The 54,116-nt window shown below is 49.9% G+C and overlaps 2 protein-coding genes across 6 annotated transcripts; both read right to left on the bottom strand.

Moving 5' to 3' along the window:
• Positions 1 to 20,036: 20,036 nt before the first annotated feature.
• DHH (desert hedgehog signaling molecule) lies at positions 20,037 to 25,049 on the bottom strand. Its single transcript, XM_032143470.2, has 3 exons — positions 24,482 to 25,049; positions 21,383 to 21,644; positions 20,037 to 20,755 (listed from the first exon to the last, which is right to left on the bottom strand). Exons 1-3 carry the CDS (start codon positions 24,782 to 24,784, stop codon positions 20,130 to 20,132), a joined length of 1,191 nt encoding a protein of 396 aa, XP_031999361.1. The 5' UTR covers positions 24,785 to 25,049; the 3' UTR covers positions 20,037 to 20,129.
• A 2,373-nt stretch (positions 25,050 to 27,422) lies between these two features.
• On the bottom strand, positions 27,423 to 41,411 carry LMBR1L (limb development membrane protein 1 like). Of its 5 annotated transcripts, none has more exons than XM_058433340.1 (17): positions 41,007 to 41,411; positions 37,523 to 37,624; positions 36,484 to 36,517; positions 35,307 to 35,417; positions 35,008 to 35,111; positions 34,247 to 34,373; positions 33,651 to 33,719; positions 33,447 to 33,511; positions 33,039 to 33,111; positions 32,864 to 32,947; positions 32,691 to 32,767; positions 32,039 to 32,116; positions 31,818 to 31,891; positions 31,121 to 31,211; positions 30,952 to 31,018; positions 28,232 to 28,393; positions 27,423 to 28,024 (listed from the first exon to the last, which is right to left on the bottom strand). In XM_058433340.1, the coding sequence occupies exons 3-17, from the start codon at positions 36,512 to 36,514 to the stop codon at positions 27,957 to 27,959; spliced, it is 1,281 nt and encodes a 426-aa protein (XP_058289323.1). In that variant the 5' UTR covers positions 36,515 to 36,517; positions 37,523 to 37,624; positions 41,007 to 41,411; the 3' UTR covers positions 27,423 to 27,956. The 5 variants fall into 5 exon arrangements, with proteins under 5 accessions (XP_058289323.1, XP_031999358.1, XP_031999357.1 ...); XM_032143467.2 differs by having other exon boundaries at positions 31,818 to 31,831; positions 35,307 to 35,446; positions 37,523 to 37,607; positions 41,007 to 41,409; XM_032143466.2 differs by having other exon boundaries at positions 35,307 to 35,446; positions 37,523 to 37,607; positions 41,007 to 41,408.
• Between the last annotated feature and the right edge of the window lie 12,705 nt (positions 41,412 to 54,116).

Here is a 54,116-nt window from a genome sequence, read left to right as displayed (position 1 = left end):
AGATGGGGTTTCGCTATGTTGCCCAGGCTGGTCTCGAATGCCTAGCCTCAAGTGATCCACCCGACCCGGCCTCCCAAAGTGCTGGGATTACAGACGTGAGCCACCGAGCCTGGCTGAGATGACCGCTTTAGATTAGTGATATTTTCTCTCATAGGAAACCCCATTTAAACTAAGATCTGAAGGAACCAACTAGGAGATTTCAGAAGAAGAATCCACCAATGCTAAGGCGTTAAGATGGAAATAAATTCGGTAAATTCCAGGAAGAGGGGAAGAAAAAAAGAAAGCCAGTTAGCCTAAAGCAGATGAAGTCTAAGAGAATGGCAGAGGCCAGGCCACATAAAGGAGTCTGGGCTAATTCTAAGTACTTGAAGGTATTTAAGCTGGGGCATGACATGATCTAAATTGTCTTTCTAAAAAATCTCCCTGGCTATGGTGAATTGGTTGGGGTTTGAGGGTAACAGGAGCGAAAGGAAGCAGGGAGATTGGCGAGGAAACTGTTACCTGTAGTCCAGGTGAGAGATGAGAGCGGCTTGACTAGAGTGATCAAGTTGAATGAAGTTGAGAATTCAGGATATTCTGAAGCTAAGGTTAAAATGACTTGTGGAAGGATTGGTAGAGGAGGGAAGAAAGGAAGGAAATCCCCTAGATTTATAGAGTTCTACCATACTATGTGCCAGGTGCATTTTATTATCTCATTTAATATTCACAAAAGCCCTAGGCCGGGCGTGGTGGCTCATGCCTGTAATCCCAGCACTTTGGGAGGCTGAGATGGGCGGATCGCTTGAGGTAAGGAGTTCGAGACCAGCCTGTCCAACATAGTGAAACCCCGTCTCTACTAAAAATACAAAAATTAGCCGTGCGTGGTGGTGCACGCCTGTAATTCCAGCTACTCGGGAGGCTGAGGCAGGAGAATGGTTTGAACACAGGAGGCAGAGGTTGCAGTGAGCCAGGATCGCACCATTGCACTCTGCACTCCAGCCTGGGCAACAGAGTGAGACTCCATCTAAATATATATATATATTCATCTTCTACTTTGTGCCAGACACTCTTACTATGTGTTGCACACCAGGATACAGAAATAAATAACAGATGCCTTTTATGCTGCTTGTACCATCCAGATGAACTCTCCATTCTTTTCCACCCAGATTTGTGTCCAGGAGGCAGACCTTGTCTCCTGACTTTCAGTGGAGCTCAGCCAAAGGAAAGCACACACAGAAGATTCAATGGAGGGAGGAGAGTGGCTCTGTCCCCCATTGAAGGTCACAGTACCTCTCAAGGCAGCCGCCTCCTCCAACACACACGCACACAGCTCTCTCCTGGTTTTCAGTGACTCCCCTCAGCCTTCAGGCCTATAGCAGTATCAGCCTCTTTTCTGTTATTCAACTTGGGGCATTGCTCTATCCCTTGTGGTCTCCCTATACCCTGCCCACATCTTTGTAAATAGTCGCTTTATTAAACCATCTGGCCGGGCGCGGTGGCTCACGCTTGTAATCCCAGCACTTTGGGAGGCCGAGGCGGGCGGATCATGAGGTCAGGAGATCGAGACCACGGTGAAACCCCGTCTCTACTAAAAATACAAAAAAATTAGCCGGGCGTGGTGGCGGGCGCCTGTAGTCCCAGCTACTCGGAGAGGCTGAGGCAGGAGAATGGCATGAACCCGGGAGGCAGAGCTTGCAGTGAGCGGACATCACGCCACTGCACTCCAGCCTGGGTGACAGAGCGAGACTCCCTCTCAAAAATAAATAAATAAATAAATAAATAAATAAATAAATAAATAAATAAACCAACCATCTGAATTCTCCTGTTTTGAATCAGAGAGAAAGCAAAAGAGCCAAGGCAAAGGGCTTTCTCCTCTTGTGACTTTTTCTTTTTACCTGGCAAGGGAAGCTCTCACAGCAGATATTCACCTACATCTCATTGGACAAGATTGTTTTATATAGTCATCTCTAGTTGTCAGGGAACCTGGAAATTTTAGCATTTTCTTTTCCAACGTCTATAGTAAAGGAAGGCAAAAGACAAGGTGATTATAAATAAATGTTTTGGCCTGACATGGTGGCTCAGGCCTGTAATCCCAGGACTTTGGGAGGCCAGGCAGGTGAATTGCTTGAGCTCAGGAGTTCGAGACGAGCCTAGGTAGGCAACATGGCAAAACCCTGTTGCTATAATAAATACAGAAAAAAAAAAAGAAGAAGAAAAATTAGCCGGGCATGGTGACACGTGCCTGTAGCCTCAAGCTACTTGGAAGGCTGAAGTGAAAGGATCACCTGAGCCCAAGGAGGTTGAGGCTGCAGTGAGCCATGTTTGTGCCAAGGCACTCCATCCTGGACAACAAAGACCCTGTATCGAAAAAAAAAAAAAAAAAAGAGGCTAGGCACAGTGGCTCACACCTGTAATCCTAGCACTTTGGGAAGCCAAGGCGGATGGATTGCCTAAACTGAGCTCAGGGGTTCGAGACCAGCCTGAGCAACACAGTGAAATCCAGTCTCTACTAAAATATAAAAAATTAGCCAGGGCCAGGCACAGTGGCTCACGCCTGTAATCCCAGCACTTTGGGAGGCTGAAGCAGACAGATTACCTGAGGTCAGGAGTTTGAGACCAGCCTGGCCAACATGGTGAAACCCCGTCTCTACTAAAAATAGAAAAATTAGCCAGGCATGGTGGTGCACGCCTGTAGTCCCAGCTACTCGGGAGGCGGAGGCAGGAGAATCGCCTGAACCTGGGAGGCAGAGGTTGCAGTGAGCCGAGATCACGCCACTGCACTCCAGCCTGGACAACAGAGCAAGACTCCATCTCCAAAAAAACAAAAAAATAAATGTTTCATGAGCCAATCTATAAAACCTGCACATTTTAGGACCAAGATATTGGTTGATTAAATAGTTGTTCATTAAATATCGATCACTTTAAAAAGTAGTGCATAGGCCGGGCACAGTGGCTCACACATGTAATCCCAGCACTTTGGGAGGCTGAGGCAGGTGAATCATCAGGTCAGGAGTTTGAGACCAGCCTGACCAACATGGTGAAACCCTGTCTCTACTAAAAATACAAAATTTAGCCAGGCGTGGTGGGAGGCGCCTGTAATCCCAGCTACTCGGGAGGCTGAGGCAGGAGAATCACCTGAACCTGGGAGACGGAGGTTGTAGTGAGCCAAGATTGCGCCACTGCATTCCAGCGTGGGTGACAGAGCGAGACTCTGTCTCAAAAAAAAAAAAAAAAAGTAATGCATAAATGGTTTATTTAGTAAAGATCACAAAAATAGGATCAAATAAAGGAAAATAGAACTTGGAGATAAGTCAAAAAATAATATATTTTAAAATATATGATATATAAATATTATTTAATAGATAATAAACATATTTATTATATATTATTTACATTATAATAATATAAATAAAGGAAGCAATTCATCCTAATGTTAGATAAATGGGCTTGGAATAAGATTTCTTTTGTTTTTATTATTTTTATTTTTATTTATTTGTTTATTTTTGAAACAGGGTCTCACTCCTATTGCCCGGGCTGGAGTGCAGTGGCATAATTTGGGCTCACTGCAGCCTCTACTCCTCAGCTCAGGTGATTCTCCTACCTCAGCTTCCTGAGTAGCTGAGACTACAGCCATGCACCACCATGCCCGGCTAATTTTTGTATTTTCAGTAGAGATGGGGTTTCACCACGTTGTTTAGGCTGGTCTCAAACTCCTGGACTCAAGCAATCCACCCACCTCAGCCTCCCAAAGGGCTGGGTTTACAAATGTGAGCCACCGCACCCAGCCTGTTTTTGTGTTTTAGAGACAGGGTACCACTCCGCCACCCAAGCTGGAGTGCAGTGGTGCCATCATAGCTCACTGTGGCCCATAACTCCTGGGCTCAAGTGATCCTCTTGCCTCAGCCTCCTGAGTAGCTGAGACTATACAGGCATGCACTGCCATGCCCAGCGATTTTTTTTTTTTTTTTTGTAGAGATGGGGTCGCTCCCAGGCTAGTCTTGAACTCCTGGCCTCAAGCAATCCTTCCTCCTCAGCCTCCCAAAACATTGAGATTACAGACATGAGGCACTGAGCCTGGCCTGAAATAACATTTCTAGGGACAGCATCATACATTGCTATGTCTCAAACAACTGAGACAAAATAAAGATAAGATGTTCCCAGAAAACTGTTTTAAGTATCTCTGGGAAAAGTGAAAAATGTCTCTACTCTGCGTCCAAATTATATGGCATGTCTTTTCTAATGGACTCCATTGCACAGGTATTCAAGGCTTCTTTGTTTTCCACAGTTATGGGTTTACCTCCCTGCTGATGCATCAATTACCTATTGTTGCATAACAAACCACATCAAAATTTGGTGTCTTAAAACAACAATGTATTTTTCTCAGGATTCTGTGGGTTGAATTCATGGTTCTTATGTTGCCTCCTCTGGACTCACTCTCGTGGCTAGTCAGTGGAAGCTCCACTGGGAATGGAAGGTCTAAAATGACCTCACTCGTGTCTGGAGCCTTGGTGCTGGCTCTTGGCTAGGCCTCTGTCTCTCCACGTCTCTCATTTACTGGGGCAGCCTGAGCTTCTTCTTGGGTGGCAGAAGCATCCAAGAGGGCAAAGTTAGGACAGTGCATGGCCTCTTGAGGCCTTAGGCTTTGAAACTCATTCAACACAAGTTCTGCCACATTTTAGTAGCCTAAGCAAGTCACAAAGCCATCCCAGATTCAAGGCTTGGGGAAATAGACTCCATTTCTCCATGAGAGAAACTGGAAAATATTGTAGCTCTATTTTTCAATCTACTACAGAGCAGATTGATTATGGCAAGAAGTCCAAGCTGGAGTTCTCCATTTACCAAGCCCCCCAGGTTTCCACAGCTGTAGTTGAGCCCTACGACTCTATCCTCACCACAAACATCACCCTGGAGCACTCAGATTGCACCTTCGTGGTAGACAATGAGGCCATCTATGACATCTGTTGTAGAAACCTCGATATTGGGTGCCTGACCCACAGTAACCTGAACTATCTGATATTGAATCTGTTGTAGTCACTTGAATATTAAGAACACATTTGGCGCCGGGCGCAGTGGCTCACGCCTGTAATCCCAGCACTTTGGGAGGCCGAGGCGGGCGGATCACGAGGTCAGGAGATCGAGACTATCCTGGCTAACACGGTGAAACCCCGTCTCTGCTAAAAATACAAAAAAAATTAGGCAGGCGAGGTGGCGGGTGCCTGTAGTCCCAGCTACTCGGGAGGCTGAGGCAGGAGAATGGCGTGAACCCTGGGGGGGCGGAGCCTGCAGTGAGCCGAGATCGCGCCACTGCACTCCAGCCTGGGCGACAGCGAGACTCCGTCTCAAAAAACAAAAAAAGCAAAAACAACAACAAAAAAAGAATACATTTGGCTTCAATAACAGAAAAACCAAGTTGCAATAGCTTAAACAAATAAGGATTTATTTTTCTCAAGTAACAAAGTTGGAGGTAAGCAGCATCAGTCCAGTTGCTCCATAATACCAGGTCTGGTACCTGCAGTTCTCTTAACTCTTCCCTTATACTTGTCGCCTCATGGCCACAAGAGGAGTTCACCTTCAGGCATCATATCTAAGTTCCAAAAGAGGATCTAGTAATCATAAAGGCACTTATATTGAAAATGAGTATTTTAGCCAGGTGCAGTGGCTCACGCCTGTAATCCCAGCACTTTGGGAGGCCAAGGCGGGAGGATCATCTGAGGTCAGGAGTTCGAGACCAACCTGACCAACATGGTGAAACCTGTCTCTACTAAAAATACAAAATTAGCCAGGCATGGTGGCGCACGTCTGTAACCCCAGCTACTCGGGAGGCTGAGGCAGGAGATTCGCTTGAACCTAGGAGGCGGAGGTTGCAGTGAGCTGAGATCACGCCATTGGACTCCAGCCTGGGCAACAAGAGCGAAACTCCATCTCAAAAAGAAAAGAAAAGAAAGAAAATGAATATTTTCATATCAATATACAAGTTTGGGGCCAGGAGCAGTGGCTCACACCTGTAATCCCAGCACTTTGAGAAGCCAAAGCGAGATCACTTGAGATGAGGAGTTCGAGACCAGCCTAGGCAAAACCCCGTCTCTACAGAAAATACAAAAATTAGCCAGGCGCAGTGGGTCACGCCTGTAATTCCAGCACTTTGGGAGGCCAAGGCGGGCGGATCATGAGGTCAGGAGATCGAGACCATCCTGGCTAACACGGTGAAATCCCGTCCCTACTAAAAATACAAAAAAAAAAAAAAAAAATAGTCGGCGTGGTGGCAGGGCGCCTGTAGTTCCAGCTACTCGGGAGGCTGAGGCAGGAGAATGGCATGAACCCAGGAGGCAGAGCTTGCAGTGAGCCAAGATAGCGCCACTGCACTCCAGCCTGGGCGACAGAGGGAGACTCCGTCTCAAAAAAAGGAAAGGAAAGGAAGGGAAGGGAAGGGAAGGGAAGGGAGGGGAGGGGAGGGGAGGGGAGAGGAAAAGAAAAGAAAAAAATTAGCCAGGCATAGTGGTACGTGCCTATAGTCCCAGCTACTTGTGGGGGCTGAGGTGAGAGGATCGCTTGAGCCCGGGAAGTCAAGGCTGCAGTGAGCCATGTTTGTGCCACTGCACTCCAGCCTAGGCAACAAAGTGGGACCCTCTCTCAAAAACAAAAATAAGGCCTGCGCAGTGCCTCACCCTTGTAATCCTAGCACTTTGGGAGGCCGAGGCAGGCAGATCATTTGAGGTCAGTAGTTCAAGACCAGCCTTACCAACATGGTGAAACCCTGTCTCTACTATAAGTATAAAACTTAGCCAGGCATGGTGGTGCACACCTGTAATCCAAGCTACTCAGGAGACTGAGGCAGGAGAATTGCTCAAACCCAGTAGACGGAGGTTGCAGGGAACTGGGATTGCACCACTGCACTGCAATCTGGGCAACAAAGCAAGACTCCAACTCAAAAACCAATAATAAAAGTTTGAATAAAACTATTCTTTAAATGTAGGAATGGAAAATCAGTTAAATAATATCAATTTATTATTTTATAGGCTATGTACTTTTAAATGTGTACGGTATATATATTAATAAATAAAATATTATAAATTAGACATTTATGTAATTCCTAAAAGTTTGCTCAAGTTGGCTAAACAATACTTTTTGTTTTGGATCTTCTAATTAGGAAAATGGATGATTATCTAATTTTGGCATCAACTGTTAAAAATCATATCTAAATGGCTGGGCGCGGTGGCTCACGCCTGTAATCCCAGAACTTTGGGAGGCGGAGGCCGGTAGATCATGAGGTCAGGAGTTCAAGACCAGACTGTCTGGCCGGGCGCGGTGGCTCACACCTGTAATCCCAGCACTTTGGGAGGCCGAGACGGGCGGATCACGAAGTCAGGAGATCGAGACCATCCTGGCTAACATGGTGAAACCCCGTCTCTACTAAAAATGCAAAAAAAAAATAGCCAAGCGTGGTGGCGGGTGCCTGTAGTCCCAGCTACTTGGGAGGCTAAGGCAGGAGAATGGCCTGAACCCGGGAGGTGGAGCTTGCAGTGAGCTGAGATTGTGCCACTGCACTCCAGCCTGGGTGACAGAAAAAAAAAAAAAAACCACCTGTCCAAATGGTGAAACCCCTTTTACTAAAAAACAAAAATTACCGGCATGGTGGTGGGCACCTGTAACCAAAAAAAAATGTAAATACAGATTTAAGATAAAATGCAAACTTGAATTTCAGTCATAGCACCAATTTTTTTTTAATTTAAAATGCAAACTGCTGTGCTTCTTAGATTTAAATTAACTAATAAGTTACTTTCAGGTGCTCCCTGTCATGGTCATGTTCTTTCTAATCTGAAGACCCTTCTCTGAAGACTCAGACATTAGAGTTCTGGTTCTTATTAACTCACAGTTTCCATTTACCCCTCCAGATCTTCCTTTACCCTTCTTCATCCTGCATTTTGCTCCTGGAAGGCTGACCTTTATAGACAGCAGTAATGCCCTCTGGCTTCCAGCTAGCTTTAGCTAATAGGAAGCGTTGGCCACAGACTAGAAGATAGAGGAGAGAAGGTTGGAATGTTTATTCCCCTACTCTCTCTCTGCTGGGCCACTTTTTTTTTTTTTTTTTTTGAAGTGGAGTTTCATTCTCGTTGCCCAGGCTGGAGTGCGACCTCGGCTCACTGCAACCTCTGCCTCCCAGGTTCAAGCGATTCTCCTGCCTCAGCCTCCTGAGTAACTGGGATTATAGGCACCTGCCACCATTACCAGCTAATAGAGTGATCTTTTTAAAATGCAAATTTTGCCTGCGCAGTGGCTCACGCCTGTAATCCTAGCACCTTGGGAGGCCAAGGCGGCTGGATCATGAGGTCAGGAGATCGAGACCATCCTGGCCAACATGGTGAAACCCCCGTCTCTACTAAAAATACAAAAAACTAGTTGGGTGTGGTGGCGCATCCCTGTAATCTCAGCTACTCGGGAGGTTGAGGCACAAGAATCGATTGAACCCAGGAGGAGGAGCTTGCAGTGAGCCGAGATTGCTCCACTGCACTCCAGCCTGGTGACAGAGCGAGACTCCATCTATAAATAAAATAAAATCCTTTTTTTTTTTTTTTGAGACGGAGTCTCGCTGTCGCCCAGGCTAGAGTGCAGTGGCATGATCTCGGCTCACTGCAGGCTCCGCCCCCCGGGGTTCATGCCATTCTCCTGCCTCAGCCTCCCACGTAGCTGGGACTACAGGCGCCGGCCACCACGCCCGGCTAATTGTTTGTATTTTTAGTAGAGATGGGGTTTCACCATATTAGCCAGGATGGTCTCGATCTCCTGACCTCATGATCCACCCGCCTCGGCCTCCCAAAGTGCTGGGATTACAGGCATGAGCCACCGCGCCCGGCCAAATAAAATAAAATCCAAATTTGATCAGACTACTCCTCCAAGCTAAAACCTAATTAAATTAATTTATTCCACTAAAATGACTGCCTGTGTCTCTAGAAAGATATCAAAATCCTTAACATAGTACGATGCCTATTAATATTTGCAGGGGCTTAATAAATATTTGTGGAAGGGAGAGAGTCAGGTTTGGATCTGGGAGGAACTGCCTTGTGCCTTCCTGTGTTGATTTGCCTTGTTTAAATCTCAGAGCACCTCTTCATTTCCAACTTCATGGAAGTACCTAATGGTGGCCTCTATTTACTCAAGACCGCACAGCTGGTGAATAGGAACCAAGCAGAATATATAGCCCTATTGTTTTTAACTGTAGAATCACAGTTAAGTGACAAGCAATCAGTTTCAAAGTGACAACCACTGGCATGATGTTTGATCCTCCCCAGGCACCCCACCAATAGTTTCTAGGCCTTGGTACAGTCTTTCAAAGATAAAGGCAATTCTCCTCCCGTCTCAACAAAGAAGTCCCTTCATCTTTGGACAATTCTGAGTTATTGAAAATCAGACAATTTAAAGACTACTCCATCCTACTCAATTTATTGAAATATATAGAGAGGGAAAGGGGGCCGAGAGAGAGCGAGAAACCTATATCCTCCTTTCTCTAGTGGTCCTAAGATGCTTTGGGCCAGCTGCTTCCAAGAGAAGGAGAAGGTGGGTGACTTTGTATTCAGCCTATTTAAGGAAGAGATCTGCAATATCTATTCTCAAAGATTCTGCAAGATACTACAGACTAGCCAGGGACTAGAACAAGGATGGGATGTGTGTGGAGGAAATGGGATTAATCCCAGATCAAATGTTGGGTGGAATCGCAGCTGCTGCAGCTGCTGGTGGCTTAACCAGCTGTTCTATGGGCAGCTGCAATGTTCACCCCAGGCCTGGTTCTTAGGGTGACAGCTCTATCTCAGCTTGAGGCCTTCAGCTCCAAGCAAAGCCAAGGCACTGCTAAATGGATGGCTGGAAAGCAAAAGAGAATAGCAGAGAAGAAGTACTCAGTTCAAAGGACTTCTGTTTGGACATCATATGGTTTGAAATCAGACAACTGTGTTCTTAGGTTTTGCAGTCCCAAGGACAGATGTTAAGACACAGTTTAGGTTTCTGAGAGAAGCAAAGCCAGGGCTGGTTGTATCACCTTCAATTCTGTTCTGTTCCTATCCTATCCTATCCTGCTCCAATTTCTCTACACTGCTCCCACCATCTGCTCCCATAACACACTCCATGTAGGAGTGGGAGCATTTTCTTCTTGTGATTGAAACTAGAGAAAGGACATTCAAATGCTCAACCGAGGACCAATCTACATAGGGATAAGGGCTATCTAAAAAGTCCTATCCGACCAAGTGTGGTAGCTCACGCCTGTAATCCTAACACTTTGGGAGGCTGAGGCAGGTGGATCACCTGGGATCAGGAGTTTGAGACCAGCCTGACCAACATGGAGAAACTCCATCTCTACTAAAAATACAAAATTAGCCGGGTGTGATGGCACATGCCTGTAATCCCAGCTACTTGGGAGGCTGAGGCAGGAGAATTGCTTGCACCCAGGAGGCAGAGGTTGCAGTGAGCCGAGATCATGCCATTGCACTTCACCCTGGGCAACAAGGGCAAAAAAACTCCATCGAAAATAATAATAATAATAAATAAATAAGTAGATAAATAAGGCCTATCCAATTGCTAGTTTCCCCGAATAGCTGGGATTATAGGCACTCACCACCACGCCTAGCTATTTTTTGTATTTTTTCAGTAGAGACAGGGTTTCACCATGTTGGCCAGGCTGTTCTCAAACTCCCGACCTCGGTGACACGTCTGCCTCAGCTTCCCAAAGTGTTGGGATTACAGGAGTGAGCCACCGCACCCAGCCATGTTTTTTGTCTTTTGTTGTTGTTATTGTTGTTTTGTTTGTTTTGAGACAGAGTTTCACTTTTGTTGCTCAGGCTGGAATGCAATGGCACGATCTCAGCTCACCGCAAACTTCGCCTCTGGGTTCAAGCAATTCTCCTGCCTCAGCCTCCCGAATACCTGGGATTACAGGCATGCGACACTGCACCCGGCGAATTTTGTACTTTTAGTAGAGAGGGGGTTTCTCCATGTTGGTCAGGCTGGTCTTGAACTTCCTACCTCAGGTGATCCGCCCACCTCGGCCTCCCAAAGTACTGGGATTACAGGCATGAGCCACCGTGCCCGGCCTCAGTTTGCCTTTTAAAATGCAAGTTTGATTATTCCTCTCAGCAGGATTATTCCCTTGCTTCAAATATTACAATTGCTTTTCATCTTTAGGACAATATTCAAAATCCTTAAAGCAGGCCGGATGCACTAGATCATACCTGTAATCCCAGTGCTTTGGGGGGCCAAAGTGGGAGGATTGCTTGAGTCCAATAATTCAAGACCAGCCTAGGCAACATAGTGAGACCCCATCTCTACAAAAAGAAAAACAAAGTTAGTTCATGCCTGTAGTCCTAGCTACAAGGTACTCAGCAGGCTGAGGCAGGAGGATGGCTTGAACTCAGGCATTCCAGGCTTCAGTGAGCTATGGTGGCACCACTGCACTCCAGCCTGGGAAATACAAGACCCAGATCACATCGCCCTCTAGCTACACTGAACTTGCTGATGCTCCTTTGATGCTCCTCAGATTCATCTTACCCTTGCTCCCCAAATCCAGCCTTTTGCACATGCTGTACCCTCTTGCACAACTCACACTCATCTTTCAGGTCTCAGTCTAAATGTCACTTGTTACCACATTCAACAACCTCTAACCATTTATGCTTGTCTTGCCAGATTAACTATAAGAGCCATGGGGAGAAGGGATTGTGTCCCTGCCTGCCTCTATTGTCCTATCTCCATCACACAGCACAATAATTGACACATAGTAGGCACTCATGAAATCTTAATGAACTGAAAATAACCTCCTCTCAGGGAGATGCTTATTTGTATACATCCACCAAGTCACATAAAGAGACAACAACAATGCTAATTGGCCACAAAATTCCTTGCAGGGAAGTAGACCCTGACCACCTTCTTTCCCATGATAGCTGCCTCAGTCTTCCAACCAAAGAGGAAAGTTCCCTCCAATATTACACAGACCACAAAAGCACAGTAAAAAACATGTAGGCAAGGCCTGGTGGCTCACGCCTGTAACCACAACACTTTGGGAGGCCAAGGTGGGAAGATCACTTGAGCTCCAGAGTTTGAGACCAACCTGGGCAACATAAGAAGATCCCATCCCTTTTTTTTTTTTTTTTTTTTTGAGATGGAGTTTCGCTCTTGTTGCCCAGGTTGGAGTGCAATGGCACCATCTCGGCTCACCGCAATCTCCGCCTCCCGGGTTCAAGTGATTCCCCTGCCTCAGCTTCCCGAGTAGCCGGGATTACAGGCATGCACCACCATGCCTGGCTAATTTTGTATCTTTAGTAGAGACAGGGTTTCTCCATGTTGGTCAGGCTGGTCTCGAACTCCCGGCTTCAGGTGATCCACCTGCCTCGACCTCCCAAAGTGCTGGGGTTACAGGTGTGAGCCACCATGACTATGCTTTTTTAAAAAAAGTTAGAATAAAATAAAATAAAATAAACATGTAGGCCAGGTGCAGTGGCTCATGCCTGTAATCCCAGCACTTTGGGGGGCCAAGGTGGGAGAATCGCTTGAGGCCAGGAGTTTGAGACCAACCATAAACAACGTAGTGAGACCCTGTCTCTACAAAAAGCCAGGTGTGGTGGCATGCACCTATAGTCCTAGCTACTCAGAAGGCTGAGGTGGGAGGATCATTTGAGCCTGGGAGGTCAAGGCTGCAGTGATCCATGACTGCACCCCTAAACTCTAGCCTGGGCAACATAGTGAGACTCTTTCTCAGCAAATAAATAGCTGGGCACAGTGGCTCACACCTGCAATCCCAGCACTTTGGGAGTCTTAAGCAGGGGGATTGCTTGAGCCCAGGAATTCCAGACCAGCCTGGACAGCATAGTGAGACCTCATCTCTACCAAAAAATCAAAAAATAAGTGGGAGGATCTCTTGAGCCTGAGAGGTTGAGGCTGCAATGAGCTGTGATCATGCCACAGCACTCCCACCTGGGTGATGGGAATGAGACCCTGTCTCTAAATAAATAAATAAATAAATAAATAAATAAATAATTTTTTCTTTCTTTAAAAAAAAAAGGCCCAGCGAGGTGGCTCACACCTGTAATTCCAGCACTTTGGGAGGCTGAGGTGGGCAGATTACTTGAGGTCAGGAATTCAAGACCAGCCTGGCCAACATGGTGAAATGCAGTCTGTACTGGCCGGATGCGGTGGCTCACACCTGTAATCCCAGTACTTTGGGAAGCCGAGTTGGGCGGATCACGAGGTCAGGAGATCGAGACCGTCCTGGCTAACATGGTGAAACCCAGTCTCTATTAAAAATACAAACAATTAGCCAGGCGTGGTGGCGGGCCCCTGTAGTCCCAGCTACTAGGGAGGCTGAGGCAGGAGAATGGCGTGAACCTGGGAGGCGGAGCTTGCAGTGAGTGGAGATCACGCCACTGCACTCCAGCCTGGGCGACAGAGAGAGACTCCATCTCAAAAAAAAAAAAAGAAAAAAGAAATGCAGTCTGTACTAAAAATACAAAAAAAAAAATTAGCGGGGTGTGGTGGCGGGAGCCTGTAATCCCATCTACTTAAGAGGCTGAGGCAGGAGAATCACTTGAACCCAGAAGGCTGAGGTTGCAGTGAGCCTAGACCTTGCCACTGCACTCCAGCCTGGGCAATAGAGTGAGACTCCATCTCAAAAATAAATTAATAAATAGTTAAATTAAATAACCATGTGAAATTTCTAGGTCAGAAATACTCATTTTTCAGCTGGGTGCAGTGGCTTATGCCTGTAATCCCAGCACTTTGGGAGGCTGAGGTGGGTGGATCACGTGAGGTCAAGAGTTAGAGACCAGCCTGGCCAACATGGTGAAACCCCATCTCTACTAAAAGTACAAAAATTAGCTGGGCTTGGTGGCAGATGCCTGTAATCCCAGCTACTTGGGAGGCCGAGGCAGGAAAATCGCTTGAACCTGGGAGGCGGAGGTTGCAGTGAGCTGAGATCGTGCCATTGTACTCCAGCCTGGGTAACAAGAACGAAACTCCATCTCAAAAAAAAAAAGGAAGAAAGAAAGAAAGAAAGAAAGAAAGAAAGAAAGAAAGAAAGAAAGAAAGAAAGAAAGAAAGAAAGAAAGAAAGAAAGAAAGAAAGAAAGAAAGCCAGCCAGGCTCATTTTTCAAGGACAGCTGATTACTTTCACTAAGTAGAGACCCTGTCTCAGCACTGGTCTCTTTCTACCTCAAATATTTCTGGAAGCTTGAACTAGTTTGCTAGAGCTAACATAACAAAATACCACAGACTGGGTGGCTTAAATAACAGAAATTTATTTTCTCACAGTTCTGGAGGCTAGAAGTCCAAGATCAAGGTTCTAGCTGATGTGCCTTCTGGAGAGGGCTCTCTTCCTGTCATGTAGACAGCCACCTTCTCTCTATGTCCTCACATAGCCTTTCCTCAGTGCATGTGCGAGAGCGAGTATTCGAGCACTCTGGTGTCTCTTCTTATAAGGGCACTAACCCTGTAGGATCAGGGCCCTACCCTTATGACCTCATTTAACCTTAATTACTTCCTTAGAGTCCCCTTCTCCAAATACAGACACAGTAGGGATTAAGGCTTCAATATATGAATTTGACCTGGGGGGAGGAGACACAAACATTCAGCCATAACAAAGTTCCATCTTCCCTCTCCTTCTCTAGTCCATAAAGAGCTAAGGGTCTTCTTATGCTTTCTGTGTTGGCATACCAGCCTGCCATAGATTCCTGCCAGAAACCTGTATCAATATATGTATTTCCTTAACTGGATGGCTAGAGAGCTTTAGTTAGGGAGCCAGTGAAAATGAGAGAGAAATAACTGTTAGAAAGCTGGGAGGACTTTATAGTGACTCAGTGAAGGAAATGAGAAAAAGTGAAAAACAGCTTAAGGTCCAACAAGCTGGGGCCCCATTCATCAAGGTGGTCTTATTTCTTTTTAAAAAAATTATTTATTTATTTGTTTATTTATTTTGAGCTCTTGCTCTGTCACCCAGGCTGTAGTGCAGTGGTGTGATCATAGCTCACTGCAACCTTGAACTCCTGGGCTCATGCGATCCTCCCATCTCAGCCCCCCAAATAGCTGGGACTACAGGCATGCACCACCACACCTGGCTAATTTTTTAAATTATTTTTTGTAAAGACAGGGTCTCACTATGTTGTCCAGCCTGATTTTTTTCTTTTTTTTTTTTTGAGATGGAGTCTCACTCCGTTACCCAGGCTGGAGTACAGTGGCGCAATGTCGGCTCACTGCAACCTCTGCCTCCCAGGTTCAAGTGATTCTCCTGCCTCAGCCTCCTGTGTAGCTGGGATTACAGGCTCCTGCCACCACGCCTGGCTAATTTTGTATTTTTAGTAGAGACAGGGTTTTACCATGTTGGCCAGGCTGGTCTTGAACTCCTGACCTCAAGTGATCCTCCCACTTTGGCCTCCCAAAGTGCTGGGATTACAGGCATGCACCTGGCCCAAGTCTTATTTCTTGTTACTCCTGTTTCATTTTGCCACTTACTGGCTATGGTAACTTAGCCACGTGACTTAAGCCTCTCTTTGTCTCAATTTCCTCTTCTGCAATCAGATGGTGATTGTGAGGATTAAATGAAAATGCAGATAAAGGCCAGTGTGGTGGCTCATGCCTGTAATCCCAGTACTTTGGGAGGCCGAGGCGGGTGGATCACCTGAGGTCAGGAGTTTGAGACCAGCCTGGCCAACACAGCGAAACCCCGTCTCTACTAAAAATACAAAAAATTAGCCGGACATGGTGGTGGGCACCTGTAATCCCAGCTACTCAGGAGGCTGAGGCAGGAAAATCACTTGAACCCGGAAGGCAGAGGTTGCAGCGAGCCGAGATCATGCCACTGCACTGTAGCCTGGGCAACAAGAACGAAACTCTGTCTCAAAAAAAGAAAAAGAAAGAAAGAAAGAAAGAAAGAAAGAAAGAAAGAAAGAAAGAAAGAAAGAAAGAAAGAAAGAAAAAAAAAGAAAGAAAGAAAGAAAGAAAGAAAGAAAGAAAGAAAGAAAGAGAGAGAAGGAAGGAAGGAAGGAAGGAAAGAAGGAAGGAAGGAAAGAAGGAAAGAAAGGAAAGAAAGAAAGGAAAAGAGAAGGAAGGAAGGAAAAAGAAAAGAAAGGAAAAGAGAAAATGCAGGTAAAATATTAGAGCAGGGCCTGGCATATCTTAAATTGTCAGTAACCATTAGCTACATATTGTTACACTTCCAGTCTTCTGCTCTAAATAAGTTGCACAGCTTCACCTCAGATTCTGAGTCCTTGCTCATGATGTTCCTCTGCCTGAAATGCCATTTCCAGTCTCCTCCGCCTACACATGCTTCAACATCCTAGTCAAGCCCTCCTTTCTCCACAAGGCCTTCTCTGTACTAATATGGCATTTACCACTGGTTCAGCTCATCCAAATTAAGTAACAATGTTAAATATTTTCTGTGTTTATGTATACTTCTCCAGGGAAGAAGCTGTTTCTTAACCTTTTGTGTTTTTCAGTGGGGAATACAGGGCTACACTGCAGATGTTCAGTAAATCCTGCTTGAAGAAAGGAAAGAAGGAATAGAAGACTGGATTCTGGGCAGATAAACAGAAAAGTTTCACCTGAAACTTTTAGGCAGTGGTTCTCAACTCTGATTTCTCAATATGCAGAGAGGTATTGCCAGGGTGATCACAAAATGCTTCATAAATTCTCAAAACAAAATTACTTTTAATTATACTTCTTCAGAAAAGTAGTTTCAGGCACTACCTGGACCCCATTATGCTTTCACCTCCTTGAATACTGAGCTCAAGGGTCACAAAGGTGAGGGACATGAAGAGTCAACTTCGATATGTAAGGAAGTCTGGACTACTACAGAAATGCTGCTAGTATAGCTCCAGCTTCTGAAAGTGCTGTGACACAACCCCAGAAAGTTTGCACGACTGATGCTTTTAGTGGAGTGGTGAGGAAAGAAGCGATAGGAAGGCAGCAAAGTCAGTGAGAAGTGGCCAAAGAATAGAAAACATTTGGCCGGGCGCAGTGGCTCACGCTTGTAATCCCAGCACTTTGGGAGGCCGAGGCGGGCGGATCACGAGGTCAGGAGATGGAGACCACGGCGAAACCCCGTCTCTACTAAAAATACAAAAAAATTAGCCGGGCGTGGTGGCGGGCGCCTGTAGTCCCAGCTACTCGGAGAGGCTGAGGCAGGAGAATGGCGTGAACCCAGGAGGCGGAGCTTGCAGTGAGCCAAGATTGCGCCACTGCACTCCACCTGGGCGACAGAGCAAGACTCCGTCTCAAAAAAAAAAAAAAAAGAAAAAGAAAACATTTGCTGAGTGCCTATTCCACATCCAGCACAGTCCTTGTCAACCATCCTGTCACGGAGGTATCATTATCCCCAGATCTAGCTGGCTTCTAAACTGAATCATCATCGCCTATTTTGTTGATGGTGAAAGGTGCTGCAATTGGGAGGTGTTGCATGGCCAAGTGAATATGTACACCTGCTGCACCGACATGGTGCACATTGCTGCTTGAAGGCAAGTCATGGATTTTTTTTTTTTTTTTGAGAGCTAGGAGGGGCCTCAAAGGAATAAATATAATAAAGGGAGGAAGTGAGGATTGAGAGGTAAGCCTCAAGCCTAGAAATTTGCTTACAGGATGTAGTTTAAGGGAAATCAATGAGTTCTCCTTGTCCTGAAATATCTCCCTAGCTAACTTATTACAGTGCTAGGAATCATCACCATTATGATTTTATGGTTAAAGTTTAAAACTTTAAGATACATGTATTACCGCTGGGCACAGGGGCTCACACCTGTAATTCCAGCACTTTGTAGGGCAAACACAGGAGCCCAGGAGTTCAAGACCAGCCTGGGCAACGTAGCAAGACTCTGTCTCTACAAAAAATACAAACATTGCCAGGCATAGCGGCATGCACCTGTAGTCCCAGCTACTTGAGAGGCTGAGGTGGGAGGATTGCTTGAGCCCAGGAGGTTGAAGCTGCAGGGAACCAAGGTCACACACTGCACTCCAGAGTGGGCGACAGAGCGAGATCCTGTCTCTTTAAAAAATACATGTGTATATATATATATGCATTATCTGATTACCTGGGAAGGGCAGTAAAACTAAGGAGCCCATCAACATAGGAAAACTAATTCATTTGTCGGATTAGTCATCACCTGTGGTGACATGACAGGAAGGCACCGGATCTGATAAAAAGAGACAAGGGCAGGTTTAGAAAGTAGGAAAGGTCCACAGCTTGGGATGTGTTTCTGAGGCACGGAAAAACAAAGGTGGCAACAGAGCCTCAGCGTGGGTTGAGGCCAGCGGTGGGTGGAAGGACACCAAAGGTAAACTTGGCCTGCTTCCAAATATTGCCTTTATCAAGCACTACCTGGAACCCTATTATGCTTTCACCTCCTTGACAATTGAACTCAAGGGTCATGAGGGTGAGGGACATGAGGCGGCAACTTTGATATATCAGGAAGTCTGGGCTACTACAGGTATACTAGTAGGGCATCTGCAGCTGCCAGGAACCACAGAGCTAAACTAGGCAGGAGGGATGTAAAAGTGCCATGGTTTGGAAAGACTTTCCCAAGGAGAAGCAGGTGGACTCCTTGACAGCTCCTGATATGTGTGACTCAGCGCTGGCAGCTTAACAAGGCCCACCCATCATCTCTCCCTCCTGGGAGCAGGCTCCTTTGCGCAGGTCCAGTACACCCTTCCATGTCTGAGACCACTTTCCTTCCGTTTCAGAGAACCGTATGCACAGGCCTAGAATTCTCTTGAAGGCCACCAGAGGGCGGTGTATAGCAGGGACCCTGTGCGGTGGGAGCGCACAGCGGCTACCGGCAAGGGAAAGCTCCGGGTGGTACCAACAACCCCCGACTATTTCCTCCTCCCCGCCTCACCTCCACCCAAGACACTTCCCTTCTGGAGCAGCCCAGCTTCCTCCAGAGCTTCCATTCCTAACTCAGGGGCACCTGCCTGCCTGGATTCCAGGTGTCTACTGCGTTGGAACCTAAAGGTTCCAAAAACACCCAGGCTAGGGAAGTAGAGCTGGTGATAATGGGAGAGGGAGGAGGAGGCGCTGAAGACCAAGCCAGTCAGGGCCAGCGATCAGGAGGGGAGCTCGGGTTGTAATGCTGATATGCCCTTGTTTAGGGAATCTACTTCCCCCACATACACCCAGGCTGAACCCATTCTCTGTCTCTCAGCAGCCCTTCAGTAAGGAAATATTCCAGCATCTTACCGTGTCCCCCTTCCTTTTTCAGGCCGTGACTATGTGACGATTGCAAATTATTAGCCAGATTTCCCATGGATCATCAGTTGGCCCAGTGGCATATCAGAAAAAACATCCACCCCATTCAGGCCCTGCTACCAGGGTAGGATGGGGACCAGGACTACTGGCTAACAATAGGGGACTAGATGCTTTCAGTATCAGTACTCATAGGGGCCTGAGCCCCTGCTGGAGCCCCTATAAACAGAGAAGGGGTGTGCACAGTCTTTCCCACCCGGGACAGCCCTGGCCCCTTCAGCCGCAGGAGCGAAATGCTGGTCCCCTCTGGGTGGGAGAAGGAAACAGCAGCCTGGAAAATGGTATGACTCTTGTGGGCTCTGTTGCTTATGGGTTGGGATGCCCCTTCTGAAGGGAGGAAGAGGGTCCCAAAGACCCTGCTGAGGAAGGAGGGGGAGCCGGAAGTAAGGTGTTAACTCAGGTTGGCCACCTTTCTCCCCCTCTCTGGAGGTGAATCACCCTCTGAATGGAAGTGTTTTCCAGTAAGCTCCTGAAAGCCTTCCCTTTATTAGCCCACCTTGTAGGAAAATGTCAGATGTCAGACTGGCTGGCTGTGTCAGACAGTGTTAATGCCATGCCCCAGCCCCTCACCTTGGCAAGCTGGGCAAGGGAATCATTATATTACAATTTATAAATAAGAAATAAAATAAAATTATCGGGTGGGGCTGAGGCACTGGGGGAGAGGCTAAATAGTCCTCTTTAAGGAGTGCGCACCATCAGCCTTACCTACCTAGGACCCGGGATCACCTCCTCTCAGTACGAGGTTGCCCCTGAGCCAGGCATAGCCCCATTTTCTCCCTCCCCCTCCCTCTCCCTCCCTTCCAGTCGGCATCGTCCGCTGCCCACACCCCCATGTCTCAGCCAGCAGGCCCTCGTTTCCTCGGGCGCTTCGAGGTTTCTATGCCTGGGACGCTCAGCCCAGCAGCTCCTCCGCTAAGCGGTAGAGGAGCCGAGAGTACCAATGCATGCCAGTCGGCTGGACCGCCCCGCCGGGGAGCAGCGCCCCTAGCGCGTGCAGCAGTCGCAAGGGGGCAAAAGCGCGGTGCGCCCACTGGTGACTCTCCAGAACCGCGTAGCACGAGGCCAGGACATCGTTCACCAGCAGCGTCCCGTGCGCGGTGAGCGGCGCGAACACGCCCACGGCTTCCTCCCGCGCCACACGGGCCACGCGCGCTGGCCGAAGCGCGTCCCCGCCGGGCGCCAGCACCGAGTCCCCAGCGCGTAGCCGGCGCGCGAACACCGGTGCAAAGTCGCCCGGCGCGGGCGCCGGCCCTCGAGCGGCAAACACCAGGTGCCAGGGCGTGAGCAACAGTTTGCGTGGGGGCCACTCGGTCTCCACAGCCACAAATGAAGCCCGGCGCTGCAAGTCCCGGTCCAGGAAGAGCAGCACCGGCGTGGGCACCACCCGGCCTGACGCATCGGCCGCCAAAACCCAGTCTCCGCGGTGCAGTTCCCGCAGCCCCTTCCGCTCGCCGCTCCACAGGCGCACAGTTGCATTTCCCGGAAAGCAGCCGCCCGCCCGGACCGCCAGTGAGTTATCTGCAGGGAACAACCACAGGGAGGATTGAATCAAGACCAGCGGTTCCAGAATGATTCTCACGGCCAGCGCAGATATCGCCAGTCATGGACAACACAATTTCCCATTAATCTGACTGGTCCCGACCTGGGCATAAAAGGAAGGGTGGTTTTTCTTTCTTTTCTTTTCCTTTTTCTTCTCTTTTCTATGTATGTATGTATTTATTTATTTATTTATTTTGAGATAGGGTCTCGCTCTGTCGCCCAGTAGATGGAGTGCAGTGGCGCCATCTCGGCTCATTGCAACTTCTACCTCCCGGGTTCAAGCGATTCTCGTGCCTCAGCCTCACGAGTAGCCGGGATTACACGCATGCACCACCACGCCCGATTAATTTTCGTATTTATAATAGAGACGAGATTTCACCATGTTGGCTAGGCTGATCTCGAACTCCTGACCTCAAGTGATCCGCCCACCTTGGCCTCCCAAAGTGCTGGCATTAGAGGCGTGAGGCACCGCCTCGGCCTGGACGGGTGGTTTTCAACCCTAAAGCCCGCTTGGTCTCCCCTAGGGTGGCAACAGGACTACTGCAGGCTCAGTTTCCCGGAGGGAGCCCCCTTTGGGCGGATTTTACCACCCTCCTCCTACTGTACCAGCTTTGACCGACACGTGGACGTGGTTGCGGGACTCGTAGTAGACCCAGTCGAAGCCGGCTTCCACTGCGAGGCGCGCCAGCAACCCATACTTGTTGCGGTCGCGGTCAGACGTGGTGATGTCCAAAGCACGGCCTTCGTAGTGGAGTGAATCCTGAGCGTGGTGGCCGTCCTCGTCCCAGCCCTCAGTCACTCGTAGGCGCACTCCGGGCCACATGTTCATCACGGCAATGGCCAAAGCGTTCACCCGCTCCTTACAACGCTGGCGGGGAATAAAGGAGTCAGTCTCCCCACCACCACCCTGGGGGCAAAAGGGACTTGGATAGGAGGGTTGATTCTTTGTTATTCCGGCCCCACTCCTCCCCCTCCCAGCTTTTGAGTGTCCTGGAGAAATGAGAATCTGAGTCGATGGTAGTCGCCAATCTGCACTCCGTTCCCAGGACGTCGTTGGACAACTGTGGGGTCACCTCTGAGGTTGAGAGGGGGTGCCCATACCCAGCTCCTTCCCCATTTTTAATGTCCGTCCCTCACCCCTATTGGTTCTGGGACAGCGGCTCAACCTGGGAAAAGGCCAGAGTTAGGAGGGCGAATGGAAGCGTGGTCAGGGAGGGCCTGGTTGCTCCCGGGGAGCCCCTGTTTGAGCCTGGCCCCCGCCCCAGGCACCGGCTCCCCTCCCTCCGCCTGATTCGTCTTTTGTTTCATTGCCTTCCCTGGCACCGGGCATCGCTTCCTTCCTTCCTTCCTCCTCCTCCTTTCGGCCCCTAGCATTAACCCTTCGTGCTCTGGGTGCCCCCCACAGAGGTGCCCAAGAGGAGCTGTGCGGGATCAAGGCTGCTGGAAAAAGGATTGGGGTAGCGGGGGTTGCGCGAAGTACAATGGCCATTCTCCGGGATGACTTAACCGAGCGAGAATCCTGAGCCCAGGCCGGGGACGCGCTGGGAGAAGCGGACTCAGCAGCTCCGGCCACAAAGGCGCTTTTCAGCCGCCTCGGCTCAGGGAGAGGAAAGGGCAGAAAGCCGCGCCCCCCAACCCTGCTCCGTCCGCCTAGGTCCCCTCCCCCCGCGCGGCCAGTCTTCCCAGTTCCAGCTAAGGCTCTGCCAGTCCGGAGAGCCCCTATCTCTCCCATCTCTGCTCTAGATGCAGCCCAGAAGGGCGTGGGAGCAGCACCTGAGAATAACGCTCTCCTTGTGCGGATCTGGGGAGCCCCCTGCAGGGTGAGAGTGGAGAAGAGGAAAAGAAGCTGCGGCTGGAAGCTGGCACCTGGGGGAGTGAGACCACAGTTATCTTGGCCGCTCCAGCCTGGGAGCGGGAGACCTTGGCGCGCACCATAGCAGGGACACCGCGGGAGGAGGCGCAGAGGGACAGCTTCCTTTTTTTCTTTCCCCTCCGACCTCTCACCTGTTAGGACTTGGTTTTCTCCTAACAGAAAGACACTTTTCCCCTCTCCTTCTCTAGTCGCCTCCACCCCGCAGAGTTGGGGGTGGGTGGGGGGAAAACAGGAAAAGTGGTAGCTCCTTCCAACTTTGTCTTTTCGTCCCCTAAGGAGGCCCTGAGGCCCTGACCTGCGGGGGCAGCAGCCCAGTGCAGAGCCAACTCAATGGAGGCCTTTTGCAGCCAGGGTGTGGGAGATAAGTAAGACTGAGGGGGCTCCCAGGCCTGTCGGAGCCCCTCCTGAGCCTGTCCCTTGTTCTGCCCACTCTGCTGCAGGTGGCAACCAGAGGAAAGGGCCACAATGTTCCACGGCCAAGGAGGAAAGAAGGAATGCCCCTTTTCCCGTCTCTAGGTAGGAGGAAGGCTTCAGGGCAGAAGCAAAAGGAATTATTTCTCCCCTGGACAGGTTTTCCTAACAAAGTAACCTGGAAAACTATGGCAATTAGTCAGAGGAAATCCGTACCCCTCCCTCTCCCCCCACCTCCCCACTCCATACACAATTAGGTGGTGTAATGGAAAGTATATAGGGCTTAGAATCAGGAGTCCTGAATTCTAGTCCCAGCCATGCCACTTTAAATTGTAAGAGTTTAAATTGCTTTTCCTCCTGGGGGAAGTCCAGCTCTCAGATGTAAAATGAGGGTGGCAGTGGGGGTGGGGAGGGTTGGAGGAATGTGATCTCCCAAGTTTTCTTTCAGTTCTAACATTCAAGATCACTGGCCAGGCTAGATGAAGTGGCTCACACGTGTAATCCAGCACTTTGGGAGGCCGAGGCGGGAGGATCCCTTGAGCTCAGGAGTTCAAGACTAGCCTAGGCAACATGGCAAGACCCCGTCTCTACAAAAAATAAAAAATAAATCACTGGCCAGAGGTGGTCCTTCTCTTCCAAGGCATTGTCCACCTCACTCTAGGTGGTTCCAATGCTCAAAAATGGTAGTTGAATTTATCCTAATTATGTAATTTCAAGGAAAGCCTCTGAGATAGGCAGAGCTTGGAAGACTTAGGAGCCCTCTGATTCTCAGGTGGGTCCATCTGTTATTCTCACTGGGGATGACTTTGTAACCTCAAGATTATCGTTTAGACCCTAGGATAGCCCTAGAATAGACCCTAGAAGAGATGTGTCCTGGTTCTAGGACACGTTTCCCATGCCAAAAGCAATGTCTGCCCAACCCCTCCTCAGGTAGATGGTCTGGTGACCTGACCCTTGGCCACCCCTGTCCCAGCCCTTTTCAGTCTCTTCTTTTCGGCCCACAGAGCTTTTCTACAATCAGGTCAGGAGCCAGGCTTCTGTCTGCTGCCTAGCCAGCTCCTGGCCCCCAGCTCACCCCAGCCCTTCCTGCCTGGCTGGGTGGCTGACCCCCGGTCCACGCCTCAGCCATTTCCCGTCTCGCCTGCCGCCATCCTCCTTTCCCCGCCCTCGCTGCCTCTCCCAGCTTCACTCTCACTAGTCAGTCCCTCCTCCCCTCCCCATCCCAGACTATTCTAGTCGGGATCCCTCCTAACCATTCTGTCCAGCCAGCAAGGATTTTTTTTTTCCCCTGGGGCTGGTGACAAGGGAAACTCTAAGGCTAAAGTCTCTGTAGGTGAAGCTGGACTCACCCTCCTGGGCTGCCATAGGAAAACGGAGGAGCTGACAGTGCCCGGGCGCAGGTAGGGAGAGGCCCTCCTTACCTCAGTCATCAGGCGGTCGGCACCACTGTTCTCCTCATCCTTGAAGATGATGTCGGGGTTGTAGTTGGGCACGAGGTCCCGGAAGCGCTCGGAGCCCCTCGCCACCCTCCCCTCGGCTGGCCCACTGGCGCCCAGGGTCCGCTCTGGCACGCCGGGGACAAATTGCTTGTAGAGCAGCGGCACGAGCTGCTTGCGCGCATAGCGGCGCCGGCCAACCGGCCCCCGGCCCGGCCCGCAGCTCTGGGCTGGCAGCGCCAGAAGTGCCAAGCAGCATAGGGGCAGTAGATTGGTCAGGAGAGCCATGGATACACCGGACCTCGGCCAAAAGGGAGCGTTCTTGTCCTCACTAACTCTCCTGTCAGTTAGGCATTGCCACAGGCACCAGAGAGGGCAGCAGGCAGAGCTGCCCCCAGAGTGCCCTAGAGCTCTTGTGGCTCCGTGCACCTGGCTGCTGCTAGCTCTGCCCACGTGCCCCGGGAGCGGGGAGGGGGGGGTGTCTAGGACCTGCTACTGACAAACCATCATAGCAGGGAAGGGGGGTCGTGGGTCAGTGCCAGCCCAGCCCGTCTCTGCTGCAGGACTCTGGTGCTGCCAGAACGCCCGGACTCCGGACTCCGGACTCCGCCTTAAGTGGCCCCTGGCCCCGCCCTCCGCCCTTCTCCCAAGACCGCCCCACCCCCTCCCACCCGGGCGGGGGATCTAGCCGGTCACTGCTGGTCCATTTTGTGACTGAAGTGTGTCCCATCCTGGAAACCAGGCAGACACCTGCCTAGGAAATCCTTGTAGCTTTACAGTCCTTGGCTGCCTAAACATCCTTCTACCTCCAAGCCTAAACTTGGAACCAAACCACCCTCCTCTGATACTTGAATTGGAATTTTTACTCTCTCAAAGCCTACCCTGGCAGGCCATGCCCTCCGCTGTCATCCAGGAAGTATGGGTTCCAATTTCGGCCCAAGACCAGCCAAGCCCTTTGGGCATACAACCAGAGCCTCCCTTCTCTGTGGTCCTCCCCAGATCTCCCCGACTTCCATCTCTCCTCACACTCAGCATTAAGCAGGACTGGGAGGCGAGGATACCAGGGGCCCATTTCTCTACCAACTTTACAGTCTCCTTTGGAACTTCCCCAGAACGAGGAACAGAGCTTGGTACTTATTGTCTGGTTTAGGGCTTCCAACATTTTCCCCCTTCTCTTCTTTGCCAGGCATCTAATAGCTGCTGCTTTTCAAATGAATAACTTGTCAGTTGGAAGCTGCTGAAGGGCAGTGGACACTCAAAAGTCTTTGTAAGAGGTGAGGATCACTTCCCTTAACCGTCCATCTAGGCACCTCTCCAGCTTTCTCCCTCTCTGGACTCCTGGGGCTCCATTTTCAGCCACCCAGATCTCATCTCAGAGGCACCACAGCCATTTTCTTTTGTTTAGAAGTCATTTCTTCTAAGAAGCCTTCCTTGATGTCCCAACACTGCCCACCTGTGTTCCCTCAAGAACCATCACTTAACTGCAGTAGTAGAACAGTATTAGAATTATCTGGCACCTTACTAGACAAAGCAATCTTAAGCACACACATATTTATCATGTATCTCCAAGGTTAAGTGCCTACTCTACAGAAGGGTGCTTTGCAAGTATTTGTGGAATCTACACTTCGTGTTTCATACTCACCCTCCCCTCACCCCCCGTCACCCCACTCTATGGCTAGTACTCATAGCAACTTTGTGTATGTTAGAAAAAACCAGGCCAGGCACAGTGGCTCACTCCTGTAATCCCAATACTTTGGGAGGCTGAGGCAAGGACTGCTTGAGGCCATGAGTTGAAGACCAACCTGGTCAACATAGTGAGACCCCGTTTCAAAAAAAAACATCAATTAGTGGGAGATGGTGGTACATGCCTGTAGTCTTAGGTACTCAAGAGGCTGAGGAAGGAGGATCACTTGGGTGCAAGAGTTCAAGGCTGTAGTGAGCTAAGATCATGCCACTGCACTCTAACCTGGGTGACAGAGACCCACCCCCCTCCAAAAAAAGATGGCGGGTTGTCGTGGCTCACCCCAGTAATTCCATCATTTTGGGAGTCCAAGGCAGGTGGATCACTTGAGCTCAGGAGTTCAAGACCAGCCCAGGCAACATGGCAAAGCCCCATCTCTACTAAAAATACAAAAATTAGCCAGGCATGGTAGCATGCATCTGTTGTCCCAGCTATTCTGGAGCCTGAGCTGGAAGAATGGCTTGAGCCCAGAATGCGGAGGTTGCAGTGAGCTGAGATTGCACCACTGCACTCCAGCCAGGGTGATAGGGCCAGACCTTGTCTCACACACACAAAAAAAAAGAAGAGAGAAAAAAGAAAAAAAAAGCACCCCTTCCTCAAGATGACCGACATTTATGAGAAAACTATCATAGTAACTATCCACACAATGACTATGAGGTGAATAGTGTCCCTGGAAGTTGTGCAATACACAATCTGTATAAGCCTAAGTTTTGCGCTCTTACTCCCAACATAGCACATGGGCTCTTCAAGAAACTGATGGCCTCTAGTAAAAAGCTAGATGCTTCTCTCAGGTAGGAAATGAAAATCCTTGTCAGCCAGCCACTTATTTTACTCTATATCCAATAGTTAAGCCAGGGAGGATAGGGCTGAAGGTGTGAGTGTACCGGGGGAGGTTATCCTACTCCTATGCCCATGTCCTACCCCCAATACTCAAGGTACAGAAACAAGGCCATGGATATAAGGAGGATTCAGGGGACAAGCCAGCTTTAAGCAAGGCTGAGGATGGAGGAGTTTCCCACTGCCCAACTGCATGGTCTAACACCAGATCCAAGTCCCCAAAGGATGCTAATAATATAGATGAAGGGGAAGGAAAAGGATGGTGGGCAGGACACCTCTGCTTCTCTTACTGGGCAGACGCTGGGCTGGTGGGAGCAAGGCTGTTCAAATACACACAGAGACAGGCACTTTAAAAAAACAAAGCAAACCCTGGGATCAACTTTATTGCTGATGGGTGAAGCCTCCTCCTCCCTATCCCCTTGGTCTTTCAGGTGGTCCAAAGCCCCTCCAGGATAGCACAGTGCTTAGGCTCTGCTGGGCCAGAGGCAAGGGAGACAATCTATCTCCCCAGCCTGCCCTGGCCCAGTCCTTTCCCTGCCCCCACCCTACCCTATTGCACATCAAATCATGTAAACATGGCTATGGGCATGGCCCAGAACAGCAGTGAGGCAGATTGATGTGTAAACAGATTTGGGACCAGGGGCTAGACCCAGTCACCCAGCCCTACCCCATGCTGAGGCCACAGTTAAGTATGGAAAGGCAGGGGGTCCTGGTCCCAAACTCTGGCTCAGATTATGCAACAGTGCAGATGGCTCTGCTCCCCTCTGCCACCCACCCTCTCAGATTCCAGGTCCTGAGGTCCAACTAGCCTTGGGCTTCCCTCCAGGCCTAGGCAGCAGATGGTAAGTGTCCAGTTTTTTCCTTCCCATCCCCAGCTGGAGGTCACTGGTGCTGGGTCTTCCTAGATGCCCGGGGGAAACCGGAGACGGGCAGCGGCAGTCTGTCCAGCCCTGGAGAAGAGGAGGAGATGGGCAGTCAAAAGCAAGTCAAAGGTCCAGTCCGTTAGGGAGCAGGCAGCCAAGCCACAGAATGTGTGAATGAGGTACGTTACCCACAAAGCAGGAAGCACACCCTCTCCCCTGCTGGGGTGACCCGTGATCCAGAGGGTCCTAGATGACTACCACCCGCCACTAGCCTGCACCCTCACTCCCTCTCACCGAAGGCTCGGATCAGCTCTGCCCGCACAGCTGCAGTGAAGGTCTTCACCAGACAGAGTGTGGTGAGGACTGCAAAGGCTGCGTTGTAGAAGAACACAATGTAGAAATTGCCCAGCCAGTTGAAGCGTCCAAAGTCACCCAGCAGGTCAAAGCGAGTGAGCCCTGAAGTACAAAGGCCAGGTTGAGAGGTGGGCTCCCCAGGCCCTTTTCTGCTACCAGCCCAACTTTCTGCTGCCTCCTGGTGGCCACATTTCAACACTGCAACTGATAGGTTGGCCTCTCCCAATTCTACCACCCAAGCTGTCTCAAGAGCAGTTCGGGACTGTTCAAAGTCTCAGCAGCTAGGCTTGCTTCAACTTCGCTTCCAGAGTCTGGTATCTTCTCCTCCAGTGAGGCCTCCTCTGGCTCCTGGTGTCCCCAGGAACTCCCAGAGCCTACTACTTGTTCCTGGGCCTGGAATAAGCAGTTCACCAAGTTTTTTTTAGTAGACAGAACAGTGTGGTTGCTGAGTGCTCAGACTGATCAGGCTGCTTTGGTTCATATCCCAACTCCACCCCTAACTAGCTGTGTGATCTGGGGCAATTTCCTTAAATTTTCTGTGCCTCAGTTTCCTAAGAATTAAATGAGACAACACACATAAAGCACTGTCTGTGCCAGGCACTATTCTAACATTTACTGGTCCCCTCACAATATTATCATAAATCAAAAAACTCTGCTCCCCACCTTTAAATATTCTTACCTGCATCCAACCTAAAGGAACTAACTGGAAGACCCACAAGCCTACTTTCTTACAAATTCTCCTGGCATATATACAAATGGTAGAGTGGAAATAATATAACGTTAAGAATGAAATAGAGCTGTTTTTTGTTTCGTTTAATTTGGTTTTGGAGTGCAGTGGCACAAGCTTAGCTCACTGCAGCCTCAAACTCCTGGGCCCAAGCAATCCTCCTGCCTCAGTCTCACATATAGCTAGGACTATAGGTGTGCTAATTAAAAAAACTTTTTTTTTTTTTTTTGTAGAGATGGGGTCTCACTATATTGCTCAAGCTGGCCTAGGACTCCTGGCCTCAAGTGATCCTCCCACCTTGGCCTCCCAAAGTGCTAGGATTACAGGCGTGAACCACCGTGGCTGGCTCACAGCTGATTTCTTTTTTTTTTTCTGAGACAGAGTCTTGCTCTGTCACCCAGGCTGGAGTGCCATGGTACCATCTTGGCTCGCTGCAACCTCCACCTCCCAAGCTCAAGCAATTCTCATGCCTCAGCCACCTCCCAAGCTCAGCAATTTTCATGCCTCAGCTGAGATTACAGGCACGTGCCACCATACCTGGCTAATTTTTGTATTTTTCATAAAGATGGGGTTTCGCCATGTTGGCTAGGCCAGTCTTGAACTCCTGGCCTCAAGCTGATCTGTCCACCTTGGCCTCCCAAAGTGTGAGATTACAGACGTGAGCCACCAGGCCTGGCCCCAGAACTAATTTAAATATGAAATCACATATAAAATACAGAGGATGATGTGGTATTTAGGGTGAGGTAGGAGGGCGGCTGTTACCTCTGCAGCTCACGTACTACCTTGGGGTGAACTAGTTACACTCTTGAACTTTTTTTTTTTTTTTTGAGATGAAGATTCACTCTTGTTGCCCAGGCTGGAGTGCAATGACGTGAGCTCAGCTCACCGCAACCTTTGCCTCCTGGGTTCAAGTGATTCTTCTGCCTCAGCTTCCCGAGTAGTTGGGACTACAGGCATGCACCACCACGCCTGGTTAATTTTGTATTTTTAGTAGAGACGGGGTTTCTCCATGTTGGTCAGGCTGGTCTCAAAATCCCGACCTCAGGTGATCCGCCCACCTTGGCCTCCCAAAGTGCTGGGATTACAGGCATGAGCCACTGCGCCCAGCCACTCTTGAACTTTTTAACCAGTTAATTCTAGATATAGCTCTAAAGGCAGGAGAAGGAGTGAGTGTATTATGTGACACCCCAGTGTATAGAGAAAGCACTAGCCTGGGGTTCAGGAGACAAGGGTCCTAGACTGACTTGACCTTGCCTCAAACTAGCTGTATAATCTGGGTTAATCAGGTAGCTTCTCTGTTTATCATCTTTCAAATAGGAATATTTACTAGATTATTCACCCGGGAGAAAGATTTAGAAAAAAGTGTGTTCCCTGACCAAAAAGTAGAAGTAAATGAGAGGCAGTGGGATGTACCAAATGTAAAAAGTATGTACTGGCCGGTGCGGTGGCTCACGCCTGTAATCCCAGCACTTTGGGAGGCTGAGGCGGGCGGATCACCTGAGGTCAGGAGTTCGAGACCAGCCTGGCCAACATAGTGAAACGCTGTCTCTACTAAAAACACAAAAAGTTAGCTGGGTGTGGTGGCGGGTGCCTGTAATCCCAGCTACTCGGGAGGCTGAGGCAGGAGAATTGCTTGAACCCGGGAAGTGGAGGTTGCAGTGAGCCGAGATCGTGCCATTGCACTCCAGCCTGGGTGACAGAGTGAGACTCCGTCTCAAAAAAAAAAAAAAAAAAAAAACAGTATGTACTTTGACCCTGAAGCTCAGTGTAGGCACTTTACAGAGCCTCGCTTTCCTCATCTGTATAATGCGGATAATACCTACTCATGGGTTTGTTGTGGGAATTAGAGAAAGCATGTATATAAAGTGCCTGCTTTGCATCAGTAAGTACTCAAAAAAATCCAATTCCTTTATCTCCTCCTTTCAATACTTACCCAGGGTTCGAGAGAAGACAGGAAGTGCTGAGCTCAGGACCAGGAGACAGACACAGTTCCCAATTATCTGGATGGAAGCAGGGAAAGGAGAGGTGAGGGTGGAAGAGCTGCAGGCACCTAGTGCCCATCCACACCCCCCGGGAGGCTTCCCTTACCCCCTCCCAGCTACCTGCGTCATGGCGGTGTCGTGCCATCTGGGCCGCAGGCTCCGGAAGAGTGGAGAGCTATAGAAGCCCACAACTGAGGACACCATTAGGTAACTGCCACTGCATTAAGGAAGAACTGGCTGGCTCCTAAGAATTAATAACTCATCTCAAAGGGAACAGGCTCTCTCCCAGCCCACTTCCTTTTTTTTTTTAAGACAGGGTCTCACTTTGTCACCCCGGCTGGCTGGAGTGCAGTAGTGCGATTTCAGCTCACTGCAGCCTTGACGTTCTGGGCTCAAGCGATCTCCCACGTCAGCCTCCCACGTAGCTGGGAATGCAAGCACGCACCACCACGCCTGGCTAATTTTTTGTACTTTTTGTAGAGACCGGGTTTCACCATGTTGCTCAGACTGGTCTTGAAATCCTAAGCTCAAGCAATCCACCCGCCTCAGCCTCCCAAAGTGCTAGGATTACAGTTGTGAGCCACTGCACCTGGTCTCTTTTTATTTTCTTCTAATCAGATTCTACTGAACCACCAGCCCTCCTTTCAAAATTAAGTCTTTTCCTTCTTTCTGAACCCGAGGTTGATGAAAACTTGCCCCACTTCCCATCAGTGTTGCTCAGAGTCCCAAAGGAGACAAAGTCCAAGAAGTGCTCTGTCTAGAGTCCCAGGAGACAGGTTTGCTGAACAGAGGCAATGATGGGTTTCCAGAAGGATACAAGATGAGTACCACCTGAATGACAGCACCAAAGGAGCCCAGCTTGGAGAAGGAGACCTGGCCTAAGGAGGCACCCTGAGGAGTGGGGCAGTATCACTGTGAGCATCCCCACCATCAGCACTGCCCAGCACCCAGCCTTCCCACTGTCCTCAGCTTCTGCCTCCTCTCCCCAGCTGTTCTTAGGCCCTCCCCAAAGGATATGGTGGGAGGGCAGCCTGGTACCTGCATGCCTCGGGGCATGGCAGCCTCATCGATGAGCAGCTCCAGGATGTGGATGGCCACAGTGAGCACAGACAGGCCCTGTGTGAGGCAAGGTCAGACTCCCATCCCACCCCTGACCACGGCTGGACCCAGAGCTAAAGGAATGGGCAGAGACTCTGGTCTAACATTTTCAGTTTCCAAGACTAGCTCTGCTTCCAATGAGCTGTATGGGACCTCATCAAGGCTGCTATTAGCAACAGAGTGCCTTTGAGGATATCATAAGATACATCTCCTCTAGGTGGAAGGATTGCAAAAAGGCTGAATAGGAAAAGGCATCTCTCTTCCTCCAACTGATGAGATCTATTCCCGAGTCCATAGGGGAATTGACTGAATTTCAATGTTTATTATTCTCATGCCAGGGCAAACCTGCACAACTCCTCACTGGCCCTGTGTGACCTTGGGCAAGTCACTCAACTCTGTCTCTTCATCTACAAAATGGGGATTGATGTGCTCAACATTTGTGCTCAGCACAGGCAGGACATAAAAGTAGGCACTCAGTGAGAAGCAACCACTATTACTGATGATAACCAGGTCCCTGCATTGCCTCCCCTCTCCCTGAGAAGGCCTCAAGTACTGAGGGTCCACTCCCCACCTCCAGGGCTGGTATACCCACCGTCAGCACCAGCAAGCACAGCATAGCCAGGGGGTAGCCCAGGTTCCGTTGCCAGGCTGAAGCCTTCCGCCGCTTCTCTGTGCAGGGATGGGAGGCTGTCAGCAAGCACCTGGAACCAGGGGCTACTCTCCTTGGGGAAAGCCAGGTATCCCAAGCCCTACCGAGCCACATACCCAGCAGGACCCTCTGTGTCTGCAGAGCCAGGACCTGTCTGTGTAGCAGCTCCATGTCTAAAGGCAGCCAGCAGGAAGTAGGATCTGAGGGCAGAGAAGATGGTGTTGCTCTCCAGTCCTGCAGTCTCTGCCCAGGCCAAGCCCACCACCCCAGCAGGGAAGAACTGCAACTCACTACAGATCCTGCGGGTCAGGGCTGCCTCCTCAAAGGCTGAGCAGTACAGCTGCTCCTCCAGGTCTTCCAGCAGCTAGGGGCAGGGGAAAGGAAGAGACTAATTGTCAGAGGCTCCCTGACCCAAAGGCCCCAGGAGAACCCTGTTCTTCCCAGGGCTCCATAGTCCCAGGCCTCCCCCAGACCCTCATTCACCCGCAACTTTGCTCAGTCCCTCCCAATTGCCCTGTATTCTGCCCTGCATGTCTGGTGACCAGCTCTGCATGATAGAGGCACAGAATACAGGAACCAACAAAGGCTGTAGCTCTCTGCAAGTTGTGTACTACACAATCATAGGGTTGTTTCATTGTTTGGTTCCAGCTCTGCAGGAAGCTCACCCTGCAGGATCAAAGAGCAAGGAACACCACATACCCGGGGCTTGACCAGCAGCTTCCCAGTGACGGAGAACATGCGGGCGAGACCCAGTGGAGTACACACTGTGGGGACAAGAGCCAGTCACCTGCCAGACCCTGCTCGCCACCCCTTCCCTAACATGCCCCTCCATTCCCTCTCCTTCTAGCCTGGTTACTCTGGTCCAAGGACCCTGCCCATTCCTCCCAGACCCTGTACACTCACCCAGGAGCAGCAGAACCCCAAGGAAGGAGATGCATGAGTAGAGGTAGGGGAGATAGTACTCCCAGAAGTCTAAGGATAAAAAAAAGAGGCATGTCAGCTCATCTCTCCTTGCTTACTGTCCCCAGGCTGACAGGCCTCAGAGTCTAGACAAGGGCACAGTCCCCACAGGGGTTAGGCAATTAATACAAATGAAGAAAGCTGGCCAGCATTAGCAGAAGAGGGAGTGGCAGGGCCTATAGTAAACTGGAGATCCTAACCCCTAACTAAAGGGTACAACTGCTATTTGGCCCCCATCACCAGGGACTAATGTAGCCAGATCTTCTCCTTGTCAAGCAAAGTTAGATATCTGGATATCAATGTGAAACCTCCCAATTTAAAATGTTAGCAACTGAATAATATATATTTTAAAAACCATTGCATGGGCCCAATGAAACATTTCTGCAGATTGGATTTGGCCAGATGTCTATCAGTTTGAAACTTCAGTCTAAGGGAGAAGGTGCCAACATTTTCCACTTTAGAAGGTTACGGTCATTCCAGGCAGGGGGACATGAGCCAACTGAAAAGCCACACAGCCTGGAGGAAGCTGGGCCACTCACCATAGAGTGACTCTCTGCTGGCCTTGTTGTTGTCCACGATGGCTGACGCCACCCACACCATACCTAGCACCAGCAGAGTGAGGAGCATCAACATCACCACCGTCTCATAGACCCGGCCCAGGACACCCTACGGGAGGAGGCAACAGGTGAAGAAGGTTAACATCAGGGCAGTGTGGGGACATCGGAGATGGCGGCCGGCCTGAGGGAACCAGAGAGTTCTGGATTCAGCAGATAAGAGAGAGGGTTTTCCTCTTATTCTGCTAAGTTGCTCTGTCTTCCCACTCCCCAGTCTAAGGTCACCCCACATACCAGGTGTTCTTCATTTGCATCTCCTTTCCCCAGACCTATTCCTTGTCGTTGTGTGCTCTGGGAGGCTGACCTCTGAGGTCTGCATCCCACAAGCTCTTTGCCCTCTGGTTTCGCATCCAGCAGGAGAATGGAAGGTAGAAGAAAGGTGAGTGTATGTTTCCTGTGAGTCCTCCCATGTCTGCCACAATGGTTTTGGCAGTGATTATGACACTAATACAACAGCTCTTCTCTGGGCAGCTTCACATCCCTGGCTTCAGCTATTAGTGGATTCTAGAAATCATTTCCTCGCTTTGTCCCTGCGGGCCTAACGGTGGTAATGACTTCCTACTGTCACTAGAGCCTCAAACTTCCTTTAACTAAACCTCTGCAAATAGCCTCTTTATTAAAATCTCTTCAGTTGAACCATGTGTGTGGAATTCCGTTTCCTGCCTGGATGCATATCCCCTACTTACCTTTCTGGAGCCAGCAAAGCCCTCAGACTCAGTGAAGAAATATGCAAAGGGCATGAGGAAGATGAGGGACAGGTTGGAGAAGAGAAAAACAAGGTTCCAGAGGCCTAGAGCAAAAAAGGAAAAGCAGAAGTGGTCAGTAAGGGGAGCGGCAACCCACAAGAGGCTGATCATTTGCAGGAGAAGCAGAGTGGGAAGGTGCGACATATGACTGATAGGCGCACGGCTGCCTAAGTCCACCCGACTCTATCTGCTCTCTGCTCCCCATCCCCACCCCCAAGCAGCCTCCAGGAGCCACACACCATGGATGAGGGAGCCGTTGAGCCACTGGATGTAGTAGTTCCGAGGCAGGGAGAGCAGCACCTCATTGCTGATGATGGAGAAGGGCAGGAGCAGGACAGCACCCAGGGCAACTGCCAGGGTAAAGGTGCACAGCTCGAGCCTGGGCAGAGAAGGGGACAGTGTCCTTGCTTAGCTCAGCACTCACTACCCTGTGCTGAAGAAGCCCCATTTGTCCTGAGGGTACCTGTGGCTTCCAGAACCAGCTGTAGCAATCACAGAGCTAAGGAAGGAGCTGTCCAGCTGGGGTTCTATCCACTGCTGCCCCACCCTAGCTCTTTACCTCCAGGGAAGCCCCAGCTCATGGGATGGGCACAGCCTCGGGCATTCATGGGAACCTGGTCACCTGCCATGTCACATACCCAGGCTGTCCCCAGGAATGTGGTCCTCCCATACATGCCTATAAGTTATGCCAGGTATGATGCCAAAACTAGGGGCCTGGCTTCTCTTCTTTGCTCAGGGATATGGATTTCTGAGCTTACCTCTTTTAGCCCAGATAAGCACAGGGTCATCCCATATGGCTATGCCCTGCGCAAAGGCATGAGGGCAAAGGAGGACAAGAGGGAACTGAAACCTAGCTTCATAGCCAAGGTCCATGCCCTGGACTGCATACACTGAAGACGGGCACTTCTATCTCGTTGGTCCATCAAGGGTGGAGGGCTGCCTTCTCATCTATTGACTCAAAGGAGTCATATCTCTATCCTTCTCTGCATGTACTAGTGAACACTGGCAGCCTGGAATATGGGCCTTTCTCCCAGAACCAAGCATGCCCCTCCCTCAGGGGTTCCCACCTTCCCCACACCCTGCTCTTTTTCCATCAATCTGCATCCCCCCTCCACTCCCTCCCTATTGGTCGCTGGGAGGTGAAGCCAAGCTGGAGTCATTTCCGGTGACTCAGGCCCCAGCGGATGTTCCTGGCCACGAGGCTCCTACGAGCTCCTGGCCTAACCAGGAAGACAGGAACGGCAGCTTTTCTGAGCGTCCCCAGGGTGAGGTAAAGCCGGAAGCCAGAAATGGGGTGGAAACAGAAACTCTCTCTTCACTGTGTGAGACTTCCCCCTTCTCCCTCCAGCTCCAGGCCTCCCTAGATCCCAGTTCCTAAAGACCACTGACGTTAGGTGCTGAGGCAGGGACACTTACGCAATCTTGTTGACGGTGGCATCTTCATCATCCACTGTAAGAGACAGAGGCACGGGGAAGAGGCAGGAGGACATCAGGTGGCAGCTCTGAGGCCGTTGGTATTACAATGTGCTCCCTGCCCCATCCCTGCCCCCTCAAAGAAGGCAGAGCTGAGCAGGAGGCTCCAGGAGACCACACATTATGAACTCCATAGCCTGTTCTCCAGCCAAGGTGGCAGCTTAAAAATCAGTGGTCCCAGGTGAAAAGAATATAGGCCAGACATTCCTATACTTCTTTCCTCCTCCCTAGATCTCTCCCATCACAAGTTCCTCTTTATATGCTCAAAGTATTAATATAATAAACAACTAGTCTGTGAGGTTGGTTTACATCAGTGGCTGGGTCCAGGAAAGTGAAAAGAGAGGAGGGGGAAGGGGAGATTCACAGAGAAAGTCCCCAAGGGAATTACTCTAGGGTAGCTGCCTTGTTGGGTGGGGACTCACCCTGAGCCATCCTGAGAGAAGGAAAGGCTGGAGCTAGGAACTGGGGCAAGTGTGCCCCACCCCCAATTACACAATGTCTAGGGAAGGAAAGTTGCAATCTGAGCATACTCAGGCGCCCCATAAAGAGAAAGGCCACCATCACCAGGTTCCCCAGTCATCAGGGAGGTCTCTGGTCCTGGCTGTGGGAGCACTAGGAGAGGAGATGACACAGAGCCTGTGCCCGTAATGACATTCATCCAGCAGTTGCCCACTTCAGGTTCACAAAGGGCTTTCACATTAACCATTTCCTTTGGTCCACACAATGGAGTAGGGTAGACATTGTTATGCCCATTTTGTAGGATGAAACTGAGGATCAGAAATGTTATATGACCTGCCCAGCAGACACTTCCATCTAGCCGCCCTTGCCCCTGTCTGTGCAGAAAGGGAGGCTGAAGAGGCAAAGGCTCCAGAACAGCCTCACACAGCCACTGCTCCTTTCCCAATGGGCACCATAGGCCCATTCCCCTGAGGTTCGCCCATGGCAACAGGGACTGTGGCAGGAGGGAGGGAAATTAAAGTACCTGTGGTGAACTCAGCAGGCTTCTTGAAGCGGGTCAGGAAGATGTGGCAGAGGATGTACAGTGTCGCAAACAGAAGTGTTGATATCTGTAGCAGAATATGAGCTGGAATGAGAAGCTCTAACCTTCAGCACACTCTACAGCCCCAAGGGCCTCTCTGTTAATTCCATGGCCATCACTTCCTCAAGATAAGGCTCCATACTTCCAAGGGTTCCATCTGGAAGTATGTTCTGTTCTGATCCCCCAGGTACTTCCTTCTAGTCAGGGCCCCAGGGGCCTCGAAGAAGGGCCAGACAGGGGCTGCCCCATGCACCTGGGGAAACAGCACCATGCCCAGCCCTACAAGGACTTCACTGGGAGAAAATAGCTCAGCCCAACTCTGGTTGGTAAATGGGCAAAGAAAACTCCCAGAAATGCACATGCACACGCATTTCAAACCAGCTACAGAACCAGAGGGAATTTACTCTGAGCACATTATTGGGAATGAAAGCAGGTTTGAGGGGAGGAAGACGTCTGCATTGTCCTGGCACCCCATCGCTACCCCACCCTCCTACCTCCACCCACACTGCTGCCTTGACCCAAAGTAGGTGTCATGTTTCTAGACCAAGTCACAACTTCTATTCCATGCTTATTTGGGGGCCTGAAAGATCAAGTCTGCTCTGGGCCAAACCAGAGTCTCATTTAATCCTCTAGCCCTAACAGTGGGCTTTAGCTGGGGCCCAATATCTACAGTGCTTCTAGAGCTGGCTGGACTGCCAAGTGACAGTGATGGTGGAACTCAGCCAGGTTAATCTGCATGTTCATTCCTACTCTACCCCAAGTAAGCTGCTGCTGCCCAGAGGAGGAGCCACTGGCCAGCTTGGCTCTATAATCAAGAACAGAGAGTCTCGGTCAGGCACGTGGCTCATACATGTAATCCCAGCACTTTGGGAGGCCGAGGCAGATGAATCATTTGAGGTCAGGAGTTCGAGACTAGCCTGGCCAACATGGTGAAACCCTGTCTCTACTAAAAATACAAAAATTGGGCTGGGCGTTGAGGCTCACGCCTGTAATCATAGCACTTTGGGAGGCCAAGGTGGGAGGATCATGAGGTCAGGAGTTCAAGACCAGCCTGATCAACACGGTGGAACCCCGTCTGTACTAAAAAAACAAAAATTAGCTGGGTGTGGTGGTGCGTACCTGTAATCCCAGCTACTCAAGAGGCTGAGGCAGGAGAATCACTTGAATTCAGGAGGTGGAGGTTGCAGTGAGCCGTGATCGCGCCACTGCACTCTAGCCTGGGTGACAGAGCAAGACTCCGTCTCAAAAAAAATTACAAGGCCGGGCGTGGTGGCTCATGCCTGTAATCCCAGCACTTTGGGGGGCTGAGGCGGGCGGATCACAAGGTCAGGAGATCAAGACCATCCTGGCTAACATGGTGAAACTCCATCTCTACTAAAAATACAAAAAATTAGCCAAGGGTGGTGGCGGGCGCCTGTAGTCCCAGCTACTCAGGAGGCTGAGGCAGGAGAATTGCTTGAACCCAGGAGGCAGAGGCTGTAGTGAGCTGAGATTGTGCCACTGCACTCCAGCTCTGGCAACAGAGCGAAACTCAGTCTCAAAAAAAAAAAAAGCCGTGTGCCTGTAATCCCAGCTACTTGGGAGGCTGAGGTACAAGAATCACTAGAACCTGGGAGGCGGAGGTTGCAGTGAGCAGAGATCACGCCACTGCACTCCAGCCTGGGCGACAGTGAGACTAGGTCAAAAAAACAAAAACAAAAACACCAGAGAGTCTCAAGAAGAGAATTTATTGTGTTTGAGATAGGCCAAGAAGACAAGATCAGTCTCACAGGTCTTCCAGTCTCCAGAAAGGGCTGACCCCACAGGGAATACACATACAGCTATCTATACAAGGAGGGAACAATCCACAGAGACACAGGAGAGCCATCAATCTAGAACAAAGTCATAGCTTTTGACATTAGGGAAGCAGAATAGAAGGAGCCACTCAGATTGTAGCTGCAAGATTTTTATAGCCTGTGTTCTGCCCTGGGCTTGCGTAATAGCCAGGAAGGTGGGAGGGCTCAAAAGGTCAGGTTGGAGTTCCACGCAGTTCCAAGAAGCTAGGTTGCTCTCTAGCCTCTAGATGAGAGCCAGGTGGGGGAGGCACCATAAGTCTTCAGGCTACCCTTAGCCAGCACTGATGTTCTCAGCTCATGGGACTAAAGGACTGGGGAGACATCCAGGAGGCTGCTTCTGTCCAAGGTCTCATCCCTCCCCGTTCTCTAGGAATGTGAGCCTCCAGCCTGACACTGTCTCAAGGCCTGGGTGTGCCTCTGCAATATGCCCAACCCACCATGTGGACTGTCCACCAAGAAACACACAAGGAAGGCTTGCCAAAAGCACACTTCTACTGGAGTTGCACACACAGACTAATATACTTTCCTGTCCTCACAGATAAGAGCAGACCTAATTATGTCCTGGCTCAATTTACCCCTCCTCCAATCAGGCTGCCCAGGGCTGGCTAGAGCTCAGCCTGAGAAAAATGAAGGGAATGACCCCAACAATGGGTTCCCAGACTTACTAACATTTCTTTCTGTTTTTCCAAACCATTCCCTTTCCATTTACTATCTGGAGATGAGGGTTGCCCTGGGGAGCTCTGGGGAAGGAAACAGGAGAAAGGAGAGAGGTGAGAACTCAAAGCAAGGCTGAAAAAGATATGACTCCCTAAGCTCCACTGGGTACCCCTACCCCAGAATTGAATAGTCCACTTCTGTGCGCAAGGTTCAGCTGTCGCTCTAAGTGGCAGGGAGGGCTTAAGGAACAGCAGCCAGGTACCCTCTGAAGCCCTGGGAGGACCACTCACTGGGGAAACCCCGGAATGGCTGAGAGGCTGGGAACCCAGCCTTGCAGGGTTTCAAACAAACACTAATGAGAAAGAAAAAAGACAGGGGAATACTTGGTTGTTCCTCATCTCTACATATTAGGATCCACCCCAGTAAGACTCCTTTCTTCCAAAGCAGGAGATGACCCAGCAAGTCCCCAGGTTTCTCCCGTCTGCCATCCCTACACCTCCCCTCTTTTCTGGAATCAAGCTCAGTGTGACGACGTCTCCCCTTCATCCAACGTCAGCTGAGTTTGCCCTCAGCCCAGTTTGAGAAGCAAACCCATCCTTCCCCGATTATCAGACTAAGGCGGACTCCGCAGGCTCTCAGTCCCCGGACACCCCCAACAGGAAGACGCGCTGGGTGAGGGGTGGGAGGGAGGGGCAGGGGAGGGGCGTGTGGGGGAGGAACGGAAACGACGGCCTTTGTTTATCGCTCAGGGACCCAGCTGATCCCATCTAGGGGATCGCTAGCCGGGCACCCGCCCTTCTGTGCGGACGGAGGCCTCCGTCGCCCGCCGCTGGCCCAGGCATGGTTTGACGGCACTCTGAGACCAGATGGGCTCGGACCCCAACCTCCCCGTCTCCCGCAACCCCCGCTTCTCCCCGCCGCGGCCCCGCACTCACAATACACTCGCGGATCCTCTCGTGGAATAGCTGTTCTCGCACGGATAGCACTTCGTAGTCAGGTGCTTCCATACTCTGCTCAGCATGACTGGAGCCGGGGTGCCTCTGGGCCCGGGGAGGACGAGCGGGGAGGAAGCCGCCGCCGCCAAGCACCCGGACCCAGCCTAGGAGCCTTTCCTCGCAGCCTGCGACAGAAACTCGGGGCAGTCTGGGGCTCAGATACAGTCGTCCGGACGCCCCGCCCTTAAAGGGGCAGGCACCACCCGCCTCGTTTTAAAGGGCTCTGTCCTCCCTTTGCTCCCCCGCCTTTAAGGTCGGGTCGCGCTCACGTTTCAACGCAAACACCCGCCACTAGGCTCGCTACGAGGAAGCGCCGCTGAGGTTCCATCTTTTTAAGCGATCTAGTGACGACACAAGGGATGGGCGGGTTCCTTCCAGGGGGAGGAACTCATTGGCTCCTGGAGAGCTGCCGCTCATCGCTGGAGGAGCGCTGATAGGCTCGCCTTGTGGAGGAAGGCGGGATCTTTTGGGCCTGCCGCTGCTCATGCTAATAGAGCAACTGTCTCTCTTATCTGGGAAAAGTGACGGTTCCTGGATTTTAGTAGCAGCCAAGATTTTAGTTTGACCTTGGTTAAATGAGCCGTTTGAAGCAGGCCAGCCAGGCAGGATGTGAGGGCACCCTAGGGGTTCTGAAAGGTACCGCTGCCCAGTAACCGATGTTCTGTAGTAGCATTTTCTGTGTTTGTGTTGGGGTGCCCCTCCCCACACCCCCACCCGGCTTTCCCGCTGCCAGGAGTTTTCATTCAGTCATTTTTGTGGAAGGCCTAGTGTGTGCTAGAACAAATACTGAAAAATACTGGAGAGAGGACTACAGAAATACCCTGCAACTTTGTGAAGAAATGCCCACAGGATCATTGAAGGGTGGGGCTGAGTCAAACATAGCTAACCGCTTACTATGTGCCATTCACTTTATCGTCGTTATCTCAGCCATGTTACCCAGGCTGATCTGGAACTCCTAGCCTCAAAGTGATGGGCCTCCCAAAGTGCTGGGATTACAAGGCGTGACCCATCCAGCCTATTATCTCATTTTTAACATCACAACAACCCTTCAGAGGAAGATGTTGTGATTCAGCTTTTATTTATTTATTTATTTATTTTCGAGACGGAGTTTCGCTCTTATTGCCCAGGCTGCAGTGCAATGGTGTGATTTCGGCTCACTGCAACCTCCGCCTCCCGGGTTCAAGCGATTCTCCTTTCTCAGCCTCCCGAGTAACTGGGATTACAGGCATGCGCCACCACTCCTGGCTAATTTTGTATTTTTAGTAGAGACGTGGTTTCTCCATGTTGGTCAGGCTCGTCTCGAACTCCCAACCTTAGTTGATCCGCCCGCCTCGGCATCCTAAAGTGCTGGGATTACAGGCATGAGCCACCACGTCCGGCCAAGAGTGTGTGTATGTGTGTGTGTGTGTGTGTGTGTGTGTGTGTCTTGGAAGTAGGATTTAGACGAAGGAAGACCTTTTTTTAAGTTATCTATTTTTGAGACAGAGTCTCACTCTGTCGCCCAGTCTGGTGTGCAGTGGTGCGATCACGGCTCACTGTAGCCACCAACTCCCAGGCTCAAGTGATCTTCCCATCTCAGCCTCTTGAGCAGCTGGGATCACAGGCGGGCACCAGCACACTTAGCTGATTCTGCCATGTTACTCAGGCTGGTCTTGAACTCCTGGGCTTAAGCTGTCAGCCTGCCTTGACCTCCCAAAGTTCAGGGATTACAGGCGTGAGCCAACAGACCCGACCTCCTCTAAATTCTTAAAGCAACATCCAGCTGCATAGTTCAGTGGGCAGTTAAAAATTGGCCGTAGCCCGGGTGCGGTGGCTCACGCCTGTAATCCCAGCACTTTGGGAGGCCGAGGCAGGCGGATCAAGAGGTCAGGAGATCGAGACCATCCTGGCTAACAAGGTGAAACCCTGTCTCTACTGAAAATACAAAAATTAGCCGGGCGTGGTGGCGGGCACCTGTAGTCCCAGCTTCTCAGGAGGTTGAGGCAGGAGAATGGCGTGAACCCGGCAGGCAGAGCTTGCAGTGAGCCGAGATTGTGCCACTGCATTCCAGCCTGCGCAACAGAGCGAGACTCCATCTCAAAAAAAAGAAATTGGCCATAGCGGCCCGCGGTGGCTCACGCCTGTAATCCCAGTACTTTGGGGGGGCTGAAGCGGGCAGCTCACGAGGTCAGGAGATCGAGACCATCCTGGCTAACAGGGTGAAACCCCGTCTCTACTTAAAACATAAAAAATTAGCTGGGCGTGGTGGCGGACGCCTGTAGTCCCAGCTACTTGGGAGGCTGAGGCAGGAGAATGGCGTGAACCTGGGAGGCAGAGCTTGCAGTGAGCCGAGATCGCGCCACTGCACTCCAGCCTGGGCAACAGAGCGAGACTCCGTCTCAAAAAAAAAAAAAAGGCCGGGCGCAGTGGCTCACGCTTGTAATCCCAGCACTTTGGGAGGCCGAGGCGGGCGGATCACGAGGTCAGAAGATAGAGACCACGGTGAAACCTCGTCTCTACTAAAAAATACAAAAAATTAGCCGGGCGTGCTGGCGGGCCCCTGTAGTCCCAGCTACTCAGAGAGGCTGAGGCAGGAGAATGGCGTGAACCCGGGAGGCGGAGCTTGCAGTGAGCCGAGATCGCGCCACTGCACTCCAACCTGGGTGACACAGAAAGACTCTGTCTCAAAAAAAAAAAAAAAAAAATTGGCCATAAGGCCGGGCACGGTGGCTCACGCCTGTAATCCCAGCACTTTGGCAGGCCGAGACTGGTGGATTACCTGAAGTCAGGTGGAGACCCTAACCCAGCGCTAGAGGAATTAAAGACACACTCACAGAAATATAGAGGTGTGAAGTGGGAAATCAGGGGTCTTACAGCCTTCAGAGCTGAGAGCCCCGAACAGAGATTTACCTAACAGCAAGCCAGTCATTAGCATTCTTTCTATAGATATTAGATTAACTGAAAGTATTCCTTATGGGAAACAAAGGGATGGGCAGAGATAAAGGGATGGGTTGGGCTAGTTAACTGCAGCAGGAGTATGTCCTTAAGGCACAGATCGCTCATGCTATTGTTTGTGGTTTAAGAACGCCTTTAAGCGGTTTTCCGCCCTGGGTGGGCCAGGTGTTCCTTGCCCTCATTCCAGCAAACCCACAACCTTCCAGCATGGGCGTTATGGCCATCATGAACATGTCACAGTGCTGCAGAGATTTTGTTTATGGTCAGTTTTGGGGCCAGTTTATGGCCAGATTTTGGGGGGGCTTGTTCCCAACAGTCAGGAGTTCAGGACCACCCTGGCCAACATGGTGAAACCCCATCTCTACTAAAAAATACAAAAATTAGCTGGGCGTGGTGGTGGGTACTATAATCCCAGCTACTTGGAAGGCTGAGGCAGGAGAATCACTTGAACCTGGGAATTGGAGGTTGCGGTGAGCTGAGATCGCACCATTGCACTACAGCCTGGGCAACAAGAGCGAAACTCCGTCTCTAAAATAAAAATTGTCCATATATGCACTGTTACATAATATTTGTCCTCTTGAGCTGTTATTTAAATATTTTGTATTGTTTAACTTTACCTTCATTTGTCTTTCCTCTTTTTCTCCTGTCTTCTCTTCAAGAATTAGAAACTTATGTTTGGCTTTTTTTTTTTTTTTTTTTTTTTTGAGATGGAGTTTCGCTCTTGTTGCCCAGGCAGGAGTGCAATGGCGCAATCTTGGCTTACCGCAACCTCTGCCTCCCGGGTTCAAGCGATTCTCTTCCCTCAGCCTCCAGAGTAGCTGGGATTATAGGTGCGTCCCCACGACTGGCTAATTTTGTATTTTTAGTAGAGACAGGGTTCCTCCGTGTTGGTCAGGCTGGTCTCCAACTCCTGACCTCAGGTGATCCGCCAGCCTCAGCCTCCCAAAGTGCTGGGATTACAGGCGTGAGCCACGGTGCCAGGCCCATATTTGGCTTCTAATTCACCCCCTTCTTTTCTTCCCCAAAACTTAATCCAGTGCAGTTCTTACAATAAACACTTAAACAGGGCCGGGCGCTGTGGTTCACGCCTGTAATCCCAGTACTTTGGGAAGTTGAGGCAGGCGGATCACCTGAGGTCGGGAGTTTGAGATCAGTCTGACCAACATGGAGGAACCCCGTCTCTACTAAAAATACATAATTAGCCGGTTGTGGTGGCACATGCCTGTAATCCCAGCTGCTGAGGAGGCTGAGGCAGGAGAATTGCTTGAACCCAGGAGGCAGAGGTTGCGGTGAGCCAAACTCGTGCCATTGCACTCCAGCCTGGGAGCGAAACTCCATCTCAAAAAAAATAAAAATAAAAAAAAAGACCAGCCTGGGTAACACATGACCCTATCTCTACAAAAAATTTATGAAATTAGCAAGGCGTGGTGGCATGTCCCCTCAGTTCTAAGATACTCAGGAGACGGAAGCAGGAGAATCACCTGAGCCCAGGAAATCCAGGCTACAGTGGGCTATCACGGCACCACTGCATTCCAGCCTGGGCGACAAAGTGAAACCCTGTTTTTATTTTGTAAAAAAAAAAAAAAAAAAAAAAAGAAAGAAAGAAAGAAGAAAGAAAATTTCCTGCCTACTCTAAGACTACTTTCAGGGTGATTTTGTTCCCAGGACTTTCTGGGTCTTTGGAAAGAGCTTATTTAGCTATTTAGCTAACTCTTTTTTTTTTTTTTGGCTCTGTCACCTAGGCTGGAGTGCAGTGGCTCGATCTCTTGTAACCTCGGCCTCCTGGGTTCAAGCAATTCTCCTGCCTCAGCCTCCCGAATAACTGGGATTACAGGCACCCGCTACCATGCCCAGCTAATTTTTGTATTTTTGGTAGAGACAGGGTTTCACCATGTTTGTCAGGCTGGTCTCGAACTCCTGACCTCAGGTGATCCACCTGCCTCAGCCTCCCAAAGTGCTGGGATTACAGGCGTGAGCCACCTCACCCAGCCAGAGCTCATCTGACTCTGAACTATAACTTTTTTCTTCTCTCTGGTCAAAATAGGACAAATTTCTAGAAATTTTGGAATATCCCTCTTGTCGAGGGTGCCAGGGAAACCAGAAAACCAGGAATTTCTAAGCAAGTCCTTCCTGCATCTGAGAACTTTTTGATGTTGTCGTTGGGAGTTAGGAGAAGAAGAATTTTAGAAACACGTTGGCCGGGTGCAGTGGCTCACGCCTATAATCACAGCGCTTTGGCAGGCCGAGACGGGCAGATCACCTGAGGTCGGAAGTTCGAGACCAGCCTGACCAACATGGAGAAACCCTGTCTCCACTAAAAATACAAAATTAGCCAGGCATGGTGGCGCATGCCTGTAATCCCAGCTACTTGGGAGGCTGAGGCAGGAGAATCACTTTAACTTGGGAGGTGGAGGTTGCGGTTAGCCGAGATTACACCATTGCACTCCAGTCTGGGCAACAAAGATTGAAACTCTGTCTCAAAAAAGAAAAGAAAAGAAAAGAAACATGCTTTGAGGGATTCAATTCTAATTCTTCCTCCCTACCTGACCTCTCCAACAATATTTGAGAGAAGAATTATAATGAAAGATTGGCTTGAGACAGCAAGAAAAAATTTGTGAAATTATAGACTCTGGGAATGGAGAGGTATATCAGAAGTTATCGGGTCTACCTGTTTGTGCTTCATAACATAGACCAGGGGTCCTCAACCGCCAGTTGCAGACCATGGCCTGTTAGGAACCGGCCCACACAGCAGGCGGTGAGGGGTGGGCAAGCAAGCATTACCGCCTGAGCTCCACCTCCTGTCAGATCAACAGTGGCATTAGATTCTCATAGGAGCTAGAACTGTGTTGTGAATTGTGGATCTAGGTTCGGTGCTTCTTATGAGAATCTAATGCCAGATGATCTGAGGTAGAACAGTTTCATCCTGAAACCACCCCTCACCACACACACCATTCATGGAAAAATTGTCTTCCACAAAACCGGCCCCTGGTACCAAAAAGGTTGGGGACCACTGACCGCTGAATAGATGGCATACTGGTTCGTTGTTGGTGCTGGCTAATTTTTAGAAAGTGAACTGCAGTCTTTTTTTTTTTTTTTTTTTTTTTGAGACGGGGTCTCTCTCTGTCGCCCAGTCTGGAGTGCAGTGTCACGATCTCGGCTCACTGCAAGCTCCGCCCCCGGGTTCACGCCATTCTCCTGCCTCAGCCTCTCCGAGTAGCTGGGACTACAGGCGCCCGCCACCATGCCCGGCTAATTTTTTTTGTATTTTTAGTAGAGACGGGGTTTCACCGTGGTCTCGATCTCCTGACCTCGTGATCCGCCCGCCTCGGCCTCCCAAAGTGCTGGGATTACAAGCGTGAGCCACCGCGCCCGGCCGTGAACTGCAGTCTTATTCCCCATCTTTTGCTGTGCCCTCTGGGGTTTTGAGGAATGAATCTACTGCCATTTCTAGAACGCAGCCCTGCATTGGGTTTCTCTTTTCTAAGCTAAACATCCTCAGTTCTCTGAGATACTCTGCCTAGTACTCCTTACCTCTCCTCACCCCTTGGAGAAAACTCCATTGTCTATATTCCTCTTGAAGCCCAGACTGGATAAGAGATTACACAGGCCAGATGCAGTGGCTCACACCCGTAATCTCAGCACTTTGGGAAGCCAAAGTGGGTGGATTGAGCTCAGGAGTTGGAGACCAGCCTAGGCAACATGGCAAAACCCTGTCTCTACAAAAAATACAAAAATTAGCTGGACATTGTAGCATGCCTATAGTCCCAGCTACTCCGGAGACTGAGGTGGGAGGAGTGATTGAACCCAGGGGGTGGAGGCTGCAGTGAGCCGAGATTGTGCTACTGCATTCCAGCCTGGGAGTCTGGACAACAGTGCAAGACTCTGTCTCAAAAAAAAAAAAAGACAATAACAAAAAAAATCAACAACAACAACAAAGAGATTACACCAGGTGAGCAGTGAAGAAGATGGTGGGAATACTCACCTGCCTAGCTTTGAGCACTGTTATATAGAAAGAATATCTAGAGTGACAGCTTATTCTGGCAGCTGGGTGGCACACATTGATTTGGTCATAGTGAGGCAGCAGAAGTTTCTACATGCCAGTATGATGAGATGCTAGGGCCAGAGAGTCTGAGGGATCTTTTTTTGGTTTGAGACATCTTCTTGATGAAGAAATTTTATTATTTTATTTTATTTATTTATTTATTTATTTATTTATTTATTTATTTATTTATTTTTTGGAGATGGAGTCTCGCTCTGTGGCCCAGGCTGGAGTGCAGTGGCGCGATCTCGGCTCACTGCAAGCTCCGCCTCCCGGGTTCACGCCATTCTCCTGCCTCAGCCTCTCCGAGTAGCTGGGACTACAGGCGTCCGCCACCACGCCCGGCTAATTTTTTGTATTTTTTTTTGGTAGAGACGGGGTTTCACCGTGGTCTCGATCTCCTGACCTCGGGATCCGCCCGCCTCGGCCTCCCAAAGTGCTGGGATTGCAAGCGTGAGCCACCGCGCCCGGCCGTATTTATTTTTTGAAATAGAGTCTGACTCCACGCATAGGCTGGAGTGCAGTGGCGTGATCTCAGCTCACTGCAGCCTCCATTTCCTGGGTTCAAGCAATTCTTTTGCCTCAGCCTCTTGAGGAGTTGGGACTACAGGCATATGCCACCGCTCCTGGCTAATTTTTGTATTTGCAGTAGAAACAGGGTTTCACCATTTTGGCCAGGCTGGTCTCGAACTCCTGACCTCAAGTGATCCTCCCACCTCAGCCTCCCAAAGCGTTGGGATTACAGGCGCGAGCCACTATGATGAAGAATCTTTAGAACACAGAAGAAGCCTTCCTATCCACCTCCATTTGATGTCTCTATCCACCTTTTACTGTCTGCCTGAGGCCCCTTAGAGCTTTGGCCCCGGGCTTAGTCTGAAAGTGGGGAGGAAGTAGATGGATAGTCATCTCTAGCTTTCAGAGTTAAAAATGTTTTTTTGTTTGTTTGTTTTTTGTTTGGTTGTTTTTTTTTTTTTTTTGAGACAGGGCCTTGGGGTCTTGGTCTGGCACCTAGGCTGGAGTGCAATGAAGCAATCTCAGCTCACCGCATCCTCAACCTCCCGGGCTCAAGTGATCTTCCCACCTCAGCCTTCCAGGCAGCTGAGACCAAAGGCATGTACCACCACACCAGGCTAATTTTTAAATTTTTTTTTAGAGACAGGGTCTCACTAGTTGCCCAAGTTGGTCTCAAACTCCTGGTCTTAAGTGATCTTCCTTCCTTGGCCTCCCAAATTGCTGGTACTACAAGTCTGAGCCATTGTGCCTGGCCCATTTGACTAATCTTAAAAAACAAAAACAAACAAAAACTGTGGAGCATTTATCTAATGGATTTTTTTTTTTTTTTTTTGAGACACAGTCTCGCTCTGTCGCCTAGGCTGGAGTACAGTGGGACGATCTTGGCTCACTGCAAGCTCCGCCTCCCACGTTCACGCCATTCTCCTGCCTCAGCCTCCCAGTAGCTGGGACTACCCGTGCCCGCCACCACGCCCGGCTAATTTTTTGTATTTTTTTTAGTAGAGATGGGGTTTCACCGTGTTAGCCAGGATGGTGTCGATCTCCTGACCTCATGATCCACCCGCCTGAGCCTCCCAAAGTGCTTGGATTACAGGCATGAGCCACCGTGCCCGGCCTGGGTTTTTTTTTTTTTTTTAATCTGGTAGATGCTGGGCACGGTGGCTCATGCCTGTAATCCCAGCACTTTGGGAGGCCGAGACGGGCGGATCACGAGGTCAGGAGATCGAGACCATCCTGGCTAACACGGGGACACCCATCTGTACTAAAAATACAAAAAAATTAGCCGAGCGTGGTGGTGGTCGCCTGTAGTCCCAGCTACTGGGGAGGCTGAGGCAGGAGAATGATGTGAACCCGGGAGGCGGAGCTTGCAGTGAGCCAAGATCGTGCCACTGCACTCCAGCCTGGGCGACAGGGCGAGACTCTGTCTCCAAAAAACAAAACAAAACAAACAAAAAAAATTAGCCGGGCATGGTGGCGCATGCCTGTAATCCTAGCTACTCAGGAGGCTGAGGCAGGAGAATTGCTTGCACCTGGGAGGCGGAGGTTATGGTGAGCTGAGATCACGCCATTGCACTCTAGCCTGGGCAACAAGAGCAAAAGTCTGTCTCAAAAAAAAAAAAAAAAAAAAAAAGAGGCCAAAGCAGGAAAGGATTGCTTGAGCTCAGAATTTTGAGACCAGCCTGGACAACATGGTGAGACTCCATCTCTACAAAAAATTTAAAAATTAGCCGGGGGTGATGGTCGGTGCCTGTGGTCCCAGCTACCCAAGAGGCTGAGCTGGGAGGATCCCTTGAGTCCAGGATGTCAAGGCAGCAGTGAGCTGAGATCGAATCACTGCACTCCAGCCTGGACACAAGAGCTAGACCCTGTCTCCAGAAAAAAAACTCTGGTAGGGAAGAAATATATGAATTAAATAATCGCACAAATATATATTTACAAAATATTACAAATGTGAGAAAAGTAGAGGTTCTATGAACATATATAGTAGAAAATATGGCCTATTCTGACCTAGTCTCCAAGTCCTTGAAGAAATGACATTTGGGCTTTCTTCATTGAAGGGAGAGTATGCGTTAACTGGACAAAGGTGTTGGGGGCTCTTATGGCAATAGAAGTTACCACAGGCAGAGGAAAGAGTATGTTTAAAGGCTCAGGCATGAATGAGGTGATGAGCTTGATTCTGTCTAGTTGGGCATGATAACATACAGCAGGCTGTCAGTTGGGAGTGGGTGGGGTAGAGCATTTGGGTATTGTTTTGGCTTATGAACTAGATAGCAGAGAGGTGGAAGCTAGCCTTAGCAACACAATCACATCAGTGTCTACATGATGATGCCCACATTGTCAGGTGGTTATTGACTTTGTATCAATATTGGGTTTAGATTAATGTGACAACATGCTCCTCCCTTACTACATGTTGATTCCAAGGCATTTTTTTGTTTTGTTTTGTTTTGTTTGAGACGGAGTCTCACTCTGTTGCCCAGGCTGGAGTGCAGTAACACTAACTTGGCTCACTGCAACCTTCACCTCCCAGGTTCAAGCAATTCTCCTGCCTCAGCCTCCTGAGTAGCTGGGATTACAGGTGTCTGCCACCATGCCTGGCTAATTTTTGTATTTTTAGTAGAGACAGGGTTTCATCATGTTAGCCAGGCTGGTCTCGAACTTTTGACTTCAAGTGATCCACCCTCCTTGGCCTCCCAAAGTGCTGAGATTACAGGCGTAAGCCACCACGCCTGGCCCAAGGCCATGTTTTTTTTTTTTTAGATGGAGTTTCGCTTTTGTTGCCCAAGGCCATGTTTTTATACACATCCTACCTCAGGGAAGCACCCTAGAGGAAGGAGCTGAGGTCAAGAAACTCCTTTGGTGTGGTGTTTTCTGTAGCTTCCTGATTCGCAGTGGCCTAGCATGAGGCCCAGCTGCCTCCAGTCATGGACAGAAGAAAAAGTGACAAGTGTGTGAATGCTAGGGATAGCAGGTCAGTCACTTCCGGTTTGTTGGTCATCTTTTCAGCACAGGTCCAAGATGACAACAAGGGCAGAGTTCACAAATCTGAGCTTGGCTCTCCTGGATGGAGAACTCCTTGTCAGTGGTGCCATCTGCAGGGCATTAAGGAATTTGCCAGGAGTTTGATGGGATTGGGAGGGGAATATGGCATCTGCAGATAAAATGCTCTTCCCTCCTCCCTTGCTCAAGCCTCCTAGTTTAAGCACATCCCTAAATCACAGCCTGGGTCCTCGGTAAGGCTGAAAGACTCATGTCCTTCTGATCTTGTGGGGGGCTATATTTAAGGCTTCTAGTCCTGCAAGGCAGGACACAAGGCTGTGGTATCTCTCCCCTTCGTCCCTACCAATTAAATCTGTCATCTCTAAAATGAGGCACTAGGCTCTTTTCATTTTAACAGTAAACTCAAGGAGGGGATGAACAGTAGGTTGTGAAGGAATTTAAGCATTCCGGTGTTAAAAAAAGAAGGTATCTATGTAGTTAGGGTTAGTTATCATTGTTATTATCATCATCCTTTTCATCTCTAAGTAAACCCTTCTTGGGCTTTTAAAAATTTATATTCGGCTGGGCGTGGTGGCTCACGCCTGTAATCCCAGCACTTTGGGAGGCCAAGACGGGCGGATCACGAGGTCAGGAGATCGAGACCGTCCTGGCTAACACAGTGAAACCCCGTCTCTACTAAATATACAAAAAATTAGCCGGCGTGGTTGCAGGCGCCTGTAGTCCCAGCTACTCGGGAGGCTGAGGCAGGAGAATGGCCTGAACCCGGGAGGCTGAGCTTGCAGTGAGCCGAGATTGCGCCACTGCACTCCAGCCTGGGCCACAGAGGGAGTGTCTCAAAAAAAAAAAAATTATATTCATTGGCCGGGCACAGTGGCACATCCCTGTCATCCCAGCACTTTGGGAGGCCGAGGCAGGCAGATCACCTGAGGTCAGGAATTCAAGACCAGCCTGGCCAATGTGGTGAAACCCTGTCTCTACTAAAAATACAAAAAAATTAGCCAGGGCGTGGTGGCGGGTGCCTGTAATCCCAGCTACTCGGGAGGCTGAGGCAGGAGAATCACTTGAACCTGGGAGTTGGAGGATGCAGTGAGCCAAGATCGCACCACTGCACTCCGGGCTGGATGTCAGTGTTAGACTTCATTTCCAAAAAAAAGAAGAAAAAGAAAAAAAAGTTATACTTATTTTCTGAATAAATGGCCTATTCTTCTGTAGTAGCTCTGGAGTATGGCTGAGCAGACATGTCAAGACCTGGGATGCACTGCCCCTCATCTCCCAACTTGGACGCACATCTCTAAGTTTACAGGTCCAAGGCCGGGTGCAGTGGCTCATGCCTGTAATCCCAGCACTTTGGGAGGCTGAGACGGGCAGATCACGAGGTCAGGAGATCTAGACCATCCTGGCTAACACGGTGAAACCCCATCTCTACTAAAAATATAAAAAATTAGCCAGGCGTGGAGGTGGGCGCCTGTAGTCCCAGCGACTCGGGAGACTGAGGCAGGAGAATGGCGTGAACCCGGGAGGTGGAGCTTGCAGTGAGCTGAGATCGTGCCACTGCACTCCAGCCTGGGTGACAAAGTGAGACTCCGTCTCAAAAAAAAAAAAAAAAAGAAAAAGAAAAAGAAAAAGAATCTGGCTTAAGAGAGAAATTACCATTATTTATTTTTGGCTCCCTAGAAGCATTCTTTTTTTTTTTTTTTTTTGAGACAAAGCCTCACTCAGTCGCCCAGGCTAGAGTGCAGTGGCGCAATCTCGGCTCACTGCAAGCTCCGCCTCCTGGGTTCACGCCATTCTCCTGCCTCAGCCTCTCCAGCAGCTGGGACTAAAGGCACCCGCCACCACGTCCGGCTAATTTTTTGTATTTTTAGTAGAGAGGGGGTTTCACCATGTTAGCCAGGATGGTCTCCATCTCCTGACCTCGTGATCCACCCGCCTCGGCCTCCCAAAGTGCTGGGATTACAGGTGTGAGCCACCGCGCCCGGCCTCCCTAGAAGCATTCTATGGGCATTACCAGGCACTGTACTTGCTGCCCGGGCAGAGGTATAGATAAGACGACTGCAGTGCCATTTCATTCTAGCCATCCCCTCCCCCATGGCCCACAATAATATATCATTTAACCCAAGGCCTTAACTTATAATTATTAGGATTCATCTTGGCCTGGTGTGGTGGCTCACCCTTGTAATCCCAACAGTTTGGGAAGCCAAGGAGGGAGGATCACTTGAGGTCAGGAGTTTGAGACCAGCCTAGACACCATGGCAAAAACCCGTCTCTACTAAAAATACAAAAATTAGCTGGGCATGGTGGTGCATGCCTGTAATCCCAGCTACTCGGGCGGCTGAGGCAGGAGAATCCCTTGAACCCAGGAGGCAGAGGTTGCAGTGAGCTGAGACTGAGCCACTGCACTCCAGCCTGGGCAATAGAGTGAGACTCCATCTCAAGAAAAAAAAAAAGTCATCTTGATGTATAAAACAATTTTTAAATTTTTTTTTCCTTTGAGACGGAGTTCGCTCTTATCACCAAGGCTGGAGTGCAATGGCATGATCTTGGCTCACTGCAAGCTCTGCCTCCCG

The sequence above is a fragment of the Hylobates moloch genome, unplaced genomic scaffold, assembly GCF_009828535.3.
Source record: "Hylobates moloch isolate HMO894 unplaced genomic scaffold, HMol_V3 SCAFFOLD_22, whole genome shotgun sequence".
Classification (NCBI taxonomy): Eukaryota; Metazoa; Chordata; class Mammalia; order Primates; family Hylobatidae; genus Hylobates; species Hylobates moloch.
The sequence above is the reverse complement of the archived record's forward strand: the minus strand, read 5'-3'. Positions and strand labels throughout refer to the sequence as shown.

What these genes read in the sequence shown, in the direction of transcription:
- LMBR1L (XM_032143468.2), bottom strand. Translation starts at nt 37,462, where the DNA reads ATGGGCCTATGGTGCCCATTGGGAAAGGAGCAGTGGCTGTGTGAGGCT. An exon ending in TGGGGTTCTGCTGCTCCTGG is followed by an intron (nt 33,512 to 33,650) that starts GTGAGTGTACAG and finishes TTGTCCCCACAG; the next exon opens with TGTGTACTCCACTGGGTCTC. An exon ending in CCATGCCCCGAGGCATGCAG is followed by an intron (nt 31,892 to 32,038) that starts GTACCAGGCTGC and finishes CCCACTCCTCAG; the next exon opens with GGTGCCTCCTTAGGCCAGGT.
- DHH (XM_032143470.2), bottom strand. Translation starts at nt 24,784, where the DNA reads ATGGCTCTCCTGACCAATCTACTGCCCCTATGCTGCTTGGCACTTCTG. An exon ending in CCGACCGCCTGATGACTGAG is followed by an intron (nt 21,645 to 24,481) that starts GTAAGGAGGGCC and finishes ATTCCCCGCCAG; the next exon opens with CGTTGTAAGGAGCGGGTGAA. An exon ending in CCACGTGTCGGTCAAAGCTG is followed by an intron (nt 20,756 to 21,382) that starts GTACAGTAGGAG and finishes TGTTCCCTGCAG; the next exon opens with ATAACTCACTGGCGGTCCGG.